Source organism: Helianthus annuus, chromosome 11 (assembly GCF_002127325.2).
Source record: "Helianthus annuus cultivar XRQ/B chromosome 11, HanXRQr2.0-SUNRISE, whole genome shotgun sequence".
NCBI lineage: Eukaryota > Viridiplantae > Streptophyta > Magnoliopsida > Asterales > Asteraceae > Helianthus > Helianthus annuus.
Window position 1 is genome coordinate 99,418,001 of NC_035443.2, and position 72,089 is coordinate 99,490,089.

At 38.1% G+C, this 72,089-nt stretch overlaps 4 protein-coding genes across 6 annotated transcripts; 3 read left to right on the forward strand and 1 right to left on the reverse strand.

Annotated features, from left to right (window-relative positions):
• The first annotated feature begins 2,367 nt into the window (after positions 1 to 2,367).
• Positions 2,368 to 2,823, forward strand: LOC110932274. The gene has a single exon (XM_022175623.1). It carries the CDS (start codon positions 2,368 to 2,370, stop codon positions 2,821 to 2,823), a length of 456 nt encoding a protein of 151 aa, XP_022031315.1.
• A 39,354-nt stretch (positions 2,824 to 42,177) lies between these two features.
• On the reverse strand, positions 42,178 to 50,362 carry LOC110879678. 2 transcript variants are annotated; one of them, XM_022128193.2, is made up of 10 exons: positions 50,099 to 50,362; positions 47,537 to 47,639; positions 47,057 to 47,122; positions 46,489 to 46,609; positions 46,318 to 46,400; positions 45,490 to 45,549; positions 44,903 to 45,032; positions 44,748 to 44,818; positions 44,343 to 44,404; positions 42,178 to 42,409 (listed from the first exon to the last, which is right to left on the reverse strand). In XM_022128193.2, exons 1-10 carry the CDS (start codon positions 50,245 to 50,247, stop codon positions 42,325 to 42,327), a joined length of 930 nt encoding a protein of 309 aa, XP_021983885.1. In that variant the 5' UTR covers positions 50,248 to 50,362; the 3' UTR covers positions 42,178 to 42,324. The 2 variants fall into 2 exon arrangements, with proteins under 2 accessions (XP_021983885.1, XP_021983884.1); XM_022128192.2 differs by having other exon boundaries at positions 44,343 to 44,419.
• Positions 50,335 to 53,612, forward strand: LOC110879677 (glutathione S-transferase T3-like). Of its 2 annotated transcripts, none has more exons than XM_035979134.1 (3): positions 50,335 to 50,574; positions 52,090 to 52,656; positions 52,743 to 53,612. In XM_035979134.1, the coding sequence occupies exons 2-3, from the start codon at positions 52,107 to 52,109 to the stop codon at positions 53,474 to 53,476; spliced, it is 1,284 nt and encodes a 427-aa protein (XP_035835027.1). In that variant the 5' UTR covers positions 50,335 to 50,574; positions 52,090 to 52,106; the 3' UTR covers positions 53,477 to 53,612. The 2 variants fall into 2 exon arrangements, with proteins under 2 accessions (XP_035835027.1, XP_021983883.1); XM_022128191.2 differs by having other exon boundaries at positions 50,414 to 50,574; positions 52,096 to 52,656.
• A 53-nt stretch (positions 53,613 to 53,665) lies between these two features.
• On the forward strand, positions 53,666 to 55,129 carry LOC110876795 (protein ALP1-like). The gene is made up of 2 exons (XM_022124957.2): positions 53,666 to 53,862; positions 53,940 to 55,129. Exons 1-2 carry the CDS (start codon positions 53,721 to 53,723, stop codon positions 55,043 to 55,045), a joined length of 1,248 nt encoding a protein of 415 aa, XP_021980649.2. The 5' UTR covers positions 53,666 to 53,720; the 3' UTR covers positions 55,046 to 55,129.
• Positions 55,130 to 72,089: the final 16,960 nt, after the last annotated feature.

Sequence of the window (72,089 nt, forward strand, 5' to 3'; positions counted from 1 at the left end):
TGTATGATGATATGAGTAGTTGCTTGACTTCGTTTTTGCTTGTTGTTGATAACTAAGATTGCATGATAGAGGGATTCTTGATGAACATCGTGTAATAATTAACAGTTGGATCTAATATTAAAACATGATTGATATTGGCGAGGATGTAGGATTGATAGTAATCGGCTTGCATGTTTGGATGTTGTTCGTGAACATGAATGAATTGCATGAATGAATGATCTAATGGTGAGGAACACTTGATGTTACAAATGTTTTAGTTGGTCCGATTTGGAATAATAAACATGTTGCTAATTCTTGTTATTGAGTTATGAGATTAGAACTTGTGCGATCTAGGTGATAAATCGGTTGTTGATGATGAGAGTTCGATCCGAATTGGCATGTTATTCCTATGATAATTGTGGTTAATGATGTGTAAATTAGGGTTCATGTAAACCAATGCAAGTTACTTGATGATTGTTTGTTTTGATCGAATGGATGAAAATTTAAAACTGTTTGAATTGATCGTAACTGATTGCCGTGATTTACGGAATAATGAAACTAATCGCACACTTCCTGATCGCACATTGGCATCTCGCACACTCTATGATTCATGTGGTACAACTGTTTAATGCACGAGGAACAGCCTCTTGATGCTTAGTCACACACTATTAATCGCACACTTTGATAAATTAAACACTTGAACAACATGATGTATAAACGGACGTTGCATGAGCGCACATTGTGGATGATCGCACACTCTCACGTGGATCGCACACCATAGTGAGCCGCACACTAGCTTTGGATTGTTGATAAGTTGGGCCGCCCACTGAAACCAGGCCGCATATGTACAAGGAGATCGCACACTCTAAGTCGCACACTCAAGAGATGATCGCACACTCTTGAGTGTGGGCCGGAAATAAATGGGCTCGAACACCCCTACTGGACTCGCACACTCCCACCGGCCCAAATACTCGGGTCGAACATTTGATCTGTGAATAGTGGATTTTGAAGGTGGATTTATGATGGACTGTTATGTGATAAGTAATATGCCATGATAATTACTTGTGTGCAACTTGTATAATACGTGTTCTACAGTATGTGTATTACTTGAACATGAACCTGACTTGTATGGTAACCATAATAGGACGTGGTTGACCACATTAGCTCAAGTGACCTACTATCTACCAAGCTAATCTAAGGTGAGTTCACACATTTCTTCAAAGCATGGGATTCCCGGTGGTTTGGGAATGGGTTAAAAACAACAACTATCCCCCTTGGGTGGGATGCAACCTGCATATTCTCCTTGGATAGAATACGTACCTCCGCTCTCCTTGGGAAGAGCGACAACCTTAAGCTTACTAGAAAACAACTCTAGCATTAAGTCCCCCATTTTTATATCGACTTAATCGTCGGGCCAATGGCGAACGGGTTACTAATTAAATAGCACTATTAGGTCTGATAAGCCTCACACCGTACCGCAGAGGACGGGCGTGGACTAATGTACTTGGGCACTTAGTCAATGATGATAGACATTGACTCGGGGCACTCAACATAACATAAGTCAGTAGTCGATATCGTACGGGTCTAGTGGTTTAAAAACAGTGGGGTAGCCCCATGGCATGTGGTTATGAGAACAAGGAACTTAACAACTTATGGTTTTGGAACAACATTAAAACGGACAACCAACTGTGAACTCGCCAACATTTTTGTTGATACGTTGCTACATTCTTTGCAGGTCATTAGCTTATTTGCTGGAGCTTGCATGGAGAAGGAGTCGTTGTGGGACATGAACCGTTGTGTGTTCATGATAAACTTTATGAACTTTAAATTTATACTTTGGTTTTGAACTTATGCTTCCGCTGTTAACTTAGACTTTGCTGAATTGTTAGACACTTATCATATTGATTGTGTTGTGTTTTATTTACTTTACTAAATTGTTCAATATGATTGGTGGCTTGATCTTGGTCAGTCACACGCCCTGCGGTGAAACTCCGCTTGTGGATTTTGGGGGTGTGACAGATTGGTATCTTAGCCATTGGTTATAGTGAACTTGGTTTTAAAAGGGAAAAATCTTTTTGACAAAAACCAGACTATAACCTGTTCAGTGCTCAACGATCCACAACGATGCTTCGCTCCACGTGCAAGGCCCAACACTTTAGGTGGTATGATTTATGTTTATATTGCCTACTTACTAGTTTACATTTGCACAGTGTGTTGCTCATGGTATGCCTTGTTAACGTAGTAGCATGTTGCCTATTAGCTCTAGTGTGCTCTCTATGACATTCAATTGTTTTCCTGAAACCTTATGTGCTTACACTCTCCTGTCATTCCATACTTTTCACACCTCTATGTCACCATTCTCACTTACATTTTTTGTATGTGAAGATCATGAGTGGACGCCTCAACTTGACTCAGGCTCAACTGACGGCCCTAATCAATGAACGGGTTGCTGAGGCTTTAGCAGCAACCCAACCAGGAGGTCAACCTTCTCAGCCTCAAGCATGTACGTTCAAGACTTTCATGGATTTTCGACCTAGTACTTTCAATGGCACAGAAGGAGTTGTAGGTCTTCTCCGCTGGTTTGAGAAGATTGAATCTGTTTTTGAGATGTGTGAATGCCCTGTAGCCAATAGGGTGAAGTTTTCGACTGGAACACTCAAAGGTAGTGCACTCTCCTGGTGGAAAACACAGGTGCAAATGCTAGGGTTGGCAGCTGCTAACGTCACCCCATGGAATGACTTTAAAGATCTGATCAAAGAAGAGTATTGTCATCGGGATGACATCCATAAGTTGGAGGTGGAGTTTTACAACCTCAAGATGGTAGGGTCAGAGATTGAAGCCTAAACAAAACGATCGAACGAGTTGGTTGCTTTGTGTCCCAACATGGCAAATCCTGCTTACAAGAGTAATGAGCTCTACATCAAAGGTTTAGTGCCAGAAATCCAGAGCATGGTAACTGCAGCGAACCTCCCTACGATCCAGTAGATCATACGACTGTCTCACTGCCTCACTGATAAGGTAGTCGAGCAGAACAGGCTACCTAAACGAATTAGTGCCACTACTTCTGATGCTCCAAGTGACAACAAGCGTAAGTGGGATGGAAATTCTAGCAAGGGTTCAAGCTCTACTCAGCCTCAGTCTCAGCAGCAAAGGACCGATGACTACAAGAGCCTCAATCAGCAGTTTGCTGGAAATCAAAGTCAGGGTGGGTACAGAGGAAACCACCCTAAGTGCAATCGTTGTAACTTACACCACAGCGAGCCATGCAACAAGGGCCACTTTCAGAGATGCAACAAACTAGACCACGCAGCAAAGGATTGCAGGAGCCCTTATCCAGCGAATCAGAGTCGACAGCAGCAGCAGCAAGCTCCACAGAACCAGCAGTAGCAACAGGGAACAATAAGGGGTGCTTCCACTGTGGAGCAGAAGGCCACTTAAAAAGGAACTGCCCTCAACTGAACTAGAACCGTAACAACAACAACAATCAGGGCAATGGGAACAACAAGAACAACGATGATAATGGTGCCAAGGGGCGTGTGTTCGTGATTGGTCAGGGTGAAGCAAGGAACGATTCCAATGTTGTGACGGGCAAGTTTCTACTAGATGACTACTTTGTTTCTGTTTTATTCGATTCGGGAACCGATACGAGTTATGTGTCCTTAAGGGTTAGTCAGATGCTTAAGCATGCCTCAATCCCTCTGAACATCAAGCATGTTGTAGAACTAGCAAACGGTAAAAACCTTGAGGTCACACACATAGTTAAGGGTTGTAATCTCGCCCTAGCCGGTCAGACTTTTTCCATCAATCTCATCCTTATCGTTCTTGGTAGTTTCGACATTGTCATTGGGATGGACTGGTTATCCCAACATCGAGCGGAAATACTCTGCAAGGAGAAGATTGTCCGCATCCCTCATTCGAAAGATGAGCCTCTCACTATTCATGGTGACAAGAGTGGTGCTGTCGTGGGCATCATCTGTTTCCTTAAGGCCCAGAAGTGTTTGCGAAAGGGCCACACTGCCATTCTAGCCCTTGTTACTGATACCTCAGCGAAAGAGAAGGAGATTGAAGACATCCCGATCGTACGCAACTTTCCTGAGGTATTCCCTGAGGAATTACCTGGTCTTCTGCCTCATCATCAGGTCGAGTTTTAAATCGAGCTAGCTCCTGGAGCATCGCCTATAGCTCATGCACCTTACCGCTTAGCCCCATCTGAACTAGAAGAATTGTCCTCGCAACTACAAGAGCTTTTGGACAAGGGTTTCATTCGCCCTAGCTCTTCACCCTGAGGAGCCCCGGTTTTGTTCATCAAGAAGATAGACGGTACCTTTCGTATGTATATTGACTACCGCAAACTCAACAAGGTGACCGTGAAGAACCGTTATCCTCTTCCACTTATCGATGACCTGTTCGACCAATTGCAAGGGTCGAGCTTCTATTCTAAGATTGATCTGAGATCGGGCTATCATCAGCTGAGAGTCCGAATGAAGACATCTCCAAGACAGCATTCAGGACTCGTTGCGGACACTACGAGTTTCTAGTCATGCCTTTCGGGTTGACAAACGCACCTGCAGTTTTCATGGATCTCATGAACCGAGTGTGCAAACCATACTTGGATAAGTTCGTTATTGTTTTCATTGACGCAATTCTTATTTATTCCAAGAGTCAGGAAGAACACGAGCATTATCTGCGACTTATTCTTGAACTTCTTCGAACAGAACAACTCTACGCTAAGTTTTTAAAATGCGACTGTTGCCTTCGTGAAGTCCATTTCCAAGGCCACGTAGTCAATGATGGGATTCATGTTGATCCATCCAACATTGACTCGATCAAGAATTGGCCTGCACCTCGAACTCCAACTGAAATCCGTCAATTCTTGGGATTAGCGGGTTACTACCGAAGGTTTATCAAGGATTTCTCGAAGATTGCACAGCCTCTTACTACCCTCACTTAGAAGGGTGTCACCTACCGGTAGGGTGATGCTCAGGAATCCGCGTTTCAGCAGTTGAAGGTGAAACTTTGTAGCGCACCCATTCTTTCATTACCAGAAGGCACAGACAATTTCGTTGTTTATTGTGACGCGTCAATCCAAGGACTTGGTTGTGTGTTGATGCAACGTGAGAAAGTCATTGCTTACGCATCACACCAACTCAAGGTTCACGAAAAGAACTACACTACTCACGATTTGGAGTTAGGAGCGGTAGTGTTTGCACTCAAGATATGGAGACATTACTTGTACGGTACCAAGTGCACCATCTACATCGATCACAAGAGTCTCCAACATATCTTCGATCAGAAGGAGTTGAACATGTGACAGCGTCGATGGGTCGAACGCCTTAACGACTATGAGTGCGCGATCAAGTACCATCCAGGCAAGGCCAACGTTGTGGCTGACGCCCTCAGTCGTAAGGAAACCAAACCTAAGCGTGTACGTGTGTTACAGCTGACTATCCCTATCATTCCAGTCTTCCTACCCGGATTCGTGACTTTCAAATTGAAGCATTGAAGGAAGAGAACCTCAAAGTTGAGTCCCTGCGGGGCATGGAAAAGCAACTCATACGCAAGGAAGATGGCACTTATTATTTCATGGAACGTGTCTGGGTTCCATTCCACGGAAACTTACGGGAGCTTTTGATGGACGAAGCACACAAGTCTCGTTACTCGTCGCATCCTGGTTCTGACAAGATGTACCAGGATCTCAAGACTTTGTACTGGTGGCCCCACATGAAAGCTAACATAGCGACTTATGTTAGTAAATGCTTAACCTGTGCTAAGGTTAAGGTTGAATACCAGAAGCCATCAGGACTACTCCAATAACCAGAGATCCCAACATGAAAATAGGAGCAAATTTCCATGGATTTTGTCACTGGCTTACCTAGATCTCAGCGAGGAAACGACACCATCTGGGTGATCGTAGATCGACTGACCAAGTCTGCTTAGTTTCTGGCAATCAAGGAAACTGATAAGTTTTCTACACTTGCAGACATCTACTTGAAGGAAGTGGTCGCTAGGCATGGACTGCCAACTTCCATCATTTCTGATGGTGACCCGCGCTTCGCATCTGATTTGTGGCAGGAGATGCACAAATCCTTTGGCTCATGTCTAGACATGAGCACAGCTTACCACCCACAGACGGATGGGCAGACTGAATGCACCATCTAGACTCTTGAAGACATGCTTCGAGTATGTGTAATTGACATTGGTAACGGCTGGGAAAGATACCTACCTTTGGTGGAGTTTTCATACAACAATAGTTACCACACCAGCATCAAGGCTGCTTCGTTTGAGGCTTTGTACGGACGGAAGTGCCGATCATCCTTATGTTGGGCAGAAGTTGGCGACAGCCAAATTACTGGCCCAGAACTCATCCTCGACACCACGGAAAAGATTACCCAAATCCGACAACGAATGGTGGTAGCTCGTGACCGTCAGAAAAGCTATGCTGATAAGCGTAGGAAACCGCTCGAGTTCCAGGTTGGGGATCGAGTGCTACTCAAAGTCTCACCTTGGAAAGCTGTAGTTCGCTTTGGCAACCGGGGCAAGCTTAATCCATGATATGTTGGACCCTTCTAAATCACTGAGAAAATCGGCAAGGTGGCGTACAGATTGAATTTGCCCGAAGAGCTCAGTGGTGTTCACAACGTCTTTCATGTGTCGAATCTGAAGAAGTGTCTGTCAGATGAGACCCTCATTGTTCCATTCAAGGAACTCACTATCGACGACCAGTTGCGCTTCGTCGAGGAACCGGTGGAGATTATGGATCGGGAAATCAAGACTCATAAACGAACCAAGATACCTATTGTCCGAGTTCGTTGGAACTCCCGTCGTGGCCCAGGGTTCACCTGGGAACGAGAAGACCAAATGAAACGCAAGTATCACCAGTTGTTTCAGAAAGGTGAGTCCACTACTGAAGCTACTGCGGATTTCGGGCCGAAATTCCAAACCAACGGGGGGATGATGTGATACCCCAGGAAAACACACAACACAACTAGCTTCCTCAGTGACTATGTGCTAAATTTTGGGACGAAATTTCTTTCAACTTGGGGATGATGTGACAACTCGTACTTTCAAGAGTCTTGTACTAGTTCTTTTCTACCTTGTGTTAAGTTGTATACGTGATAATATGAATGAAATTGGATTGAATGTTTAATTGTGTAAATGGTTGTTTAATGTTAAGTGTTATTTGTTTTAATATGAACATGATCGCACAGCACCTTCGGGCCGCACACTCTGTTCCTGGCCGCACACCCCTCATCTTGTGTACACTGTTCTTGGCCCAAAGCCCATTCGCATCGCATCTTGGCCTACGGCCCAAACTAATGAGCTCGGCTCATCTCTTGTGCGCATACACTAATGGTGTGTGTTGACTTTCTCATATTTCCCTCATAACACAAAACACACACAAAACCCTAGTTCCCTCCTCCCTCTCCCTACAACTCGATGGCAGAACCCCCCCCCCCCCCTCCCCCTTCGAATCTGACGACAGTCCCATCTCTCTCTCAAGTTCTCTTCGGTTCTATCTTACATTCGGTTAGTACATGATTACGATTGCTTGACTTAACTTTTGTTATACTTGACTGTATGATGATATGAGTAGTTTCTTGACTTCATTTTTGCTTGATGTTGATAACTAAGATTACACGATAGAGGGATTCTTGATGAACACCGTATAATAATTAAACAGTTGGATCTAATATTAAAACATGATTGATATCGGCCGAGGATGTAGGATTGATAGTAATCGGCTTGCATGTTTGGATGTTATTCATGAACATGAATGAATTGCATGAATGAATGATCTAAAGGTGATGAACACTTGATGTTACGAATGTTTTAGTTGGTCCGATTTGGAATAATAGAATGTCGCTAATTCTTGTTATTGAGTTATGAGATTAGAACTTGTGCGATCTAGGTGATAAATCGGTTGTTGGTGATGAGATTTTGATCCGAATTGGCATGTTAATCCTATGATAATTGTGGTTAATGATGTGGAAATTAGGGTTCATGTAAACCAATGCAAGTTACTTGATGATTGTGTTTTTGATCGAATGGATGAAAATTGGAAACTATTTGAATTGATCATAACTGATTGCCATGATTTACGGAATACTGAAACTAATCGCACACTTCCTGATCGCACATTGGCATCTCGCACACTCTATGATTCGTGTGGTACAACTGTTTATTGCACGTGGTACAGCCTCTTGATGCTTAGTCGCACACTATTAATCACACACTTCAATAAACTAAACACTTGAACAGCATGATGTACAAACGGACGTTGCATGACCGCACACTGTGGATGATCGCACACTCTCACGTGGATCGCACACCATAGAGGGCCGCACACTAGCTTTGGATTGTTGATAAGTTAGGCCGCCCACTGAAACCGGGCCGCATATGTACAAGGGGATCGCACACTCTTGAGTGTGGGCCGGAAGTAAATGGGCTCGCACACCCCTACTGGACTCGCACACTCCCACCGGCCCAAATACTCGGGTCGCACATTTGATCTATGAACTGTGGATTTTGAAGGTGGATTTATGATGGACTGTTATGTGATAAGTACTATGCCATGATAATCTAAGGTGAGTTCACACTTTTCTTCAAAGCATGGGATTCCCGGTGGTTTGGGAATGGGTTAAATAACAACAACTATCCCCCTTAGGTGGGATGCAACCTGCGTATTCTCCTTGGGTAGAATACGTACCTCCGCTCTCCTTGGGAAGAGCGACAACTGTAGGATCGTTGTGACGACCAAACGAGTCGTTCAGAAGAGATCTCGTACGAACTGGTCTGGTCACTTCGTGTGAAGTGGCTTGTTCAGCTATGTTTCATGTTTTTCGCGTTCTACGTGACTTGATCTATCAATTCTATTACAAGACTCGATACAAGACGAAGTCGACAGACATATGCACCAACAGACTCCCCCTTGGATGTTGACGAAGTCTTCAGTACGAGTCTTCAGTAAGTCAACTCTTCAGTCTTTATCAGTCTTCTCGCTCTCTCCAAAGTATTTGACATTGTAAGCATCCTCAATCTTTCTCTTTCGCTCTCTTTTTCTCTTTCTCTCCCAGAATCTCAATCCTGGCTCTATCCTTTTTCAGCATCAGCAGCTTCTGGCATTAAAGTCTTCAGACTCCCCCTTTCGATAAGCTAGGATCGCAGTCTGGAATTCACAATCTACAGGATTTGGATCGGAAACCTGGCTCAAACTCTACTCATCATGCTTTGCAGCTTTCACAGATTCAGGACCGTTGCCTGGCTCACTGTAGCCACAGGATCTGGAACTTGGCTCAAGTCTGCATATCCTTAGGAGTCGAAATCTGGCTGCTTCTGCCTGCACAAACTCTACCTAAACATAAGATTTTTATTTATAACAATATTAATCTCTGCTTAACCACTTGTATTTTAAACATACTCAAACCATCATTTGTTAAGTTGTATACGTGATAATATGAATGAAATTGGATTGAATGTTTAATTGTGTAAATGGTTGTTTAATGTTAAGTGTTATTTGTTTTAATATAAAAATGATCGCACAGCACCTTCGGGCCGCACACTCTGTTCCTGGCCGCACACCCCTCATCTTGTGTACACTGTTCTTGGCCCAAAGCCCATTCGCATGGCATCTTGGCCTACGGCCCAAACTAATGAGCTCGGCTCATCTCTTGTGTGCATACACTAATGGTGTGTGTTGGCTTTCTCATATTTCCCTCATAACACAAAACTCACACAAAACCCTAGTTCCCTCCTCCCTCTCCCTACAACTCGACGGCAGAACCCCCCCCCCCTCCCCCTTCGAATCTGACGACAGTCCCATCTCTCTCTCAAGTTCTCTTCGGTTCTATCTTACATTCGGTTAGTACATGATTACGATTGCTTGACTTAACTTTTGTTATACTTGACTGTATGATGATATGAGTAGTTTCTTGACTTCATTTTTGCTTGATGTTGATAACTAAGATTACACGATAGAGGGATTCTTGATGAACACCATATAATAATTAAACAGTTGGATCTAATATTAAAACATGATTGATATCGGCCGAGGATGTAGGATTGATAGTAATCGGCTTGCATGTTTGGATGTTATTCATGAACATGAATGAATTGCATGAATGAATGATCTAATGGTGATGAACACTTGATGTTACGAATGTTTTAGTTGGTCCGATTTGGAATAATAGACATGTTGCTAATTCTTGTTATTGAGTTATGAGATTAGAACTTGTACGATCTAGGTGATAAATCGGTTGTTGGTGATGAGAGTTTGATCCGAATTGGCATGTTAATCCTATGATAATTGTGGTTAATGATGTGGAAATTAAGGTTCATGTAAACCAATGCAAATTACTTGATGATTGTGTTTTTGATCGAATGGATGAAAATTGGAAACTATTTGAATTGATCATAACTGATTGCCATGATTTACGGAATACTGAAACTAATCGCACACTTCCTGATCGCACATTGGCATCTCGCACACTCTATGATTCGTGTGGTACAACTGTTTAATGCACGAGGTACAGCCTCTTGATGCTTAGTCGCACACTATTAATCACACACTTCAATAAACTAAACACTTGAACAGCATGATGTACAAACGGACGTTGCATGACCGCACACTGTGGATGATCGCACACTCTCACGTGGATCGCACACCATAGAGGGCCGCACACTAGCTTTGGATTGTTGATAAGTTAGGCCGCCCACTGAAACCGGGCTGCATATGTACAAGGGGATCACACACTCTTGAGTGTGGGCCGGAAGTAAATGGGCTCGCACACCCCTACTGGACTCGCACACTCCCACCGGCCCAAATACTCGGGTCGCACATTTGATCTATGAACTGTGGATTTTGAAGGTGGATTTATGATGGACTGTTATGTGATAAGTACTATGCCATGATAATCTAAGGTGAGTTCACACTTTTCTTCAAAGCATGGGATTCCCGGTGGTTTGGGAATGGGTTAAATAACAACAACTATCCCCCTTAGGTGGGATGCAACCTGCGTATTCTCCTTAGGTAGAATACGTACCTCCGCTCTCCTTGGGAAGAGCGACAACTGTAGGATCGTTGTGACGACCAAACGAGTCGTTCAGAAGAGATCTCGTACGAACTGGTCTGGTCACTTCGTGTGAAGTGGCTTGTTCAGCTATGTTTCATGTTTTTCGCGTTCTACGTGACTTGATCTATCAATTCTATTACAAGACTCGATACAAGACGAAGTCGACAGACATATGCACCAACAGACTCCCCCTTGGATGTTGACGAAGTCTTCAGTACGAGTCTTCAGTAAGTCAACTCTTCAGTCTTTATCAGTCTTCTCGCTCTCTCCAAAGTATTTGACATTGTAAGCATCCTCAATCTTTCTCTTTCTCTCTCTTTTTCTCTTTCTCTCCCAGAATCTCAATCCTGGCTCTATCCTTTTTCAGCATCAGCAGCTTCTGGCATTAAAGTCTTCAGACTCCCCCTTTCGATAAGCTAGGATCGCAGTCTGGAATTCACAATCTACAGGATTTGGATCGGAAACCTGGCTCAAACTCTACTCATCATGCTTTGCAGCTTTCACAGATTCAGGACCGTTGCCTGGCTCACTGTAGCCACAGGATCTGGAACTTGGCTCAAGTCTGCATATCCTTAGGAGTCGAAATCTGGCTGCTTCTGCCTGCACAAACCCTACCTAAACATAAGATTTTTATTTATAACAATATTAATCTCTGCTTAACCACTTGTATTTTAAACATACTCAAACCATCATTTGTTAAAATATGACATTTCTCAAATTATCTCGATCTTTATCTTTCATTTTTCATCACAAGCAAACTTTCCCAACCCTGTTGTTCATCATGTTTAGCACTCGGAATTCTGAAAATCAGATTTTTTTCAACATCAATTGTCAAAAATAAGATGAAATAAAATCTTTTGAATTTTCAAAATTTTATGCTAAAACACAATCTTTTTGGATTTTTGTTTTAATGAAAAACAGTAAAGAAATATTTACAGACAATATTTTTGTGAGTTTGTGTAAGAGGATCATATCAGTTTTTGAGACAAATCACTAACACCGTTAAGCTTTAAACACTTTAAGTTTTAAACGATTCACGTAGATTGTCAGTATACAGATCCACTTAAATTTTCACACAAAGTTCAACTGTTTCGAGATACGAGATTAGTGTTTTATGGACTTAAACTTATTCGCGTATCCCACCTCAGAATATATTCCCGTATCCAGACTCCTATATTCACTTTTACAGGTGAATGTACACTAATGATATCTGTAAACGGGCGATGCGAGACCATGAGAGCTCAGGTTAGAACTTCCGTTCAGACAAAGAGATGATGGCTCGACTTTAGGTGTGTCCCGTTTGGGGATCTTTTCTACAACAACACATGATTAGCATTTTTCAATGTTTCATCATTTTTTATGCTGGGGGTAGGCTTTATGATTAAAGCAGTGCAGAGTATTATACGAGGACTAGGCTATTGCTCCCGTAAAATCAGAAGTCCTGGTATAATACCCCAGATATCATCACGCACAAAGACCTAGTATGTCAGAAATAGAAAGCCTTTCAAACAAGATTTCAGGGGTTACCTATATATCCGAGAGATGTTCCCCACAAAATAAGTAAGCTATTAGTATTTAGGTTTATATCTCGAAAACAATCTACTGAATGTATAAAAACCTACTGGCGTATCATCAGTAAGATCGTTTATCACATTTAACTTTCCAATTCTTTAGAATGTTGTGATTGTCCACTGATGTACTATCATTTCCTCTTTTTCACAACAAAACTCATTTTTTAATTTTTTAATGTTTTTGGATTTTAGATTTTATCATGTTTTTGGCTTTTTCAAATTTTCTAATGTTTTTGGATTTTCTGAAATTTCTTACTCCCCCTAAAATTCAAAACCATTTAAAGAAAATTTGACAAACCGATGAGAATTGCTTCAATTCTACATTCACTTGGCATAAACAATCAGAACTCCCCCTGACAACAAACTATTTTCCCATTATGATTTCAAACTTAAGTTTGTTTTAATCAAAATGGTTTTCCCGGAAAATAAGTTTGTTTGATTACACACATCACTTGTAAGATCGGGGTTTCATCACATTGTTTTCACATTACCACTTGTAAAAACCTATCACTTGTATGAAAGTTAAATCAAGTTCAACTTAATGACCTTGATTAACCACTTGTAGGTTCTTATCAACAAAAACCACTTGTATGTCGAAATGTGACAGTTTTCAATTTTGAGAAAGATGCCGATTCATGCTCCACGATTACCAACTTGGGAGCTCCGGCAAGTCAGGATTTTTATTCATAGAGATTCTCCCAAGCCTGACGGTCCTTGGTAGATTCCGAGTCATCGTCACTCGGTTTCTTACCTTTCCTTTTCTTTACATAAAATTCTTTTACCCCTTTGACCTCCCCGTCAACCATTTTTCCAAAAATATTTTGAACTTTGGGGTTAAAGGCCTTTTGAACATCAAATTCTTTCTTTTCAGAAAAAAAATTGATTTGAAATCTCAACTTTTCCAACTGTTTGTTTAAAATTTTTAGTCCGCAATGGTGGAAAGTTTGCGGCATCCAATGGCGAAACTGAATTTTCACTTTTTAGCTCAACTTGTGGCTCCTCTGACTTTGACGAGTCAGATTCATCGCCAGAACTTACATCTGATTTCTTAACAACCCACTTTTGGTTGTTAAGCTTCACTTTTCTTTCGTAAAAACTTTTTGAACATTCACCAACCTCAAACTTTGAATTTTTGAAAACTTTAAATTGTTTGGTTGGTGGTTCATTATCAACCATCTTTTCTTTGAGTTTTTCAGAGACTCCCTGTTTTGTGTTGGTTTCCTTTGGACAATTCAAGGCAATGTGACCAACTTTGTTGCATTGGTAACAGGTTCTTGTCTCTTTCTTTTGAGCAGCTTCATTCTTCATTCCTTCTTGCTTCTTAGCAAGGAATTCTTTGTTTGATTGTTTCTAGAATGAGCTCTTTTCCTCTTCTTCCGAACTTGCTCCTGAAACAAATACAGTTTTTGGTTTATAAGTTTTCTCATTTTTATGATTTTTTGGTGGAATAAAACCTAAACCTTTCTTTTTGAAATTACCGTTATGGTTTGGTTTCTTTCGAAAATCCGAACCAGAATTGTAACCCTTTTCCTTGTTTAACCTTTGTTGAACTCTTGAGGTGTATTTTTTAGGTTTTTCAGAAAGATTTACATCTTTTATTTCAGAAATATTAATTTCTGTTAGTTTGAAAACCTTGTTGATCATTTCTGTTTTAATACCTCTTATTGGAAATTCTTCGTCAGAATATAATTTGTCAGAATCATTCAAATTATATGCTACTTTGAATGTTTCGTCATTCAAATTATCTTGTGATAACAGAAAATCTTTATTGTAAACCCGTTTGCCCTTTTCGACTTTTGGACTTGATGTGTCAGACTTTGACGTTGATTTTGACTCTGACTCCTCGATTTCATCTTTATCCAACACCTGATCGACCACTTTCTTTATTAACTCAGACTCATGATCAGTGTCAGACGATGTGAAAATGACATCAATGTTATCTGGCAATCCATCTGAAGGTTCAGATTCCCACTTTAAATTGGTTGCCTTTTTCTTTCTGAATTAGGATTTCATGGAGAATAACCATTTTCAAGCGGAGGCGGACACTTGGTATAATCGATACTATGTTTCTTACCAGTATCCTTTACTTCAGATTCTTCTTCTTCAAACGCTTTCATGCCTTCAACTGTTGGGTATATCCTGTCAATCACATAAGAAGCACATGAGTAACTTTTTAATAACCTGTTTACCCTTTCAGTTTCTATCCTTTGGGTTGCCAATTTTTGTTCAAGTACAGCACATTTCTCAATGTAATTATTGATGATTTTCTACTTTGTCATGAAAGCTCCATTGAGTGTCTTCATAGTTGTTGCTTGTTCACTGCTTGACTGGTTATATTGATTCATGGCTTTGTTTAAAACATCATACAATTCTTTTAGTCTGTTCATGTTATGAATCAAGTTGTTGTTGTGCCTTTTCACAGTATCACAATTTTCACATTTCTCAGGTATCTTTTCTGCATCAGCTTCCTTTTCAACCTTGAAAGCTAGAATTTCTTTAACCTGCTTCTTTTCTTCTTGAACAGTTTCCTCAGCTTTGACATCTTCCATCTCTTGAACTTCAAGTTTTTCAATAAACTGGCTTAATGTTAGATTTTCAAATTCATCATTATTTTTCAATATCATAAGATACGTGCCCCAAACATCTTGTGGCAATGCATCGACCAATTTTTCAATCCATTCTTCTTTATTTCTCTTGATGTCTAATCTCTTCATGTTCATCACCAAATTGCAATATCTTTCAATAATCTGCTTGGTGTTTTCAGTTTTTAATCCACGAAATAGATCGTTGTGACGACCAAACGAGTCGTTTAGAAGAGATCTCGTCCAATACGAAAGGCGGAATCAGACGTATCGGAGTTATTTCAGCTGGATACACACTAAAATCACTTTAACTATCTTGTATTGATTTGATGACGATTTACAGCCTGGAGATACTTCGGCAGAGCTTCGCTACCGGAATCCAAACGTTACAAATGAAAGACTCAAGCTCACTATTTATAGGGAGTCCTAGTTCGCATGGAATGGTCTCATACGACCTGGCCAGTGTCAGTTCATACGAACTGGCCTAGCCAGTTCGTGCGAACTGGCCTAGCCAGTTCGTGCGAACTGGACAGTCTCCTCTAAAACTCTATTTTCTAGTTTACCGAGCTTTGTTCTTTCTAATCTAGCTACAAGACTCGATACAAGATGAAGTTGACAGACATATGCACCAACAACAACCTTAAGCTTACTAGACAACAACTCTATCATTAAGTCCCCCATTTTTTATATCGATTTAATCGTCGGGCCAATGGTGAACGTGTCATTAGTTAAATAGCGTTATTAGGTCTGACAAGCCTCACACCGTGCCGCAGAGGACGGACATGGACTAATGTACTTGGGCACTTAGTCAATGATGATAGACATTGACTCGGGGCACTCAACATAACTTAAGTCAGTAGTCGATATGGTACGGGTCTAGTGGTTTAAAAACAGTGGGGTAGCCCCATGGCATGTGGTTATGAGAACAAGGAACTTAACAACTTATGGTTTTGGAACAACATTAAAACGGACAACCAACTGTGAACTCACCAACATTTTTTTGATACGTTGCTACATGCTTTGCAAGTCGTTAGGTTATTTGCTGGAGCTTGCATGGAGAAGGAGTCGTTGTGGGACATGAACCGTTGTGTGTTCATGATAAACTTTATGATCTTTAAACTTATACTTGGGTTTCGAACTTAATGCTTCCGCTGTTAACTTAGACTTTGCTGAATTGTTAGACACTAATCATATTGATTGTGTTGGGTTTTATTTACTTTATTAAATTGTTCAATATGATTTGTGGCTTGATCCTGGTCAGTCACACGCCCTACGGTGAAACTCCGCTTGTGGATTTTTGGGGGTGTGACAATTTTTCTTAAGCTGCTATCAAATTCCAATACGTTATTCTTAGGCTTCATGACGTAATAGTCGTCTCACCTATGACAGGCTATCTCATACGTAATCATTTACCCTCCTCGTCTTTGTATCTCTAGCACTAAAAGTGATTCCTTGCCTGGGTGTTTAACCCATAGTAGGAACGTTACCGCCTCAATCAGATCTAATTGTGATCATTGTTGTATCGTAGTTTGAATGTACTCTCAGCATCTTCACGATTTGTGTTTAACTGTTCGTACCGGACATCCCTAAGAAATAATCTGACCTTAGGATTGGAGCTCTTAGTCCTATTCTCGAATTTAACCGATATCACTTTCCTACACGAACAGTTTCTCCTAATTTCATGACGAAATTCCCAAAAGTAGGGGAGACTGTAATATCCGTTAAAAACGGGTTTCCGAAACCCGACCCGGATTAAAAAACCAGGTCCAGTGAAAATAAATAAAATGGTAATTTTATTATATTCAAATATTTTATTAACATCACATACATGGTTGATTAAAACCGTTCTAAAAACATTAGTTTTATAAGCGTTTCAGTTAATTTGGTTAGAATCCTATAAGGGAGCTTGTACCAGACAGTTTGGTTGCTTAACTCAACTTATAAGTTAAGGGGATGGTTTTGTAAATAACTGAAACTTTTAAATAACATAAATATAATTACCAAAGTTAGCTTTGTTAGATTTTGTAAAGGAAGAAGTAATGGAGTTTGTAAGTGTTAGTTAGTAGGGTTAGCACTATGAGGGACCATTTGTGTAGTAACCTGAATCCATTTTAAAGTTAAAAAACAAAAACATAACAAAATCGGATTTTTTATTATATTTCGGTTAAGGATTCAGTTATTGCTCACCCTTATATACTGTTAATCAGGTAACATATTAATTTTTTAATTAAAAAACTCTAGCACTACTATACTCAACTTAAAGCAAATAAAATACTCGTTTCAATTGTGTAATTGTTTTAAAAAAAATATTAACATACAAAAAAAGTTATGATCGTTTAAAAAATCGTAGGGGTTGTTAGTTTTTTACAAGGAGATAAAATATAACTACTAACTAATTATCTATAATTTTGTTAAAGATGGGGGACAAAAGTATAACTAATATAAAGGGATTAAAATGTAATTAATATTTGAAAGAGTAATCTACCCTTATTTTAGGCTGTATCTCATGCATTAAAGCGGAAAAAAAAATTTACTTTTGAAGTATCTTAAAATATCCTTGTCTTATGCATTATGGATTATAGATATTAGAGATTTAGAGGGTAGTCTAGGAAGAGTCAAAAATATTGAAGGTTTCAAGGACAAAATGAGCATATTTCATCCCTATCATTAGCTGCAAATCATAACCATAATTCAATGCGTGTGGTTTGAGTGATTGCAAGCAAAACATAGGTAAGGTTAGACCATACGGAGTGGCGTGGTTTTTCGGCTTGGTTGCCTCTCCACGCCGTGCACACCACCCCGGGATCGGCGTGGAGTTGGTGGCGGGGGTTTTCCAGTGGCGTGGAAGGCTTTGGGGTGCCGACGTGACATCTCATGGTTGGGTGTGGATTATAGTCGTTGCCCCGACGGCTATTTAAAAAAAAATACTTTTCAAAAAATTTGACTCCTCTCATTTAATCTAAACCCTTTCTTCTATTTTTTTACCTTCAAAATATCTCATTTAATCTAAACCCTTTCTTCTATTTTTTTATCTTTTTGACTCCTCTCATTTAATCTAAACCCTTTCTTCTATTTTTTTACCTTCAAAATATCTCATTTAATCTAAACCTCTGAACAGTTTTAAGGATATGTCTGGCTTGATACCGAGTCTCACGAAGAGTACGGTTTTCTTCTGTAATGTCCCGAGTCAAGTTAAAAATAATATCCGTTCTATCATGCCGTTCGAGGAAGGCTCATTACCGATCAGGTACCTAGGCGTCCCTCTTATTGCTTCAAGACTTTTATACTCGGATTGCAAAGTGTTGGTTGAAAAGATGGAGAATAGAATTACAGATTGGAAAGCTAAATATCTATCCTTTGCGGGTAGATTACAACTAATAATTTCTGTGCTTTCATCTTTCTATATTTATTGGGCTTCAGTGTTCGTCTTACCGGCAAGTATCGTTAAGCAACTTGAACAAAAAATGAGGAGTTTTTTATGGTGTCAAGGGCACATCGTGAAAGGTAAAGCAAAAGTATCTTGGAATGTTGTTTGTCTTCCGAAATCTGAAGGGGGTTTGGGGGTTCGTCGCATTGCGGATGTTAATAAAGCTTTAATGGCTTTTCATATGAATAGTATCCTTTCTCGAAGAAAATCGCTATGGGTGGACTGGGTATATTCATATCATTTGCAAGATAGAAGTTTATGGGATATTCCTTGTCACACCCCGACCACGTAAAACAACAAATCGTGGCGGAAATGTCGGGGAGTGTTGTAACAGAATTATTGTTTCACAACCATGGATCAAATAGTTTTGTTTTATTGAATTATTGAACTCAATGTTTTGATACAATTTAGATAAATACAAATAATTGTTTCTCAGTTTTAAAGTCGCTAAGGCACAAGTCCATCCTATGTGTAGCATGCATCAGCAATCATCACATAGTAGTACCTGAAACACATATGAAAATAGGTACGTCAGCATAAAAATGCCTGTGAGTAACATAGGGTTTTGTGTATTAGATTCATGGCTTTGGATAATACGAGAAAAGGTTTTATGTTTTTAAAATAGCCATGAACCTAATGTAAAAGTTTTGTTTCTGAAAACGTGTCGTTTTGGAAAAGGGTTTATAGTATAGACAAAAATAAACTTTGGTTTTGAAAAGTATGTACAAATAGTATAATAAAGTATACTTTAGTTTTAAATAGTTAAATGGATAGTATATCAAAATATACTTTAGTAAATAAAATAATAGCTTTGGTAGTATATCTCAAATATACTTTGGTTTAAGGATGAATGCATCGGTAGTATATCAATTTATACTTTGGTTTGAATATAGCATATCAATTATGCTTTGGTTTAAAAATAGCATATCAACTATGCTTTGGTAGTATATCAGATTATACTTTGGTTTATGAAATAACAAAGTCGGTAGTATATCAAACTATACTTTGGAAAACAGTAGCATATCAAACTATGCTTTGGTAAAAGTAGTATATTAAAACACATGTTGGATTTTGTACTTAGTATATCAAAATATACTTTGGTAGATCACATTTGAGAGTACATCAGACTGTACTTTTGTAGTATATCAACATATACAAAGAAAGTGTGATTTGGTATTCATTCAAGCCTTAGTGTATCAAACTACACTTTGGAGACTATAGAAATACCACGAAGGCAATTTCTATTTGGTTAAAATTTGGTTTCTGACATTCCATACAACAGGAATGGGGTGTCTAGTCCTATAGCGCTATATCATACTACCAATCGGCTGGGTGAATGTATAAAAATGGTACAATCCAACAATTTGTTTATTAAGTTTTGGAAAATCAGTGTTTAAACCATAGGTAATTGTTTAATTTGTCAAAAGAATATGTATTAAGCATGTGTAATTATATAGTTTAAAATCAGGAAAATAACAGATAGGCATATATGTTTCACCCCAAAACAATTGAAAACAGTAAAAGAGGGGACTATGTACTCACTTGAGATTGCAAGTATCCTTGATTAAGTGTCCTAACCAAGCTCGGGAAATCAAGGAATCAAGTGGCACCTAGTATGGATCACTATGTTAAACAATCGGATCCTAAATTGGGAGATAGGATAGAATGAAGTTCTATAAATCAAATGAGTATTGCAACTCATATGGTATGATTTAATAGAGCTAGCATTCTGATTTGGAAGGTTTACCTAAGTGCTTTTGACCCGTTTCGACCCATTATGGTAGTATAAGCCACTATAATGCGTCGTTTGCGTAGAACTATGTTCGGATGGTTAATTATGTGCTATGTCAAGTCTTACATGCCCAATTATCCCTATACATGTTACTAAATCAGATTATATGTCGAAAATATGTTCACATAATCAAAATACGGATTTTAGCTTCAAAAGGGCATTTTGGTCATTTCCTATGGGCATACAAGCTAACTAGCATACGACTAACCAATCCTAGGTGATCATAAGGTATAACCTCAGTGGTTATTCCCTATACAACTATGATCACTAACTAAGCTTGGTCGGATCCTAAAGATCGACCAAACGGGTCGGGTTCGAAAGGCTTAGCGGTTGTTTAGACCGCTTACCTTGCGACCCTAAACAAGCACTAAACTAATAGTGTCGAGTTAAACATGTCAAAACATGTCTAACCTACTGATTTGGTATCAAAACAAAGCGTTTTGATACCCTAAAGTAGTTCCGTTGCAAAATGCGTGCTAAAACGCATTTTGACCGAAACTTTGACTCGACACTACAACTAGTTAACGTGGTAATCAGCGGCTATAATCACGAAGGATTATAACTATCGTGATTACAATCACGTTTCAAAGTTCAATTGAACTTTGACTTGACCAATTGATGGTCAAAACCGAAAGTCAAACTGTTGGCCAAACGTTTGACTTTCTGCACTACATAAGGAAAAAGCAATAAAAAGAATGAAAGAAGCTCACTTAGGGTCCTTGCTATCTTTTCAACAAAGAAGACAAAGTCCCAATTCAGCTTAGAGAGCTTCCAAGCAGATGTAGAGGAGAAGAAATGAGAATGAGCAAAGAATGAAGTGAATTGGATGGCTATTTATACTTGTGGTGATGCACTAGGATCATTACAAGTGTTTTGTTTAGCCATTAAGCAAGAAATCTTGACCCTCCAATTGTCACAAGCAGGTACAAAGCCTTGGTGACCACTTAAACTTGCTTAACACACCAAGAATTTACCAAAACAGCCCCTGAATTTGCAAACTGTTGCTGAAAACAAACATTCTGCCCAGATGGGATGGTCGCGTAGCGCGACGAAATAGGCAGGGGATGGTCGCGCTACGCTACCATGTGTCTGATTCAGCAAAGTTTCAAAAATGACAGAAATGGTCCCTGCACATGTTTAAGCTTGTTTTTGACGTTTTTAACCTCCGTAAAGTCATTTTCAAGGCTCCACAAGGTCGTTAAAGTGTAGGGGACCTGAAATATGCTCGAAAACATCTCGGATGTCGGTTCGTTTGGTCTTACGGTCACGTTGTTCGGTTAATTACGACGGAAGTCGTAACGAACACAAAATCGATCCAAATTAAGCGACGAATGGAATTTTTGCATGCCGATCACTAAAATAAAAATATTTTAGTGTGTACAAAAATTTTGGATGTCCAGATGTGTCCAGAACGTGAGATATGCGCGAAAATGCAAACTTACGCCGTTTTTGACACTTTTAGTCCCTGTAAGATCATATAAGCATGTTTTCGCACACCGAACCTATCAAAGCTTATTTCTAAGCTATGTTTAGGTTATATATGGTATGTTTAGCTTATGATCAAGTTCCGGACTATTCGTTACCTTACGAATCGGTATAGTTTCGCAGTTTGACGCAATTAGTCCCTGCGATCGAATAAACTTGTTTTCGCCATACCAAACCTTCCAAAACTTATTTCTAAGTTATGTAAAGGTCATTTAAGGTATGTTAGGCCTATTTCACTATTCCGGTGTGTTTGTCGCGCTAAACTGATTACGTTTACGCACCAGTGCGCGTATAACTTTCCAGAAAGCGATTTAAAGCTCGGAATTGAACGAGAAATGATATGTGCAAAAGATACACATATTTATACAAATCCCAAGTATGAAACACAATATTTCATTGACTTGGCATTTGTTTGGTGCTTGTGGTGACATAGGTGTCACAGTCTCCCCTACTTTAGGAAATTTCGTCCCGAAATTTAATTCTAGAGGAAACTTGTGAAGACAACTGTGATTGTTTCGCTTTCGAATGAATCCTCCGTTTCCCAAGTAAAACTCTAGGTCACGTTTTGATTCTTAGCGAATCTGTTAACTGCCAAAATATCGTTGTTGTAGTAACGAAAACATGGGGTTTTGAGCAACGGATAGGAGAATGTTTCCTATGAAGACTATTATAGGAAACTTGTGTGTGCTCGAAATCAGAGTCGGAGAATGCAAAATAAGATTGACATTGGTCAAGGTCCAGGACTTCTAGTAATTTAAATAACGCTACTTTCGCAATGTAATAAGGAACACTTATATATAGGAAGTACCAGCGGCGTATCCACCATGCCCTTTTTACATTGTTCCCGTCTCGTTATTCTTATCACTATAGGTCTTAACACATGACAAAACTTGCTGTGGTTTCTGTGCACTGAATTCCATAATTACGTATGCATCCATATTTACGTAATTCCTTGCACAGTCCGCACAGTTCATCTCATAATGTGTAGGGTAAAATCAATCGAATAACCATGAAATGACTTGACTAGACCACCAAGGATCTTTTTAACTAGATCAATGAACGATCCTTTTAACCAGATCAACACATGATCTTCCTTAACTAGACCGTTGTATGATCTCTTTAAATAGACCACTTAAGGGATCTTTATAACTCGGAACCAAATAATCGTTTTGAATCAGCACTTTGGAATCCAAGGTTCTTACTATTTGCATAGAAGCCCCTTAAGGATTTAAGACAGTACTTTGAGTATCCTTCTGAGAATCTAACATATGAAAGTACGAAAGATTCTACCAGGACTTAGATAACAAGCTTTGGAATTACACATAAACACAAAATCACCAAAAATTGTGTATTCGTTAATTTAGTTATTAGCTCGTTTGTGAATTTGAAGTACACTAGAAATCCAATCACGGACTTCAATTAGTACTTTAAAATATCCTCAAGAATCTAACTATGAAGATAGGAAGATCTTATAAGGATTTGGAATTTGTTTCTGTCGTTTTATAATATTCGTATTAGGACACATAAAGAATCCAATCAAGGACTTACGATAGCACCTTTATCAAATCAAAGATTTGAAATGGTACTTTAAGTATCTGATTAAGAATTGCACCTGTACTTTGTTTCTTAAAAGAAATTAGTACTTAGGATTTTTGGAGAGATCACAAATGATCATAGAATGAAGGAACCACACGAGTAGTTTGCTTTGTTAGGAACACAGTTCCTTGGCGTGAATATCGTAGGGGTATGTCAACACACACACCATCGGATCAGTTTTGGAAATAAAATTGGAACAACCATTTTATTTATAATAACTGAATTGTCTCAAATGTCAAAAGATAACAAACAAAGGAAATGCAAAAGTCTAGTTATTCACTGTTGCATTGTCATTTGCATTTGCCTCGTTTATGTTGAATACTCGTCCACGTGCTGGATTTGTATTAACAAGTCTTGGGCAATTGTTCCGGTAGTGAGTAAGATCACCACAGTTATAGCACGATCCAGGTGGAAACCGTGCTTGAACAGCGGCAGGATTTGCAGCATTCTGGTTTTGGATAACATAGCGACAGGTTTCGACCAAATGTCCCAATCGCCCATAGTGGGTACACTTGAGACACGGTGTTTGATTCACATGATGACGGTTGCATTTGTTGCACAAGGGTGCAGTACCAATATAGTTCTTCCTAGCACGAGGCTGTGCTGGCTGATTTGGTGCAACCTGATCATTCTGAGCAACTACTGCGAAGTTTTGTGAAGCCTTACGCTTCTTCGACTTCTTAGAGGACTCGGTCTGTTTATCCTTTGGTTTATCTTGTGTTGTCTTGTCAGATGGTCTTGGATCGCCTTTTAAGAAAAAGCTTACCCTTCCTGATTTGAGATTCAGTCAGGGTGGCAGATAGTTCAATGGCTTGTCTGACGGTAGTAGGGTTGCTACCAGTAACAATATCCTGAACTGGGTCAGGAAGACCATCGATGTATCTTTCAATCGCCTTATCCAAGGGCGTAACCATGGTAGGACATAACAGACTCAATTCCTCGTAACGATCAGTGTAGGCTCGATGTTCACCGCTGTCTTGTTTGAGATCATCGAATTCCCGTTCCAAAGCCCTAAGCTCATGACGAGGACAGAATTCCTTCATCATTAGAGCCCGAAGCTCTTCCCAGGTTTATGCCATTGCTACATCGGCACCTCGATCCCTCATTATGCCATTCCACCATGTGAGTGCTCTTTTCTGGAATACACTCGACGCAAACTCAACTTTTCGCTCGTTTAGGCATTGTACATGACGAAACGTGCTTTCGAGACTCTCGAACCACTGTAGGAGTCCCGTGGCCCCTTCAGACCCAGTAAATGTGAGTGGCTTAGCTGAGTTGAATGTCTTAAAGGTGCACTGAACATTGTTATTGTTATTGTTTGCCTGATTTATCTGGGCGATAAGGTTCGGGAGTACAGCAGCGAATTGCTGAGCGATTAAGGCTGCCAAAGCGGCATCCTGAGCTTGATCACGTCGAGGAGGCATATTCTAAAAGAGCAAAGAGACACGAGGGAAAAACAAGTGAGATGTCATTGGATATTCAAAACTGGATGTTAAGAATATCGACAAGGCATAAGGATTGTGACCATTTGTTCGTTACTTAAAACAAACAAACGACACTGTGACAAATCAAAGTAAATGGGTCAATATAATGTATCACTGAAGACATGCTCGCCTATAAGTGAACACTCACCCCAAGAGTTCCCAGGTAAGAGTGACTGGTCCGATACTGCGGATTTGTACGAACACTCTAGCCTTAGACAGAAAACTCAGGGTACAGGCATTCACCCTTCCAGTTTGCACGTGTTCACATTATTTAGACCCAAACTTTGACGAGATTTTAAAAACACCAAAGGCTTAAAAGCCTAAAAACAAATCATCTAAGGATAGATGACTTCTTGTGATGTTTTGAAAAATTTTGACTCGAGAGAACGAATTGTGTTTTGTTTTTGTTAATCACCTAAGGATAGGTGAAGTGTATTGTTTTAAGACTAAACACAAGATAACTTGTGTTAGGGTCCTAGGAAGGTTATAGTCTAGGTCAAAGCATTACTAATAACCTAATTCCCTATAACCATTGGCTCTGATACCAACTTTTCTGTCACACCCCGACCACGTAAAACAACAAATCATGGCGGAAACGCCGGGGAGTGTTGTAACAGAATCATTGTTTCACAACCATGGATCAAATAGTTTTGTTTTATTGAATTATTGAACTCAATGTTTTGATACAATTTAGATAAATACAAATAATTGTTTCTCAGTTTTAAAGTCGCTAAGGCACAAGTCCATCCTATGTGTAGCATGCATCAGCAATCATCACATAGTAGTACCTAAAACACATATGAAAATAGGTACGTCAGCATAAAAATGCCTGTGAGTAACATAGGGTTTTGTGTATTAGATTCATGGCTTTGGATAATACGAGAAAAGGTTTTATGTTTTTAAAATAGCCATGAACCTAATGTAAAAGTTTTGTTTCTGAAAACGTGTCGTTTTGGAAAAGGGTTTATAGTATAGACAAAAATAAACTTTGGTTTTGAAAAGTATGTACAAATAGTATAATAAAGTATACTTTAGTTTTAAATAGTTAAATGGATAGTATATCAAAATATACTTTAGTAAATAAAATAATAGCTTTGGTAGTATATCTCAAATATACTTTGGTTTAAGGATGAAAGCATCGATAGTATATCAATTTATACTTTGGTTTGAATATAGCATATCAATTATGCTTTGGTTTAAAAATAGCATATCAACTATGCTTTGGTAGTATATCAGATTATACTTTGGTTTATGAAATAACAAAGTCGGTAGTATATCAAACTATACTTTGGAAAACAGTAGCATATCAAACTATGCTTTGGTAAAAGTAGTATATTAAAACACATGTTGGATTTTGTACTTAGTATATCAAAATATACTTTGGTAGATCACATTTGAGAGTATATCAGACTGTACTTTTGTAGTATATCAACATATACAAAGAAAGTGTGATTTGGTATTCATTCAAGCCTTAGTGTATCAAACTACACTTTGGAGACTATAGAAATACCACGAAGGCGATTTCTATTTGGTTAAAATTTGGTTTCTGACATTCCATACAACAGGAATGGGGTGTCTAGTCCTATAGCGCTATATCATACTACCAATCGGCTGGGTGAATGTATAAAAATGGTACAATCCAACAATTTGTTTATTAAGTTTTGGAAAATCAGTGTTTAAACCATAGGTAATTGTTTAATTTGTCAAAAGAATATGTATTAAGCATGTGTAATTATATAGTTTAAAATCAGGAAAATAACAGATAGGCATATATGTTTCACCCCAAAACAATTGAAAACAGTAAAAGAGGGGACTATGTACTCACTTGAGATTGCAAGTATCCTTGATTAAGTGTCCTAACCAAGCTCGGGAAATCAAGGAATCAAGTGGCACCTAGTATGGATCACTATGTTAAACAATCGGATCCTAAATCGGGAGATAGGATAGAATGAAGTTCTATAAATCAAATGAGTATTGCAACTCATATGGTATGATTTAATAGAGCTAGCATTCTGATTTGGAAGGTTTACCTAAGTGCTTTTGACCCGTTTCGACCCATTATGGTAGTATAAGCCACTATAATGCGTCGTTTGCGTAAAACTATGTTCGGATGGTTAATTATGTGCTATGTCAAGTCTTACATGCCCAATTATCCCTATACATGTTACTAAATCAGATTATATGTCAAAAATATGTTCACATATTCAAAATACGGATTTTAGCTTCAAAAGGGCATTTTGGTCATTTCCTATGGGCATACAAGCTAACTAGCATACGACTAACCAATCCTAGGTGATCATAAGGTATAACCTCAGTGGTTATTCCCTATACAACTATGATCACTAACTAAGCTTGGTCGGATCCTAAAGATCGACCAAACGGGTCGGGTTCGAAAGGCTTAGCGGTTGTTTAGACCGCTTACCTTGCGACCCTAAACAAGCACTAAACTAATAGTGTCGAGTTAAACATGTCAAAACATGTCTAACCTACTGATTTGGTATCAAAACAAAGCGTTTTGATACCCTAAAGTAGTTCCGTTGCAAAATGCGTGCTAAAACGCATTTTGACCGAAACTTTGACTCGACACTACAACTAGTTAACGTGGTAATCAGCGGCTATAATCACGAAGGATTATAACTATCATGATTACAATCACGTTTCAAAGTTCAATTGAACTTTGACTTGACCAATTGATGGTCAAAACCGAAAGTCAAACTGTTGGCCAAACGTTTGACTTTCTGCACTACATAAGGAAAAAGCAATGAAAAGAATGAAAGAAGCTCACTTAGGGTCCTTGCTATCTTTTCAACAAAGAAGACAAAGTCCCAATTCAGCTTAGAGAGCTTCCAAGCAGATGTAGAGGAGAAGAAATGAGAATGAGCAAAGAATGAAGTGAATTGGATGGCTATTTATACTTGTGGTGATGCACTAGGATCATCACAAGTGTTTTGTTTAGCCATTAAGCAAGAAATCTTGACCCTCCAATTGTCACAAGCAGGTACAAAGCCTTGGTGACCACTTAAACTTGCTTAACACACCAAGAATTTTCCAAAACAGCCCCTGAATTTGCAAACTGTTGCTGAAAACAAACATTCTGCCCAGATGGGATGGTCGCGTAGCGCGACGAAATAGGCAGGGGATGGTCGCGCTACGCTACCATGTGTCTGATTCAGCAAAGTTTCAAAAATGACAGAAATGGTCCCTGCACGTGTTTAAGCTTGTTTTTGACGTTTTTAACCTCCGTAAAGTCATTTTCAAGGCTCCACAAGGTCGTTAAAGTGTAGGGGACCTGAAATATGCTCGAAAACATCTCGGATGTCGGTTCGTTTGGTCTTACGGTCACGTTGTTCGGTTAATTACGATGGAAGTCGTAACGAACACAAAATCGATCCAAATTAAGCGACGAATGGAATTTTTGCATGCCGATCACTAAAATAAAAATATTTTAGTGTGTACAAAAATTTTGGATGTCCAGATGTGTCCAGAACGTGAGATATGCGCGAAAATGCAAACTTACGCCGTTTTTGACACTTTTAGTCCCTGTAAGATCATATAAGCATGTTTTCGCACACCGAACCTATCAAAGCTTATTTCTAAGCTATGTTTAGGTTATATATGGTATGTTTAGCTTATGATCAAGTTCCGGACTATTCGTTACCTTACGAATCGGTATAGTTTCGCAGTTTGACGCAATTAGTCCCTGCGATCGAATAAACTTGTTTTCGCCATACCAAACCTTCCAAAACTTATTTCTAAGTTATGTAAAGGTCATTTAAGGTATGTTAAGCCTATTTCACTATTCCGGTGTGTTTGTCGCGCTAAACTGATTACGTTTACGCACCAGTGCGCGTATAACTTTCCAGAAAGCGATTTAAAGCTCGGAATTGAACGAGAAATGATATGTGCAAAAGATACACATATTTATACAAATCCCAAGTATGAAACACAATATTTCATTGACTTGGCATTTGTTTGGTGCTTGTGGTGACACAGGTGTCACATTCCTACTCCGAATAATGCTTGTTGGAGCTGGCGGAAGTTACTTCAAATGAGACCAATTGTCCGCAAGTTTTTTGTGTCCAAAATAGGCGACGGTAGAAGCACTTTCTTGTGGTTTGATAACTGGAGTGACCAATGCCCTCTAAGCTCATATGTTACACCAAGACAAATGCGACAAGAGGGGCTGTCCATATACTCTAAAGTAGCTGATGTGATTCAAGATAATACATGGAGGTGGCCAGCTGCTTGGCGGGACATGTTCCCTATTCTCTTTTGTGACAACCCTCAATTTACATGTATAACGTACAATTTATTAGTGTTAATTAAAGTGCTTGATGATTGTGCTGAATCATTTAACTGCTCTCTGATTACTGTGATATACTTACATGTGTTTGTTAACGTACTTGGCTTGTGCAGAAAACTTGACTAAATGGTCCTGAATATTTTCCTATGTGTTAGGAATTAACTGTGGTCCTGATATATGAAACATTCTTTATAACTAGATTATGATCTATTATTTTAATTGATTTAGCTTGTGAAAGTTGCCAAGATATATGAAACAATCTAATATTATATTGGATATCTTGCTTAAAGATCTAAACAAAATATGGAGGTGTAAGAATATGAGTATGGTGCATATCCTTGCAAATCATTTCATATCTTACAAAAATCAGCCAAATCTAATATTATATTGGATATCTTGCTTAAAGATCTAAACAAAATATGGAGGTGTAAGAATATAAGTATGGTGCATATCCTTGCAAATCATTTCATATCTTACAAAAATCAGCCAAATCTAATATTATATTGGATATCTTGCTTAAAGATCTAAACAAAATATGGAGGTGTAAGAATATGAGTATGGTGCATATCCTTGCAAATCATTTCATATTAATTGTGTTACAAAAATATATGTATAAGACGCCTTATGGAACAATTTAACAACTTAACGGAACAGTATCCGACCGAACAACGGACATTACCTGGGACACCAAATTTTTGCCAAACACATTGTTTAATTATTTCTTGGCTTGTCATGATCCCCGTCTACCATAACACCCACTAGAATATCTACTAACTAACATATCTAACTATATACTTGGAATTTAACTATTAGTTACAAACTTACCATGAAATTTTACACTTAACCCCCCCCCCTAGCCAATCGGTCACCATCACCACCATATCTCTACACCATACTTCCTAGATTATATCTTATATTTTATTTAGATTTTACTTGTTGTAGTGAACAAGATATTAGAATGTAAGATTATATGTATGGACCATATCTTTGAAAGATCATTTATGTCTTCATTCATATCTCACACCTTACTTCACACCCCATCTCCCTCACCTCTCCTCTCCCTCTCCCGGTTCAACATAACCGCCCATCACCACCACCATTTCACAACCATCTCTTCCATTTTCAAGTTTCATTTAGGTGCTTGAAGGTGAATCAAAGATGCTTGAGCTTGTAGAACTTCAAGAAGAGCTTTGCTTCTTGCTTCTTCATCATCTCTTCTCATCATCTTTTCACTAGATTCTACCCTAGCTATAAGCTAGTAGTAAGCTCTCGTTTAACCCTTGATTATCTAACTTTTATGGCTAATATTTGTAGAATGATGTTTATTTCACAAGAACACTAAAAAGGGTTTAACCAAGAAGATGAAACATGATGTACTTGTGTTAGTATGAAGTTGTTTTGATACGTACTGAGTATTTGCTGATTTACTTGTTGATATTGATGTGGGATATTTTTATGATCACTAAATATAATTAACGGGATCAACCGAACACAAACTAGTAAGCTAGAGACCAAAAACAGCAATCTGTCCATACTTTACAGCCAACTTCAGTTGGCTGTAAACAGGTCATAAACTTAACGAAAAACCGATATTTTGAGTCTAAAATGTGATATTAGGAAATACGGTTCTAATGGCACCGGAATCGTAATTTTTGGACTCCGTTTACTATTTTTAAATTGTTAATTTGTAACAGCAACTTAAGCTGAATTTTGACCAGCAATACATGGGTGTCATACTTTCAGTCGTAACCTGAGTTTTGTGAGGAATCGGACCATGAAATTTATACAGTAGATGAAAACCGATGCATGTGTAATTACCCCACTGGAATTTCGTAAATCGGACACTCGATGAATTTTTAATAAATTGTTCCGTGGACTGTGGTCAGAAATACATAAATCTGAGTTCAGTCCGGAATATGATTTTTTATAAAATATTGGTAGTGAACCGGACTCTGATATTTTTACACAATAAAATATGGAACGTTTAAGACATCTTGTAGAAATTTGGGAATTTTCGGAATAATATAAATATTTTATTAAGATGTCCGAAAACACCCGGTTTTGAATATAAATGCTGAATTGAGATAAGTTGTGACTTGCGTGTCTAAATGTCGAGTATGCTATCCGTGAATGATCTAACATGTTATATATGTTATGTGCATTATCGTATGTTTGATTTTGAGTGGGGAATGGATGGGAAACTTAGAGGGCATAAACCGTTAAAGTGATGAATGTTATGTGATAGATACGTGTAGGAACTTTGTGTTCTATTTGATGGTAAATTATATTAGGACGAGATTGACCGACCTTGACTGTTAGCTATATTGAGAATCTAACCGAGCAAACCGAGGTGAGTTCACACTCTTTCTAAGGCATGGGATTCCCAGGGGTTTGGGAATGGGATTGATTAACTACTTGTACTATCATTACTGTTAAACTACTTTTTACTGTCCTCGGATTGAAGGGCACGTACGTAAAACCTACGTACACGATCATAAGACCATCAACTCTATCACTTTAAGTCCCTCATTTATCGACTTAATCGCCGAGGCCTATGGCGAGCGGGTCATTAGTTAATAGCGCTATTAGGTTTAACAAAAAACCTCACACCGTGCCAGTCGGACGGGCGTGTACTAATGGACTATGGGCAAAGGGTCAATGCTGATAGACATTGACTTAGGGCACCTCTTATATTTTCGTAGCAGTCGATACGCGTGGTCTAGTAACACATGGGAAACCCCCACTAATCTTCGCAAACATGTCAGAAAGACCGCGATGCAAACTCATACGATACATGGTTTTCAAAACGAATAGATAATTTACGAAACAAATGCTATAACTAAACAACCAACTGTGAATTCACTCAACTTTGTTGTTGACTCATTGTTACGTGCCTTACAGGTCGTTAAATGCTTGGAGCTTGCATATGGAGGTGGTCGTTGTGGGATGCGGGCTGATATGTCCCGTATTTAATAAATAAACTTTATGAACTTATTAAACCTACGTTTTGGACTTTAAACTTATGAACTATGGACTATGTTTTGAACTTACGTTTTATGCTTCCGCTGTTTAACTAAAATCGGTTTACTTCCTTTTGGTCACCAATCGTATTGTGTTTGGTTTTAATTACTTAATTATGTTGTTCGATATGATTGGTGGCTTGATCCTGGTCATGTCACGCCTCCAAGCGGTGGTACTCCGCATGGTGGATTTTGGGGGTGTGACAGATTGGTATCAGAGCCATTGGTTATAGTGAACTTGGTTTTAAAAAAGGGAAAAGCTTTTCGATAAAACCAGACTATAACCTGTACAGTGCTCAACGATCCACAACGACGCTTCGCTCCACGTGCAAGACTCGACACCATAAGTGGTATGATATATGCTATATTGTCGGTTAGATAGTTCTCACTGTGCATTAGTTAACGTGATAATTGCTATTTGAACCTTGTGTGCTTACTCTCTCCCGTCGTCCCACACTTACGCACTTTCGTGACACTTCCTCACTTACGTTGCTTCATTATGAAGATCATGAGCGGACGCGGAGGACGTATCAACCTCACTCAAGCCCAGTTGACGGCTTTGATCAACGAACGAGTTGCTGAGGCACTCGCAGCTGTTCCTGCAGGAGGTATAACCTGCTACTTCAAACCATCTTAGGACGTTTAGATCCTACCTTCGCGAACCGAATCTTGTGCTTAAACTTGTCCTTTATCTTCGCGCCACAGGACAACATGCCCAACCTCCCGTTCCTTCGATCCGCAACCGATATAACAAAACGCTAACAACCACACCACGATTTCTACCGATCACAAGATTACCCCCCCCCCCTCATTACCTTGTTGGGTAGCTAATTGATATCTTATTTTGATCTACACCCTCGTATACCCAACTTAGCAAGCGGATGCCTCCTAATGATGGAATAGTCTTCGGGACATTCGAGGACGGCGATACGGATTACTCAACCTATATACGGACACGACGAACTACACATTTACCTCACCCCTTTTCCCCCCCTTACACTACAAGAGTCGCACTTTGATCCTACGATGGTTTATCGTACTTATGTGAAATCTTTTCGCTAGCCTTTGTACCGACCTATGCTTAATGCAATGCCTAATTTCTACTATTGACTTACACAGAACCATCATTCCTTTATCACAGTGACGCCAGACACTAATGCGAACTCACTCTAGATTAGAGGGTTTGGAAGGCTCGAATTTCTATCATTGGTGATCACCTATTGAAACCTTGAGCGTGATGATGTGATTATACTCTCTCGAATGCGTTTTCGCGTCCTTTCTTTGGAACCTCACGATTACACAAATGTATTTTTAAATTCATTCACACGACCTAAGGAAACTCCTACGAACTTGATTGCTTACCGACTTGATAAATCAAAAACTCATCTAAGTTCGTGGATCTAGGTGAATTATTCCTCCTTCGCATGTGGGTGATGCAAGGAACGATCCCAACGTTGTGACGAGTAAGTTTCTTCTGGAGGATTCCTTTGTTACTGTTTTGTTTGATTCGAGTGCCGATACTAGTTAGTCAGATGCTTAAGCGCACTCCAACACTTTTGAACACCAAGCACATGGTAGAAATAGCAAACGGTAAAAGTCTTGAAGCCACACACATAGTTAAGGGCTGTAACCTCGTCCTAGCTGGTCAGACCTTCTCCATCGATCTTATTCCTATCGTTCTGGGTAGTTTCGACGTTGTTATTGGAATGGATTGGTTATCTCGACACCAAGCGGAGATTATTTGCAAGGAAAAAAAATCGTCCGTATCCCTCGTTCTGGTAAAGAATCGCTCGTGATTCGTGGCGACAAGAGTGGTGCTGTTGTAGGCATCATCTCTTTCCTTAAAGCCCAGAAGTGTTTACGAAAGGGCCACACCACTATCCTAGCCCTCATTACTGATGCATCCGCGGAAGAAAAGAAGATTGAAGACATTCCTATTGTACGTGACTTTCCCGAGGTATTTCCTGAGGAATTACCTGGCCTTCCGCCTCATCGACAAGTCGAGTTTCAAATCGAGCTAGCCCCTGGAGCAGCACCAATAGCTCGTGCGCCTTATCGACTTGCTCCATCAGAACTCGAAGAACTGTCTACGCAACTACAAGAGCTCTTGGAAAAGGGTTTTATACGTCCTAGCTCTTCGCCATGGGGAGCTCCAGTGTTGTTCGTAAAGAAGAAAGACGGTACCTTCAGGATGTGTATTGACTACCGCGAACTCAACAAGGTGACCGTGAAGAATCGTTATCCTCTTCCACGCATTGATGACTTGTTCGACCAGTTGCAAGGGTCGAGCTTCTATTCTAAGATTGACCTAAGGTCAGGCTACCATCAGCTGAGAGTCCGAGAGGAGGACGCCTCCAAAACAGCATTCAGGACTCGTTACGGCCATTACGAGTTTCTGGTTATGCCATTCGGGCTGACGAATGCACCAGCGGTCTTCATGGACCTCATGAACCGAGTGTGCAAGCCTTACTTGGATAAATTTGTCATAGTCGTCATCGCCGACATCCTGATCTATTCTAAGAGTCAGGAGGAACACGAGCAACACCTGAGGCTTATTCTGGAACTACTTCGTAAAGAGCAGCCGTATGCCAAGTTTTCGAAATGTGACTTCTGGCTTCGCGAAGTCCATTTTCTGGGCCATGTGGTAAACAAGGATGGGATTCATGTTGATCCATCCAAGGTTGACTCGATCAAGAACTGGCCTGCACCCCGTACACCAACAGAAATCCGCCAATTCTTGGGTTTGGTAGGATATTACCGAAGATTCATCAAAGATTTCTCAAAGATTGCGCAACCTCTCACTTCACTGACTCAGAAGGGTGTCACCTATCGTTGGAGTGATGCACAGGAATCTGCGTTTCAGCACTTGAAGGATAGACTTTGTAGCGCACATATCCTCTCATTACCAGGAGGCGTGGACGATTTCGTGGTTTATTGCGACGCTTCCATCCAAGGACTTGGTTGTGTGTAGATGCAACGTGACAAGGTCATTACCTACGCATCACGTCAACTTAAGGTTCACGAAAGGAACTACACTACACACGACTTGGAATTGGGAGCAGTTGTTTTCGCGCTTAAGATATGGAGACATTACCTGTACGGTACCAAGTGCACCATTTACACCGATCACAGGAGTCTCGAGCATATCTTCAAGCAAAAGGAATTGAATATGCGACAACGCCGATGGGTAGAACTCTTGAATGATTATGAATGCGCGATCAAGTATCATCCGGGCAAGGCCAATGTTGTGGTCGATGCTCTCAGCCGGAAGGATACTATACCTAGGTGTGTACGTGCGTTACAGCTTACCATCCAATCCAACCTTCCAGCTCAGATTCGTGATGCTCAGGTTGAAGCATTGAAAGCAGAGAACATCAGGGCTGAGTCCCTACGAGGATCGAGATAACGGCTAGAACAAAAGGAAAACGACGCCTACTATGTTAACGGACGCATCTGGGTTCCGCTGTATGGGGACTTACGCGAGCTTGTAATGGATGAAGCACATAAGTCTCGTTATTCAGTACATCCTGGTTCGGATAAGATGTACCACGATCTAAAGACTACATACTGGTGGCCTGGTATGAAAGCCAGTATAGCGACTTACGTCCGTAAATGCTTGACTTGTGCTAGAGTCAAGGTCGAATACCAGAAACCATCAGGCCCACTTCAACAACCAGAGATCCCGAAATGGAAATGGGAGCAAATATCCATGGATTTCGTTACTGGCCTGCCCAGATCTCAACGCGGAAATGATACCATTTGGGTGATCGTGGATCGACTGACCAAGTCTGCACATTTTCTGCCTGTCAAAGAAACGGATAAGTTTTCTACTCTAGCAGACATCTACTTAAAAGAAGTGGTATCAAGGCACGGAGTGCCAACCTCCATCATTTCTGATCGTGACGCGCGTTTCACCTCTGAACTGTGGCAAGCTATGCATAAGTCTTTTGGCTCACGATTAGATATGAGCACCGCTTATCATCCACAGACGGATGGGCAATCAGAATGCACCATCCAAACCCTTGAAGACATGCTCAGGGCATGTGTAATCGATTTTGGTAACGGCTGGGAAAAGCATCTCCCGTTAGTGGAATTTTCATACAACAACAATTACCACACCAGCATCCAGGCCGCTCCGTTTGAGGCATTGTATGGACGAAGGTGCCGATCACCTCTTTGTTGGGCAGAAGTTGGTGACAGTCAAATCACTGGTCCAGAACTTGTAGTAGATACAACCGAGAAGATTGCTCAGATACGACAGCGAATGGCGGCAGCTCGTGACCGTCAGAAAAGCTATGCCGATAAGCGAAGAAAACCACTCGAGTTCCAGGTTGGGGATCGAGTGCTGCTCAAAGTCTCACCTTGGAAAGGTGTAGTCCGATTTGGCAAACGGGGCAAGCTCAACCCGCGTTATGTCGGACCGTTCGAGATCATTGAGAGAATTGGCAAAGTCGCTTACAGGCTGAACCTACCCGAAGAACTCAGTGGAGTTCACAACGTATTCCATGTGTCGAATCCGAAGAAGTGTCTGTCAGATGAGACCCTCATAGTTCCTCTCAAAGAGCTCACAATCGACGACAAGCTGCGATTCGTTGAGGAACCAGTAGAGATTACGAATCAAGACGTTAAGATTCTCAAGCACACCAGAATACCTCTCGTCCGAGTTCGTTGGAATTCCCGTCGTGGCCCAGAGTATACCTGGGAACAAGAAGACCAAATGAAACTCAAGTATCCCCAGCTGTTTAAGAAAAATGCAACCACTACTGAGGCTGAAGCTACCGCAGAATTTCGGGACGAAATTCCAAATCAACGGGGGGATGATGTGACACCCCAGGAAAATCAGGAAAACAACGCAACTTAACTAGATTCCTCAGTAACCACGTGCTAAATTTCGGGACGAAATTTTCTTAACAAGGGGAGAATGTGACAACCCTCAATTTACATGTATTCCGTATAATTTATTAGTGTTAATTAAAGTGCTTGATGACTGTGCTGAATCATTTAACTGCTCTCTGATTACTGTGATATACTTACATGTGTTTGTTAACGTACTTGGCTTGTGCAGAAAACTTGACTAAATGGTCCTGAATATTTTCCTATGTGTTAGGAATTAACTGTGGTCCTGATATATGAAACATTCTTTATAACTAGATTATGATCTATTATTTTAATTGATTTAGCTTGTGAAAGTTGCCAAGATATATGAAACAATCTAATATTATATTGGATATCTTGCTTAAAGATCTAAACAAAATATGGAGGTGTAAGAATATGAGTATGGTGCATATCCTTGCAAATCATTTCATATCTTACAAAAATCAGCCAAATCTAATATTATATTGGATATCTTGCTTAAAGATCTAAACAAAATATGGAGGTGTAAGAATATAAGTATGGTGCATATCCTTGCAAATCATTTCATATCTTACAAAAATCAGCCAAATCTAATATTATATTGGATATCTTGCTTAAAGATCTAAACAAAATATGGAGGTGTAAGAATATGAGTATGGTGCATATCCTTGCAAATCATTTCATATTAATTGTGTTACAAAAATATATGTATAAGACGCCTTATGGAACAATTTAACAACTTAACGGAACAGTATCCGACCGAACAACCGGACATTACCCGGGACACCAAATTTTTGCCAAACACATTGTTTAATTATTTCTTGGCTTGTCATGATCCCCGTCTACCATAACACCCACTAGAATATCTACTAACTAACATATCTAACTATATACTTGGAATTTAACTATTAGTTACAAACTTACCATGAAATTTTACACTTAACCCCCCCCCCCTAGCCAATCGGTCACCATCACCACCATATCTCTACACCATACTTCCTAGATTATATCTTATATTTTATTTAGATTTTACTTGTTGTAGTGAACAAGATATTAGAATGTAAGATTATATGTATGGACCATATCTTTGAAAGATCATTTATGTCTTCATTCATATCTCACACCTTACTTCACACCCCATCTCCCTCACCTCTCCTCTCCCTCTCTCGGTTCAACATAACCGCCCATCACCACCACCATTTCACAACCATCTCTTCCATTTTCAAGTTTCATTTAGGTGCTTGAAGGTGAATCAAAGATGCTTGAGCTTGTAGAACTTCAAGAAGAGCTTTGCTTCTTGCTTCTTCATCATCTCTTCTCATCATCTTTTCACTAGATTCTACCCTAGCTATAAGCTAGTAGTAAGCTCTCGTTTAACCCTTGATTATCTTACTTTTATGGCTAATATTTGTAGAATGATGTTTATTTCACAAGAACACTAAAAAGGGTTTAACCAAGAAGATGAAACATGATGTACTTGTGTTAGTATGAAGTTGTTTTGATACGTACTGAGTATTTGCTGATTTACTTGTTGATATTGATGTGGGATATTGTTATGATCACTAAATATAATTAACGGGATCAACCGAACACAAACTAGTAAGCTAGAGACCAAAAACAGCAATCTGTCCATACTTTACAGCCAACTTCAGTTGGCTGTAAACAGGTCATAAACTTAACGAAAAACCGATATTTTGAGTCTAAAATGTGATATTAGGAAATACGGTTCTAATGGCACCGGAATCGTAATTTTTGGACTCCGTTTACTATTTTTAAAGTGTTAATTTGTAACAGCAACTTAAGCTGAATTTTGACCAGCAATACATGGGTGTCATACTTTCAGTCGTAACCTGAGTTTTGTGAGGAATCGGACCATGAAATTTATACAGTAGATGACAACCGATGCATGTGTAATTACCTCACTGGAATTTCGTAAATCGGACACTCGATGAATTTTTAATAAATTGTTCCGTGGACTGTGGTCAGAAATACATAAATCTGAGTTCAGTCCGGAATATGATTTTTTATAAAATATTGGTAGTGAACCGGACTCTGATATTTTTACACAATAAAATATGGAACGTTTAAGACATCTTGTAGAAATTTGGGAATTTTTGGAATAATATAAATGTTTTATTAAGATGTCCGAAAACAGCCGGTTTTGAATATAAATGTTGAATTGAGATAAGTTGTGACTTGCGTGTCTAAATGTCGAGTATGCTATCCGTGAATGATCTAACATGTTATATATGTTATGTGCATTATCGTATGTTTGATTTTGAGTGGGGAATGGATGGGAAACTTAGAGGGCATAAACCGTTAAAGTGATGAATGTTATGTGATAGATACGTGTAGGAACTTTGTGTTCTATTTGAAAGCCACTAAATGACTAACTGGTAAATTATATTAGGACGAGATTGACCGACCTTGACTGTTAGCTATATTGAGAATCTAACCGAGCAAACCGAGGTGAGTTCACACTCTTTTTAAGGCATGGGATTCCCAGGGGTTTAGGAATGGGATTGATTAACTACTTGTACTATCATTACTGTTAAACTACTTTTTACTGTCCTCGGATTGAAGGGCACGTACGTAAAACCTACATACACGATCATAAGACCATCAACTCTATCACTTTAAGTCCCTCATTTATCGACTTAATCGCCGAGGCCTATGGCGAGCGGGTCATTAGTTAATAGCGCTATTAGGTTTAACAAACCTCACACCGTGCCAGTCGGACGGGCGTGTACTAATGGACTATGGGCAAAGGGTCAATGCTGATAGACATTGACTTAGGGCACCTCTTATATTTTCGTAGCAGTCGATACGCGTGGTCTAGTAACACATGGGAAACCCCCACTAATCTTCGCAAACATGTCAGAAAGACCGCGATGCAAACTCATACGATACATGGTTTTCAAAACGAATAGATAATTTACGAAACAAATGCTATAACTAAACAACCAACTGTGAATTCACTCAACTTTGTTGTTGACTCGTTGTTACATGCCTTACAGGTCGTTAAATGCTTGGAGCTTGCATATGGAGGTGGTCGTTGTGGGATGCGGGCTGATATGTCCCGTATTTAATAAATAAACTTTATGAACTTATTAAACCTACGTTTTGGACTTTAAACTTATGAACTATGGACTATGTTTTGAACTTACGTTTTATGCTTCCGCTGTTTAACTAAAATCGGTTTACTTCCTTTTGGTCACCAATCGTATTGTGTTTGGTTTTAATTACTTAATTATGTTGTTCGATATGATTGGTGGCTTGATCCTGGTCATGTCACGCCTCCAAGCGGTGGTACTCCGCATGGTGGATTTTGGGGGTGTGACATCTTTCAACTAGCGCCTATTTCTATCGAGCTTCAAAAAAACGATAGTATCATGTGGAAATATAACGGTGATTCGATTGAACCTTTCTTAACCAAAGTGGCGTGGAATTCCTTAAGGAGAACTGGTCAACAAGTTAACTGGTATAATATGGTGTGGTCTTCTTTTAATATCCCTAGACACGCGTTCCTTTGTTGGCTGATATATAAAAGGAAGCTTGCTACTCAAGACCGAATTCAAGTGTGGAATAATGCAATGGGTAAGGCAAGTATGATGTGTTGTCTCCTTTGTAATAGAGGGCTGGAAACTCATGAGCATCTCTTTTTCGAATGCGTGTACTCTAAACAGATTTGGTATTCTATAAGGAAAAAGATAGATATGATGCATATAGATGGTAAATGGGATGAAATCATGGCTTGGATTATCCCTAATGCAAAATCTAAACGAATGGTTTGGGTGATCTGCAAGTTAGTGGTGGCGGCCATAGCTTATTTTGTGTGGCAGGAACGGAACACCAGATTTTTTAACAACCAATTACGTCCTCCGGAAATATTAGAAGACCTGATTGTTGAAACAGTCTGGTTGAAGCTTCACTCGTTCAAGTACAAAGTAAATGAGCAGGTTTCAAGACTCTTGAAGACATGGAGGATATCATTGCTGAATGAGTCCGACCACACCTAATATTATCACTTAATAGTTTTTTTCTGATGTATAGTTGTTAGGTATTTGGTGCGTTGATTTTGCCCTTTTAGCGAGTTTACTTTAGTGTGGCATGTCACACTATTGAACTAGATTGGTACTCTGCCAATCTACTTGTCTCTGTTTTGGTTTATAGTAATACAATCACCGGGGTATACCCTTTACCCAAAAAAAAAATATCTCATTTTCATCTCATTTATCACAAAACTCTCTCAAAAGACTCTTCAAAATGGCAATGAATCCATGGAACGAAGAAGATGATATTGTATTGTGTGAATCTTGGATCGCAACAATTACCGACAACGCGACTCCCTTAACCACGCATCCGTTTTGGGAGAGTTTTCTAACAATTTTGTATGCATAGGGTGAGGCCACCCGAACCATGGACGCACTTTATTCACATTTCCAGATTATTTGTATGGCTAGTTGGAGATTTGAGATTGTTTTCAACGCTGTGGAAAACGACGATGGTGAGCTCAACGAAGACGGTGTCATCCAAGTCACCCTCGTCGAGTACAGGCACACGTACGGTTGTGACTTCAAACACATCGCGAAATGGCAAATATTAAGATTCTTTGGTTAAGTATTATGTTTTTATTTTTTAAGTTATGGAATGTTTTTATTTTTTAAATTATGTAATGTCTTTTTAATTTGTAATAATGGTATTTTTTTATTAAATTTAATAGATATTAATTATATAATTTTTAAATATAAAACAATAATAAAAAGTATGTGTCACGTGTCGAATAGCGCCACCTTTCACGCCCCGTCCCACTCCTCCCTTTTTTGCACCATTCCACTTTTCTGACGCGTGCCGACAAGGCGTCTACATGTCGCATAATGCCCCCTTTTCAACCCCCCCACCCCCACCCCACTTCGTATAGCCTTAACACCGGTTTTCCCAACATTTTGTTCACATTACCTCTATCTTTGGGATAGTTTCTTTAAGATTGGTATGACATGTTATGTGGAAAGAAATGAACCAAAAACCGAACCAAACTAACCCATATATGCACTTATCATATCAAATCTTGAAAAGAATAAAATCCTTCCATCAACCCTAAACCCATATTCACAATCTCAATCTAAGAAGAAAAAGAAAACAAAAAACAAAGTGACTCGTCATCAACCAATGTTTAGGTGTCTGGCCATTGAGGAATTATAGCGTTGGCAAGCCGACTGTTCCATCTCAGGCATATCATTTAAGCTTCTGCAATCACAAAATCAACTTTAACATATATCTGCATGGACCCTATGAACTAGGACCGTAAATTAGCTGAGTCGCTCGCTTAAAAGCTTCAATCGAGCATAAGCTCGTTTATTAAATGAACCCAAGCCCAAGCTTCACTTATTGAGTGAGCCTATGATTTATACAAGTTTTGTACATTTACCTGATGTTTATTAACAATGCAAAAACCGCAAGAACTTGGTCAAAAACAATGCAAATTCAAAAATTATTTTTACACTTTCATTATTATTTGAATACAATGTTAGAAATTTAATTTACACGTTCAAATTTACGTGAATTCGTAAATAAAGAAAATTTACACATGTGTAAGTTTGTCATTTACAGATGTGTAAGTTTGTCATTTACACATGTGTAAATTTGTTATATTTACACGTGTAAAAAATCTAATAACAGTAATTTTGATAGGAGAAATGAATTATTTGATGTTGTAAATTCTTTTTTTGATGTTGTATTTTAATCACAATGAGGTTTGTATTAAAAAAAATTGGTTTTGATTGGGTTTTTCATTCGTTCTCACGGTTCTCGCAATATTTAGCGTTCTCAAGATAACGCCCCCCCCCCTATATATATATATATATATATACATATATATATATATATATATATGTATATATGTACATATGTATATATATATATATGTATATATGTACATATGTATATATATATATATAGAAGAAGTATCTATTAGGAACCACCCTTTATTGCGAGAACCGCGAGAACCAATGTGAACACAACAAAAAATACCTACAAAAATCTAAAAAACACATAAAAAATATTTTTAATATTTTTTATCAAAAATCGCTAAATTTCGTTATTAAGAAAAATATTTTAAAAATATTTTAAAAAATTTTGATTTTTTTTTTTTTTGCTACTAAGCGATTTTTTCATAAAAGATATTTAAAAAAATTGTGTTTTTTTAGATTTTTTAACAATTTTTTAGGTTTTTTGGGGGATTTAAATTTTAGCATTTAGCTTGGGTGGGGGTGGGGGGTTTAGGTTTTTGGGGGGTTGGGGAGGGGGGGGGGGGGTGTAGGTTTTTTTAGGTTTTTTGTGGTGTAGTGGGTTTATTTTGTTGTGTTCACATTGGTTCTCGCAGTTCTCGCAGTTCTCGCAATAAAGGTGGTTCTCGCATGAACCTTACGCTATATATATATATATATATAGCGTAAGGTTCATGCGAGAACCACCTTTATTGCGAGAACCGCGAGAACCAGTGTGAACACAAACAGTAATACCTAAAAAAATCTAAAAAACACCCAAAAAAATTTTTTTTTATTTTTTTACTATTTTTTATATAAAAATCGCTACTTTTAGTATCCAAAAAAAAAATTTTTTTTTTTTAAAAAAAAAAAAAATTTTTTTTTTTTTTTGGCTACTAAAAGTAGCGATTTGAACATAAAAAAATAAAAAAAAAATTTAGATTTTTTTTTGATTTTTTTTTTTTTTAGATTTTTTAGGTTTTTTGGGGGGTTTAGTTTTTAGCATTTTAGCTTGGGGGGGGGGGGTGGGGTGGGGGGTGGGGTGGGGGGGTTAGGTTTTTTTTAGGTTTTTTGAGGGTTTTAGTTTTTAGCATTTAGCTTGGGGGGGGGGGGGTGGGGGGGGTTTAGGTTTTTGGGGGGTGGGGGTTAGGTTTTTTTAGGGTTTTTTTAGGTTTTTTTAGCTATTTTAGCTTGTGTTCACATTGGTTCTCGCGGTTCTCGCAATAAAGGTGGTTCTCGCATGAACCTTACCCTATATATATATATATAAGATTATGATAAAAATAACTATAATTAAATATGTTATAAAAAAACATAAATAAATAAAAGGGTCTGCTGTGGACTCAAGGGTGTCAAATACCATAGTTTATAAAAAATGAAAGTAAATATAAGCATATAAAGAGCTCCTGACTTACACATTCATGAGTGCATCAATGTTATTTATCATTTGACAAATAGGCTTATTGTTTATGTTCCCCTGCAACACATGAAACTTTCAACAGTAAGGTTAAAAAGAGTTTATGTAGACAGTTCATTCTGGTAGAGGGTCGGTTGGGTCGACCTGAAATACTTCTTGTAGATAAAAAGCGTATCAAATATTTTCAAAAGCTATTATTTTAATAATAATTACTTTTAATATTAATTAATGTTTTAATAAAATGATTTAGGAGGCTATATGCATTAAAATAGGCTTTAGACTTGTAACCTGCTTGACCCATTTGGCCGGTTTCCTTTTAAACAAATGTTTTATCTTTACCATTTGACCCACCAATAACTCGTGTCGCGATTAGCACCTGTACTTAAGAAATAGTTTTATTTACCTTGGAAGCAGAAATTTGACTCATGGCTTGTTCATTCTGCTCAAGAAGCTGCCCCGCAGGACCATTAATAACTGCAGCAACCACAACTTCTTTAACATAAAAAAGATCTACTTGTACTAGCGGTTTATCGAATAATTAACGAAATATACACCAACCTTTGTAAGATAATTCATCATCAGGATCTTCATCGCTGTCTACGGAGGTTGATAACTGCGCATGATGAAGACCATTGGAATGATTTGTACTATGAGAAGATGACTTCACTTGTTGATATGCAGCTTTTCCCTGAATGTAAAAAAAAAAAAAAAATTGTGAATAATTTGTAGTGGTGGAATAATGGGCGGCTTGGGAAACGGGTTATTCATGTCGGGTCGACCGACGTATAACTTTTGCCTTTTCTTTTCTTGAATTTTATGAATAACTGATGTTTTGAATATGATTTATGACATACGAGACCTGTTACCTTGATCGTCTAAACTTTTAGATAAACAGTTTTATGCACGTTGGGTGAGTTCTGAGCCATTTGATCCTCCAACCCCTTTTTATGTGGAAGTATTTAACCCGTAAGATGTAAAAATCAGACATGGACCCGTTTTAACAGTTTAGAAAATGCCACTAACACAGGAGAAGAAATCTTGCCTCTTTTTCGTTAACATCATTATACAACAAACGAAACAATCCTATGTATCAAATTACGTCAACAAGAAACATAAAGTTAGTGGTGTAAACCGGTAATGCATACCTTTTTGTATTTATGCCCGCTTGATGAATCGCTATTATCTTTCATTCGTTTGCCATTTTCCTTTTTGAAGACAAGCAATGCAAGATACATATGAGAGCAAGATCTTTTTTTTTAAAAAAAAAAAAAGTCTCGCAATAAAAAAAAACACATTTTTAAGAGGTTTAGACATGTTTTAGGCACCTAGGCGAGCACCTTGTGTGCCTTTGACTACTAGGGGGTATTTGTATGTGCGTTTTGGCAGTGATTATTGAAGTTCGAAATTTATAATTAAAAAATTAAAGCTAGAGAATAGAAACAGGTAAGTAAATTAACATATGTCTCAACAATCAGTTTAAACGAGCATCCAAACACCCTCATAGTCCTATAATCCTATGCATTGGCATTTCATAAAAAATTATCTTGCCCATTAACCTTTTTGAAGAATAATACTTTATATTTTACGCTTGGAACAACACTATTAAAACAGAACTTAGAGGGGCAAAAAAGAGTATATAAACTATGTATTTGTTATTAAATTAGTACTTGAATATTAGTTGAAACTTATATATCTAGATAAAAAGCGTGTCGAATTTTATCGAAAACAATTAATTAAAATAAAACTGAATTTTTGAATAAAATGATTTAGGAGATTATGTTCATTAAAATAGGCTTTGATTTTCAACCTGCTTGACCCATTTGACTTGTTTCCTTTAAAAAAAAGTTTTTTATGTTCCCATGAGAGATTAACACAACTCGAATCAACCCATTTATAAGTAAACATACGTGTCAAAACTGCCACCTCTACTTAAAAGTTATCAAGAAAAAGTTAATAAATGTGGTTTCATTTACCTTGAAAGCAGAACCGTGTGCAGAAATTTGATTTGTGGCATGACGATTTCGCTCAAGAAGCTGTGATGCAGCACCAACATTAGCTGCAGCAACCGCAAACTTCTTTAATATAAAAATGGTCGTTTGCAAGGCCGTAACAGATATAGAAAATAGCATGAAAACAGTCATTACCTTCATAAGATATTTCATCATCAATACCTTCATCGCCGTCCATCGAGGTTGATAACTGAGCATAATGCTGACCATTGGTAGCATCAGAAGATGGCTTCACTTGTTCATATGCAGCTTTTTCCTGAAAGCGAAAAACAAAATAATCGTGAATGACAAGTGGCAAAATGAGCGAATGGGTAACTGGTTATTTGAGTTGGGTCAACCAGCAAATAACTTGTCATTTCTTTTCTTGAATTTCATAAATCGTTAATGTTTTGAATATGATTCTGCCACCATAATAGTCTATTTTTTCATAAATAGTTTAGCAGCATAACCGAATTTGACCCGATTATCCATAAATGTGTCTAAATCGTCGCCTCTAATAATTAGAATTCCAACAATTTAGAAAATGCTAATTGTGTCAATAAACCTTTCTTTTATTTCTTAATAATCATTATACAACAAACAAAACACCCATTTTTAAATTGTAATTTGCAGGGAAGAACTGAAACATGAGGAAATATTCTTGCATAATCAAATGTCGTCAACGCGAAAGATAAAATAAATGGTATAAAGTGGTAAAGCATACATTTATTTCTTTATGCGTCCTTGATGAATTACTACCATCTTTCCTTTGCTTGCCATTTCTCTTCACCTAGAAAAGCAATACAAGATACAAATCAGTGTTGAAGAGTGTTAATTAATGCTTGAATATAAACACCAAGATTAGTTGAGATACTCAAATATCCGGTGGCATGTTCCATACAAAAGCCAATTTTAAGTTAATAACTGTGAGAATCGCATAAACATAATGTTGACCAGATATAGTGGGAGAGAGAGAGAAGAGAGGCAGTTATGTGGTTCAATAACACACATTGGTTCTATCATGAACATCTAGTTATAGAGGTAACATACGACAAATTTTATCAATAAAATAAAGGGAAACTAAAAGGCCAAATGTAACTACAAACGATAGTTAAGTTCAGTAGTCAACATGATTGTTTTTCTGTTTGGAACTTTCGATCATGCAATGTAGTAAATAACAAGAAATCGGGGATAGAGATCATACAGTCATCCATCTATGACGTAGCGCCACATCGTATAACGTTTTCTTTTCTTGCAACTTCAGCACAATTATTGCATAACGCTTTACCAAATTAGATGAGGCATTTCTGCATAAAACATAAGAATGTTGGTGTTAAGTAAGTGAACAGTTCAGAAACACAAGGTGACAATTTGGACCCATTTACTTGAAAATGGGTTGATTTCAATTATTTTCTCGCGTAAAGTTTTTTTGTAAAAAACAAAAACGGGTCAAAAGCCATCCAAAAAGTTATATTCATCAGGCACTAAACCTATAAATATTCAAAACCAAAACTTATTACTATTGTAATACAGCATATTCACTCTTACTAGATTTAAAACGCCCTCTTTGATGATCAAGAACAAAAAAAAAAAAAAAAAAAAAAAAAACCATATCCACAATTTATATACATAAAAACACAAATTTCCAGAATAACCTACATATTAGATTTATAAATAAACAATATATTTTACCCAAATAAAATATATTGTTAGAATAATAATTTATTGTGTAGTGTATATATAGGTGGCGTAGAATTGTGACATGTGTCTCTTTAGGATTTTTATTAGTTATATAGTATAGATAGATAAGATATAGATGTAATTTGTTGAACTCTTCAACAAATTACATCTATATCTTATCTATCTATACTATATAACTAATAAAAATCCTAAAGAGACACATGCAGGGGCGGACTCACATGAATTGGATCGGGGTCCACGGACCCCAATGTTTTTTAAAAAATTAGTAGATTCGTTATATTAAATTGAATTGTAGAAGGACCCCATAAATACAATTAGGTGGACACCATAAAAAGTAAAGGAAACTTGGTGCAGTGGTAAATCCCTCTTTTTACCAACAAGAGGTCATGGGTTCAATCCTTGTATAGCTCATTTTTCCTCTTTTTTTTTTAAATCTAGTTCAAACCTCGCTATGACCCGACCTGAACGAGGACCGACCCAAAAGTTTTAATGTTTTGTTGTGACAATTTTAAACACCGAAAAAATTGGACCCCATTGAAAAAAAATCCTGAGTCCGCCACTGGACACATGTCACAATTCTACGCCACCTATATATACACTACACAATAAATTATTATTCTAACAATATATTTTATTTGGGTAAAGATCCAATACAAAATGTCCTTAACCTAGGAAGTGTAGGAAACCAGGTCAAACGAACTCCGATTGAGCTCATTCCATAGCGGCCAGCCCGGCCCATAGGGTGTGCAGGGTGTGCCACCGAACAGGGCCCAAAAAGTTTTGGGGCCCAATAGGAAAAAAAATCTTTATGTTTATATTTAAAATATATGGTTTCAAATTTGAACAATGATGTTGTTGTAGCTCAATGGTTTCGCGTGCGAATGTTTATGAAGCGGTCCCTAGTTCGAATCTTTTTCACAACGTTTCCACTCCTAGTTTTTTTTCATTTATTTTTGGGCCCTGAAGCTCATTCATATTTTTGTTCATTTGTTTTATTTGATGGTTTTTCGTGCACACGTATGTGGATTTGTTAACAAAAATTGAACTGCATTATTATAATTACTATTACACATATTGTTTTATTTATATTAAAATGTTTCTTTAAGTTAACTTTTTGTTTATATTAAATTGTTTGTTTATGTTAATTCTTAATATTTGTTGTTGAGGTTAATACGTTATTACTTGAAAACACATGGGCTCATTTTTCCTATTCGTACAGGGCCCTTGACTTCACATTGTTTCGAACCAAAAACGTTAAAGCCCAATTGTTTCGAAGGCCAAATGTTTTTGCCAATCAAATACAGAAGCCCAATTGTTTTAGTGTGTAATGAATTAATGAGTTGGCCTAAATCAATAAACAAACATAATGGATTAATGAATTGGGCCCAAATTTTTTATCTCGCACAGGGCCAAAATTCTTTTTGTGATTTTCGGAGACAGCCCTGATAGCGGCATTGGAACCGGCTTGTCGAAACCTAACCAGAAACCCTAAACCCTATGCTAAACCCTAAAATCTAAACTGTTTTTTGAACGGAAAATTTCTTTTAAATCCTGTGGTCTGTGGGACTTGAACCCAAAACCTCCCCTCCGAAGGTGTTTAAAGGCTTTGCCTTTGCCAACAGCTAAACCCTAAATGCTAATGTTAAACCCTATAGCTAAAATCTAAAGCAAAACCTTAAAAGTTAAACTCTAAACCCACAAAGCAAAACCCTACGTATATTTGAATAGGATTCGACGAGACGGTTCCAACGCCGCTCGAATAAGCCCAACTTCGATTTCCTATGCTTCCTAAGTTAAGATTGTTTTGTATTTGATCCTTCCCCGGTTTTATTCAACTTGTGTGATAGACATATTTATTCAACAAATGCAATGCACGAGTATTTTTACCAGTAAAAAAAAAGCATAACCCACAGATTGTTGCATTTACACAATAAAAGAAAACATAGTCCAACAGATTATATATAACACCGACAAATTACATATAACTATCATTCATGAATTCAACATTCAAGGAATAGGAATTGTATATAAGTTTGAGCAACAAGTATTAGAAATTTTAACATACGTGGAGAGGAGTTGGTTCATCATGGACTGTTCATGGGGAGTCCAGTACACATTAGGTACAGAAGGACCCACCGCAGAAACCTCCGACCGACCGCCGTTGTCGGTGGTGGTGCCGACGCCGTTTGTTGTTAAATTCGTGTTGTTAGCCATCAAAATTCATACTTATCTATTGCCTTTGCTTAGGTGTAATAATAATAAATATATCGGAACTAGGAAGGAAGGATACCTTTAGGCTACAGGTGTGGGGGTCATGATTGGGTCATGATTTGCCACATAGGCCCATTATTCATGCCTTATACCACCCCCTTAATTAAATCACGGTGGTTCGCGTGGATTAAACCACGGCAATCACGTCCCCTTTTTTTCCATTATTCACGCAAACCCTAACCCCACCATCAAAAAAAACGGCAACAAATTCTTTTCCTCTGTGATAATCAAGTTCACGGTCGCAAATCACATCAAGAAGAACGATAACAGGTACTTGTTTTCTTATGATATGTATTACAATTATAGTTCTTCTTGATGTAATTGTTTTTTGTTTGGATTGATTGTTTTCTAGTTGAATTGTATGATAGATCGGTTAATATGATCTATAGAATGTTCATACACACATATAATCTCAACCAGTTAGGGTTTATTCGTTCGTTTTCTGTCACGATTTGACTCGAATGATTGATATGAACACGAGGACGTTACATGTTAATCTGTACCAGCAGCTTGAATTAGGTTATATGTAGTTGCAGATCACTAGATAAGTTCTAGCACTGGAATTTTGGAGTTAAAACCTAATGTTATTTGGTTAATTGGCTCAAACGCAGTATTTCAGTTTATTAGGTTATACTTTAAAAGATATTAGGTCAGATAGAGAATAAGTGATATGTTTCTGTTTTCACAAATTTATTTAAGCTAGGTGTGAATAGAAACCTTTTCTCATCATGTTGGATATGACGGCCAGGTAATGAAATGGACATCATGCTTCTGAACCAGCTTCTAGAAAATGATATATGAAGTGCAATCTTTTTATTTTAATCACTGCAAATTACATGCTTTTTTACTATGCTTGTTTACTGTGCATACAAAGTGACTATTTGCAAAATTGCTTAAACTAATGTAAATTAATGGTAACTTGTATCGTCTCCGGCTGATTGCCGCATACGAGTATAGTTAATTGTTGCAAAATTGCTTTAACTTTTAAACACATTGATATGAGTTGATTAATGGCAATGAATTAGTTGATTATGCATAGGTTTCTTTCCTTATAATATATATGGTTTCAGCTTAGAAAGTCATAGGGTTTGATATCTCACTTTAGTGGCGAAGGTTGACGTTTTCGACCTGAGAGGGGGGTTGAAAATGTATATATCCAAAAATTTCTATAGAACCGGGGGGTCGAAAACGTATATACCTAAAAATTTCTATACAAAAGCTACATATATCACTACTAAGCGAAAAGTTCGAGGGGTCGGGTGCTCCTGACCCTGTTAAGCTGCGCCCCTGTGCATTAGTGAACAATTTCATAACCAGGTACTATATACTTTATACGACTGTTCAAACATAGGTTTGGTTTGAATTTTATTTTATGCCTCTTGGTTGCCATATTCTACTTAAATTGACATGCCACTTGTGCCTACACATGAGGATGCTTTTATATTATTATTATTGTTTATCATGTATTGCACGTTAATATATGTCAAATTAGTAGTACTAAGTCTGAATAGATGTGCTTAGTAAGTTCCAAAGTAATATTGTCATGCATATATCATGTAGTTCCCTCAGTTGGTAAAGTGGGTCGGTTGACTAACTGGTCACATGGGTAAAGTTTTATACAGGTCCAAATGGATTAGAATTGTTATTTTAATAATATAGTCTGCTAATTGCCCATTAATTTAAAAGGTTATATTTGAATTTATTTAATTATATTAGACTTTGATCATATTGATTGAGGTTCGTTTGTTTATGATTTATGTAATTCTATTTATGTGTGTCATTAAGCTATAGTTAATACTACCATGGATCCAAGCAACCCGAACAACACAAACAACCCGCCACAAACCCCGTGGACGCCACCCATTGATCCGATGTGGGCGACTCCACAATTTTCTTTTACAAGCTACAATCAAGTTCCTAATGCGTTCAACCAACTCCCTCAAACCCCGACTCCTAACGCGTTCACGCAACTCTCTCAAACCCCGAATCCTAACGCGTTCACGCAACTTCCTCAAACCCCGCAACCTACTAGTTTATTTCAACTTCAACAAATCCAATTTCAACAACAATATCAGCAACAACTAAAAACGCTCCGACAAAGCCAAAGTCGGCCTATTCATACGAAAGTCCAATCGCAACCGACACCCGATACCCCTTCGTTAGACGATTTGGATGACATTGCCGTTGTACCCGAAACCCAACCTCAAAGTTCTAAGAAAACATCTACAAAAAAGCGTTCAACGAGGCCGGAACAAGAAAATTTAACCACCGGAAGAGGTCAAACTTGGACATCGATCGAAGAGTTGGCGTTGGCAAGGGCGTGGACCAATACGTCTACGTGTCCGATCGTAGGTATGTTATACTTTTTTATTTATACTAAAATAATATTTTATTCAATATAAAACAACATTTATTTACACCTTGATATTTTTTTGTAGGTAATAATCAAAAGTCTGGCAGTTTTTGGAAGGAGGTTTGCAACAAATTTCATGCTTTGATGCAAAAAGAACCGTACCGAGAAGTGAACTCAATGAGCTCAAAGTATGGAGAGATGAATAAGAAGATATCGGCGTTTTGTGGTTATTACAACAACGCTCATTCGAATCGGCCAAGTGGGGCGAGTGATGAAACGGTTTTTGCCATAGCTATGTCAAAATACCATACGAAAGAAGGTAGTGCGTTCACATATGTAGGGGCTTGGGAAATCTTTAAAAATTGTCCCAAGTGGGCGCCGGTTCCTAACGAGGTGGCAAGAGCAAAGAGGTGTAAGACATTCGAGTCGATAGAGCATAGTGCCGGTGATTCGGATGTGCGTTACCATATTAATATTAATGACGAACCCGAGTTTGACGATGAAGTGACGGAGATTCCGGAATTGAAGCGCCCAAATGGCAGAGACAAAGCAAAAAAGGAAGCAGCGGCCAAAAATAAAGAGACGTCGACAAAAAATGAAACTCCGGGTGAAACGAAGGTGGATAAGTTGATGAGCAAGTTCACCGAATTTAACGAAATACAAGCGGCGAGACTTAAGTTGAAAGAAAAAGAAATGCAAGAAGCGGCCGATCGTGAAGACTTTAAGCTAATGGCAACAAACATCGACTCGCTCCCGGAAAAAGATAAAGAAGTGTTGCAAAAAATGAAGGCGAAAATTGCTCAAAAATGGAGTCTTTAAATTATGTCGTTATCATTTTTTATATTTTCTAGTTTTCGTCTTTAATTTACGTCGCAAACATTTTTTATATTTTCTAGTTGTAACGAAATTGATTCAGTTTTATATTTTATGGATTATATTACTTTTATTTTTTCAATTTTTGCACAACTTTGTTATATATCTCTCATGTAATTTGGACTAAATCGGTTATATTATTTGTATCTACAGTAGCAAAGAAAAAGAAGAAACAAGTTATCTCACCACCATGGTGTCACCAACTTCTTCCGACGAGATCAACGAATTTTTTTTGAACGTGGTGATGGAAACGACACAAATAATTATAGAGGAGGAAGAAACCTCGTCCAAACGGAGAAAACGACAACAATGTTTAAATAGGGATCGTGAAGGTATTTTTTTCGTGCATTATATTTTTTGAAGTGTCATTTATGTCTTAGTGTAATTTATATTTTTGTAAAATATGTAGGTGCCCACGATAGGTTGATGGCCGATTACTTTGCCGAAAACCCGGTATACACGGATGAAATGTTTAGGCGTCGTTTCCGAATGAGTCGTCGTCTTTTCTTACGTATAGCCAACGATTTGGCTAATTATGACCCATTTTTCACACTAAGATGGGATGCTACAGGTAAAAGGGGGTTTACCACTTTACAAAAATGTACGTCGGCAATTCGCCAATTGGCTTACGGTACAAGCAGCGACATGTGGGATGAATATCTGAAGATGTCTGATAGAACTTCACGAGAGAGTTTGTATCATTTTTGCAAAGGGGTGGTCAAGCTATACAGCACGAAGTACCTACGAAGGCCAACAAAGAATGATATCATAAAGTTGTACCAGGCACACGAAAGTAAACATGGTTTTCCTGGAATGCTTGGTAGCATAGATTGTATGCATTGGCCTTGGCGTAATTGCCCTAATGCATGGCGAGGTCAATTTACTCGTGGTGATCATGGTCATCCCACAATAATTCTAGAAGCCGTGGCATCAAATGATCTTTGGGTTTGGCATGCTTTCTTTGGTGTTCCTGGTTCGAATAACGACATTAACGTTCTTGGTCAGTCAGATGTTTTCAATGATATCATTAATGGTACGGGGCCTGATTCTAGGTTTTCGGTTTCAGGAGTAGAATACAAGCACGGGTATTATCTAGCTGATGGAATATACCCAACATACACAGCGATTGTTAAAACTATACCGTATCCAGAAGATGAAAAAAGAAAGAAGTTTGCAAAATGTCAAGAATCTGCTAGGAAAGATGTTGAGCGTCTATTTGGGGTTCTACAACAAAAATGGCACATAGTTGCAAACCCAGCACGAGCACTTGAACTCAAAACATTGAGATATTGTATGTATGCTTGTATATTGCTGCATAACATGATTATCGAAGACGAAGGTAACGCCATATGTGAATATGATCCTAACGACATTCATGAGAATGTTGTACCAGTTGATGAAGGGCAACAAGAATCTAACATGTGGGCGTTATACAACGAGACTACGCATAACCATCTTCGTTCGGATTTGATTGAACATGTTTGGCAATTTGGTCGGGTTAACAACAACGAGTAGTTTTTTTTCTTAATTTATTATATGTAGTTTAAATTTGGATGTTATTTTTTTATTAATTTGACTGTTATGTAGTTTAAATCATAATTGTGTGTTGGTGACAAATCTTATAGAAGAGATTAAAGTGATGGGTTATTTGTGGATGAGAAGTAGGTCAAAGGGTGAGGCAATAACCTGGGAAAATTGGTTTGAGTTTGAGTTAACAAGTTCGGGGATTTAAGATGTATTTTTTTTTTCTCTTCTGTTGTATCGTGATGTGCTGGTTAACATGTCGGTTAGCCTATGCCCACCATAGATTCTTGCACTATTAATCTTTTACTAGTAAAAAATAAAGAGCAAGGGCTTCTCTTGTATGTGTAAAACACACGTAATATACTCTAGTAGACTAGACAAATATGGAACCAACATGTGGATGAAAAAGGATTGCAGCACTGTTGTACCAAGTGGAGTGAAAGGTATACTAACAATCATATAGAGGGCAATGGATATTTTCTAGTCTAAGAAATTACTCTTGAATTATCCATTTGTTTAATTGCCATGTAAATAATATTTTTCTTATTAATTTGAATGTTATGTAGTTTATTACTAAAATTTATTTGTTGTTTATTTAAAACAAATAAAATATATATCACAAAAAAAGGGTGGATGGTGGTTTGGGTCATGACCACACCCTTAGGATAGTGGTTTTGGATGGTGGATGAGAGAGCGATGACATGGCGCTGACATGGAGGGTCATGGTGGTCATGAGGGTCATGACCACACCCTATAGCCTTATGAAAATTTTATTGGTACAACGGCCCATTAATTTACGCATTTTGATTTTGACTGGTCCAATAAATAGGGCTGTAAACGAACCGAATGTTCAACGAACAGTTCGTAAACCGTTCGGCGGAAAGTTCGTTTATGTTCGTTCGTTTAGTAAACGAATGAACATGAACAAGAAATTTCGTTCGATTAGTTAAATGAACGAACATGAACAGAGGTCTCGTTCGTTCGATTGTGTTCGTGAACGTTCGGTAAGGTGTTCATGAACGTTCGTTGATTTGCGTTCGTTTATGTTCGTATGTTTGTGTTTTAATTGAAGATCTTTGTACTTTCTTATATTTTATTTGTACTTTTTATATTATTAAACTTTTATTTATTTTATTTCACTAACTTAAACTAAGAAACCCACTTTCAACTTGTTTATGCATAATTTCCCTTTCATTTCTCTTTATTTACATCCACGAATACAATCGACCACCGTTCCACAATAAGGGATTCAAGTTCGAGTTCTACTCTCTGGGCATCTATCTTTATCCTTCGTCACGTTCGTCAAATTTATTTGTGTTCGTGAACACGCTCATTTCCTTAATGAACGAACAAGAACATAAAATCTCGTTCGGTAAGTGTTCATGAACCGTTCGTGAATACATTTATTTCCTTAACGAACGAACACGAACAAAGCCTTGTTCGTGTTCGTTCGGTTCGTTTACAGCCCTACCAATAAATATATAGGAATATAACTTTAGGGAAATTCTATTGGAACACCGACCCATATATTTACACATTTTGACTGGTCTAATACGGATCGTATATGCCTATACGATCCGTATTAGGTAAGGTTTTAGACATGACAGACTGACAGGGAAAGCGTTTTATGGCGGCTGGGCTTATACGGATCGTATAGGCCTATACGATCCGTATTGTAGGTCTTATTTCTTTTGAGATGGAATTTTGGTGTTTTGGGTATGGTTGTTGGTGTTCATTGTTTTGTTATTTTTGTTTTTATGGGTTTTATAATTTTTGTTATCTTTTTATTGTTATGTAGGGTATTATTGTGACAACTGGCAAATAACTGATAATTCCGTACAATCTAATCACTATTTATATTTCTATATCTCGTGCATTTAGCGTAACTTAATTACGTAACTGTGTCGTATACTGGATAACAGTGTTTGGACAAGAAAATAAAGCTAAAACATATGTTGGTTTTCATCATATTGCGAAACCAAGCAAACAATGTCCTAAAAGTGTTGGTAGAAAGTGCTGCGTGCACTATTCACGGTTACACTATTCATGCCAGCAAAACCGTGAAAATAGAACGAAACACTCAAAAACGACACACGGATAACATAATTGAGTCCATTATTATAAGAAAATACTAATACGAAAGCATATCTTGCAAATATACAAGACTTTCCGGTATAACGCCCTAATTGCAAAAATGTCCGTTTCGACCAAAAATATGACATTTTAACTCGTCCAAAACCATATTTAGCATTTCCGGAACTCTGGAATTATGGCAAATGATATCAAGCATATGAAAACAATATATGTATGATAACGGGGTGTCTAAAATCATAAGCTTCCGATATTATATCGCTATGCATTAAACTAGTTCGTTAGCGAACCGACGAATTAGCAAGCGATATTTCCGCCACTATAACAACCAAATGACAACTCTAGTGAGCTAGTTAAGCCATATTTGGAACTTGGAATTGCTTCATACATCACTTAGACGTGAAATAACAACTTCCGACAACGTCCGTCGGTACGCCACAAAAGTGCCGTAAACCCACCGACGACCGAACGAAAGGCATCCAAGGCATCAAAACATGAATTTTTACTAGTTTGGTGAACTAGTTAATATTAATTTTGGTTTCGAAACACTAATTACCCCCTAATGGTGAAAGATTAACCCTAATCACCATACTTAGCCTAATTACCAAAATATCTTCATTTTTAATAACTTTTATAAAAAGTTACACTTTACCCCCCCCCCCCATTTATATGAAATGGGTCAAGTGGGTCCCACCCACTTTAATTTTGTTGAAAATTGCAAGATTTCAAGTATGGTGTTAAATATATGAAGCATGGTCTTGGAAAATATGATGGCCATTAAAAATAAACAAGTAACCAACACCATTTCCATAACTTTTCACCATAACTTTCAAGCTTCAAAACCCCCATCCATGCTTCCTTATTCACGGTTCAAAGACACCACCATTTACAACACCATAAATCACCATTAAACACCATAAATTACCCACATTCAAGGCATTTTAAAGTCATTAATGCAAGGGTTAAGCATGGAGCTTCATTAAGGACTTTCTTTGGAGCTAAATCACTTCTTAATCACATTGTTTAGCTTGTGCAAAGTTGTAAGCCATCTTTTACCAATTTTAAGCTTCTTATTATGTGTTGATTTAAGAAGTACAAGTTGATTATCTTGAAAATTAAGAAAAACATAACCAAAAACCCTAATCCCAAACTTAATAATCTACTAATCATGATTGGTTATATGATTATTTGTGTAGATTAGTGTAGTTAGTTGATGTAATCTTGATGATTATGTTAATTTCGTATAGATTAGTGGTTTAAAGTTTACATTTATGATGATCTTGTGATTAACTTTATGTAGTATTTTAGATTAGTGATAATCTAGTCATGTTAGACTTAAAAATGTGCACAAGATCATCAACTTCAAATATTATGAGCATGTATATGTAAATATGATTAAGTAAATTTTAAACCAAGAATAACCATGTGACCAAGTCTTAAAAACACTAATGAACTTGATTTTTACATGAAGCAAGCTTATGGAAATTTCTAGTTTACAAAGTGTAGCATAAAAGGTCTTGAGAATTTTTTTTACAAAAGAATGTGGATTTTTAAGAATGAAAAATAATGAGAATCAAGTTTATATAACAATGAACTTGAAAAATGGTTAATTTAAAGTCTTGGATAGATTTGTGCAAGTAATATGCTCATAAGAAATTGAAGGTAAAATTTTATGATTAATGCTTGAGAAATGATTTTTGGAAAGCTTGATGAATTAATGATGATTTGATGATTTAAACGCGTTTTGAAAACGTAGGAAACGTCATAGTTTAGGGGAAATTATGGCGAATTTTTCTAAAAATCTAATCGCGATTAAAAACAGGGTTAAAGGGTGATTAACAAAGTTAATCGCGATTAGTGGTCTTAAACGTCATTATGGAAACTTTGATGGGAATATTTAAAGTTTAAATATTCAAGAAGTTCTTATGAACTTAAATTTATTCTTACAAAAATAAATGGGTAAAAATATAACAATGTGTAAATATAATTTTTGGTAAGAAAAATTATATATTTTCGGAAACTTGCTAAGTGCTTGCAATGTGTGCTATGTATGTGTATGTATTAGATACCTATAGGGTGATCAAAATAAATACACGTACATGTTCCTACATGGTCCAAGAAATGCTAGTAAAATCAAATCGGACAATTAAATAAAATGGCCGAAATGGAAATACATAACACTTGATGATGACAATTTGGGCGTATCGACATCATAAACAAGTTACTACAATGTCGAGTCTAAAAATAACATATTTTTAGACACTAAAGCGAACGCGTAACTAAGTGGTCAAAAACAAGAATCCGGAAAGTCGAAAACAATAAAAATTACCAAGTATTTTTCATGTGAAAAACGAACTTATTAAGTTACATGCTTGGTGAATTTTTGGTAAAAATTGCAAGAGTATATTTAATGGACTCACTAGGATTACATTTGGGCTAGACCCAAATTACTAAAACTAGGGCTAGGCCCAATAACATTAAAAACTAGGGCTAGGCCCAATAACATTTAAACGTGGGATAAGCCCAATGACATAGGTACGAAGCCGTTCACATATAATTCAATACGTATAGAATACATGAATACACATAACAATCGAGCGAGTAAACTATCAACGCTCTAAAATACAAAGTTGTTCCAAAGATGACAAACGAGAACATAATAAAGAATTCAAGATGAACAACTTGTACGAGGTCCGAAAGACCTAGTGTCTAACGAGATTAGTACACATGTAGGTTACTGACACGTACGGACGCTCACTTCGATATCATATTACACGGAACGCAAATTTGTGAGTTCATGTCCCCCTTTTCTCTTAACTGTTTTCGAATTTATAACTCTCGGGGGTGAAATACATGTTACATATGTTTCAATGGTATGTTTTGGCTATGAAATGAACTATTAGATCATGTGAGCATAGGCTGAAACTAAAATGCCAATAACTCTCATAAGAAACATGGACAAAGGTTAGATCTAACGGGTACGGTCGAGCCCCACTCATGGTCCATTTATGACTACTTAGAGTGCTTTTGTGTCCCAGTCGAGGTGATTCGACAACGGTCAAGGGGATTTGACACAGTCAAGGTGATTTGACACAGTCGAGGTGATTCGACACAGTCGAGGGGATTCGACACAGTCGAGGGGATTCGACACTAATAATAGCCCACTTGGGTTGGGTACTCCCTATGTTTTCACATATATTAATGTCCTTGCAAAACATTAATTGATCTATTCATAGACGCTTTACATACTTGTTTTCAAAGGAATCTCTCAAATGTTTACAAGTTTATTGGAACTCATATAAAACGCATGAACTCGCTCAACTTTTGTTGACTTTTTAAAACTACATGTATTTCAGGAAACAAGTCTTGAGCCGGTGATACATGATTGGATGCAATGATTACCTTTCTTACGTCACACGCAACACGCTTCCGCAACTAGTAGGGTGTGACAGATTGGTATCAGAGCTCCGATTGTAGTGAACCGGGGACAAACTTTTATAAAGTTTGGTCTACAATCACCAAGGGCTCTCACATGAAAACAAAGTTGATAACATTACAAAGATGATTTCAAAAAGTATGACAAAATGACAAAAGGTTTTCATTGTGTCACTATAACATGAGGATCTATCACGCGGGCTCAATCATAAGTAACTGATATGGTTCAATACATGTTTAGTCTATAAGGAATAGACTTGAAAACACTAAGGCTTACATGTGAAACATGAGAACGAAAACCGCATGAGATTTAGTGATTAATTGTATATATATATAATATTTATATATGTGTTGTATGGAATATTTTGCCATGAACGAAAATACCCTCGACTATGAATTCTACTATTACACTTGACTCACGTGATGAGAATGATGACCTCGCGTCTATTACGAAGCTTATGACGGACGTGGTCCCTAAGCGAGACCCTAAAGCATTGATCCCGTGGAAGATGGTTGTTCTCCCTCGGATGGCTACAAGTCTGGCTTCAGTAGTGGCGACGAGGAGGAGGTGGCAGCCTTAGACAACAACTCTACTAGTGGGACGAGGCCCCTGAGGCTCATACTAATCGTGATTGATGACACTCTCGTCCAGACATGGAAGATGAAGTACTCATCTTAAAGGTGCCCCTCCAATTGTATTGTAGCGGATTCCCTCTTCTTCTATTTCGGCTAACATTGTGCCCTTTCACGAATAATGACAATGGGCGTTAGCACGTGGACCATCACGAAGGTCCCTTCTATGTTAAGGGTATATAGACAATAGTGTCCTCTCTTTGACTGATTGGCGGCTTGAACGAGAGAATGCTAGGGTGACCATACAAGGCAATTTATTATTACGGGGGCCCACGTAATAACAACTTGTAGTGTATGGAAATCCTGGTGGGCTCTGCGGGTCAAGCTAATGATCACTAATCCATTCGAAATTCTTAAGTTGTTCAATTTTTTTATCTAGTAGAACGCTAACCGGAATGGTTACTATAACATTCTATGATACATGAAGACCACATGTATTGTTCGCACATAACATTCGATCTATAATACGAGTCGTTTGAGACTAGTCGTCAAAAGCAAACAAAATTTGTTGTCCACTCACGTAGGATTTTCCTCAACATTCTTGGAATTCTTGTACATGGGCTGGTTCTTTGTTGTCTATGACACCTTACCCTATCTTAGTTATCGGAAATGATTACATTAAACTCCGTCGTTTGACATTTATCTTATTCTAAGGAATGATATGGCATGAGCCATGCTACAACCCCTTCCTTGCATTTTATCCGACGTCTATGGAAGTCATAACAATTTTGTCAAAGCTCGTGGAGCTCAAGGAGTATCAACGTATTCGTCACACGGGCTAGTGCGGCGAAGGATTTTTCCTACTTTGGGCGATCGAGATCCAGGAAGTATGGGATACACGTTGTAAAAATTGGAGACGACCGTTTGGTTTCTCCTCCTCAACGAATTACTTCTTTTCCCGTTTTGGCATATGGCTAATACACTCAAGAGGTACTATGCATTTTGGAATGCATTTATTCATGAATATCATTGTTCAAACATACCGGAGCAACGCTGTCTTGAGGTTTCCATGACCAAGTACATTCTTAATTCTTAGGCGCATGATAGGCTATATCTGTCCAAATAAAAGCCTACACCCAATGATACTATGTATCGGAAACAACGTGGCGTCGATAAGAAAATCTACGCCTAGAAGAGGGTCAGTTAATCAGCGCCCTACTATTAAAGTTGAACTAGAGGTCATATGGAACAACATGAGGTTGTCGAGTCGACACTAGTGCTGGTACTGATGGTACCAGTAGTTCAAGTGGTTCAAATCCCAATGGGATGAGAATGAGTGGCAATGCCACACTTGGGATGCAATCACGCCAGATTTTAATTCTAAGGCTTTCACGGATTATAAGCCGCGAGACCTCATTGATACGGGAGGTGCGGTAAGTCATGACCCCTAGATAAAGACAATGAAGTCAGTTAACCATGCTAGTAAATGTACTCCTAAGTAAATGATTTGGTAAACGAATAGTCATCTGTTGAGGGAGACGATAACTTGGTGGAATCTCCAAGTGCAAACTATAGCGAGTAATACAACAAAGAGGTTATTGTGGGAAGACCTCAAGGATCTTACGCGAGAATAGTATTGCTCGCTACTCGTAAATTCCAAGGTTGGAAACCAAACTCTAGAACTCGATTATGATCAGAGCGAACGTAGCTGGTTACCTCCGACGCCTCTACGATCTCTAAAAGATTGTTTCAGACTAGATAACACCTGAATCCAAAACGTGCTGAGTGCTACGCTTGGGGTTTAGCCCTGAGATATGAAGCTGGCATCAAGGAGTACACTAATAACTTGCCAAAAATTATGAGTGAGATAAGTGAAACTCTCACCATGAGGGCACTTGCAAAAGTGCTAAGAGTAACAGTGTGGTGAGACTGGGCACAAAACGGAAACTAATGAGTTAGTTATACTCAAGAAAGAAAAAGGAGGTTTGAACTGTGGCAAAGAGACCACTACAAGCATGGACGTCTAAGGACGAATCAAGAAGGTGAATATGTGTGCATATGGGTAGAGCTATGAATACTCCCCAAAATCCCTATGTTGCCATGGGTACGATCTACTCTGCAACCAACGTGTATCAATTCTTTGGATACCAACGTCGGCTTAACTTAGTGTCTTTAGAGACTAAGCATATACATAAGTTAGAGTCATGAAGGTTAGACATTTCTTATCCTATCAATTTAGCTAATGGGGAATTAGCGGAGTCATGTGAAGTCATTAAGGGTCACTGATATGTTTCCTATCAACCGACCAGTTGCATCCATCTTGTTTGATACCGGTGTCGGTATTAGTTTCATCCCCCTAGGACTCAAAATATACTTGGTCTGGAGTCAGGTAAGCTAGACGTCCTCTCATTCCATAGTGATGACCAATGGTAAATTACTTGTGTTGGGAGAAGACATTAACGGATGCACACTCGAACTTCGAGCGTGAAAATGTAATATCGACATTTCACTCATTCAACTGGGTTGTTACGACGTAGTTTTTGACATAGACTGGTTATCTGATAATCGAGCCGAAATCATATGTCACGAGAAGACCATTCGCATCCCCCTGTCTGACGAGAGAACATCTTTTAGTGCTCGGGGAGAATCAAGACAAGCCTTTACGAATCATCAGTTGCATGAAGGCTCAAAAATGTTTGAGAAAAGGATGCATCGCCTTTCTTGCTCATGTCGTTGACAAGAAGGCCGAGGAGCGCAAGGTGGAAGACATCTCTGTGGTAAGGGAATATCCCGAAGTCTTTCCAGAAGATTTGTCAGGACTGCCACCACAACGACAAGTGGAATTTCGTATCGATCTTGTGCCGGGAGCGGCACCGGTGGCGAAAGCACCATATAGACTCGCGCCCTCGGAGATGCAGGAATTATCTACTTAGCTTCAGGAACTTTTGACAAAGGATTTATTAGACCGAGTTTCTCGACTTGGGGAGCTCCGGTGCTATTTGTCAAAAAGAAGGATGGAACCTTTCGGATGTACATCGATTACAGAGAACTAAACAAGCTAACGATCAAGAATCGGTATCCTTTACCGAGGATCGACGACTTGTTCAATCAATTACAAAGTTCCAGATTTTATTCCCAGATTGATCTAAGATCCGGATATCATCAGCTGAGGATTCAAGAGGAAAGAATTACTAAGACAACGTTTAGGACTCGCTATGGGCATTACAAGTTCCTTGTTGTGCCTATCGGCTTAACAAACGCTCCCGCCGTATTCATGGATTTAATGAACCGAGTATGTAAGCCATATCCTAACAAGTTCGTGATCGTATTCATTGATGATATTTTGATATACTCACGGACAGAGGCGGAACACGCAACACTTGAGAACTATTTTGGAGTTGCTAAAAAAAACAATTGTATGCCAAATTCTGAAAATGCGAATTTTGGATTCGTGAGGTCCAATTTCTCAATCACGTTGTGAATGAGAATGGAAAACATGTGGACCTAGCTAAGATAGAAGCCATAAACAACTGAAACGCTCCCAAGACCCCAACGGAAGTAAGACAATTTCTAGGCTTAGCGGGATACTATCGTAGATTCATTGAGAATTTCTCTAAAATTTCTCAACCGCTAACCTCGCTCACTCAAAAGTATAGAAAGTTCGATTGGGGTGAAAAACAAGAAATGACATTCCAATTACTTAAAGATAAACTATGCAAGCGCCAATCTTATCACTCCCTGACAGTACCGATGACTTTGTGGTGTATCGTGATGCATCGCATCAAGGCTTGGGTTACGTGTTAATGCAACGCGAAAAAGTCATCGCGTACGTGTCATGACAGTTAAGAGTTCATGAGAAAAACTATACCACCCACGACCTAGCATTAGGTGCGGTGGTGTTTGCTTTAAAGATTTGGCGTCATTACCTCTATGGTACTAAGTGTACCATATTCCCCGATCATAAAAGTCTTCAACACATATTCGATCAAAAGGAACTAAACATGCGCCAACGGCAATGGGTATAATTGTTGAACGACTATGATCGTGAAATCAAGTACCATCCGGGCAAAGCAAACGTTGTGGCAGATACTTTGAGCCGGAAAGAGCGAGTCAAAACATTACGAGTACGAGCTTTAGAGTTGACAATTCAAACGAACTTTACTACTCGAGTGCACGATGCACAACAAGAAACTTTAGAGCCGGAAGCCATTCAAGTAGAATCCTTGTGGGGATTGGAAAACAAAGGGAAACAAACAAAGATGACACTTTAAATTTCATGGGAAGGATCTGGATTCCATATGTTGGCGGTCTACAAGACTCGGTGCTGGATGAAGCACACAAGTCAAGATATTCAATACATCCAGGATCCGATAAAATATGTCAAGACTTAAAAGAATACTATTGGTGGCCTAATCTCAAGGGAGATATTGTGACTTATGTTGGGAAATGCCTAACTTGTGCAAAGGTCAAGGCCGAGTATCAAAAGCCATCTGGACTATTACAACAACCCGAGATTCCCGTTTGGAAATAGGAACATATATCAATGGATTTCATTACAGGACTCCCACGGACCTCTCGAGGTCATGACATGATTTGGGTTATCGTCGATCGATTAACCAAGTCAGCTCACTTCTTGCCAATTCGCGAGAAAGACAGTACAGAGAAGTTAGTTGAGCTTTATCTCAAAGAAATAATAGCACGTCAAGGAGTATCTATTTCAATAAATCGGATCACGATGGTCGATTTGTGTCAAGAATATGGCAATCATTTCAGGAATCGCTTGGATCTCGTTTGGATCTAAGCACATATTTCATCCGCAAACTGATGGACAAAGCGAACGAACCATCCAAATGTTGGAGGACATGCTTCGCGCCTGTGTGATGGATTTGGGCGGAAACTGGGATACTCATTTACCGCTGGTGGAGTTTTCCTATAATAACAGTTATCACACAAGCATCAAAGCCGCCCCATACGAAGCACTATATGGATGGAAGTGCCGATCACCGCTGTGTTGGGCGGAAGTCAGAGACAAACAACTCATTGGCCCTGAAGTAGTCCAAGAGACTACTGACAAGATAGCAAAGATACGAGACCGTATCAAAGCGGCTCGTGACAGACAAAAGAGCTACGGACAAAATACGTAAACCATTAGTCTTCGAGGTCGGAGACAAAGTCTTACTGAAAGTCTCGCCTTGGAAAGGCGTAGCTAGATTCGGGAAACGCGAAAAACTAAACCTGAGATACGTTGGGCCATTTAAGATTCTAGAAAAGATCGGTACCATCGCGTACAAGATGAAACTGCCAGAAGAACTCAGTAACATACACGACACATTTCATGTGTCGAATCTCAAGAAAAGTCCGATCGTCGAGACAATTATCATCCCAGCGGATCAAATCCATGTGGACGACACGCTCCAGTTTACCGAAGAACCCGTTGAGGTTATGGACAGGAAGGTCCATAAGACAAGGAGAAGTCGTGTCGAACTAGTCAAGGTCTGCTGGTATTCACGTCACGTACCCGAATACACATGGGAACGTGAAGATCAGATTAAGGCAAAATATCCCCACCTGTTCGAGAAGACTCCTGCAAAGGATGGCTCAACTTGAATTTCGGGACGAAATTCTTTTTAACAGGGGGAGAATGTGACAACTGGCAAATAACTGATAATTCCGTACAATCTAATCACTATTTATATTTCTATATCTCGTGCATTTAGCGTAACTTAATTACGTAACTGTGTCGTATACTGGATAACAGTGTTTGGACAAGAAAATAAAGCTAAAACATATGTTGGTTTTCGTCATATTGCGAAACCAAGCAAACAATGTCCTAAAAGTGTTGGTAGAAAGTGCTGCGTGCACTATTCACGGTTACACTATTCATGCCAGCAAAACCGTGAAAATAGAACGAAACACTCAAAAACGACACACGGATAACATAATTGAGTCCATTATTATAAGAAAATACTAATACGAAAGCATATCTTGCAAATATACAAGACTTTCCGGTATAACGCCCTAATTGCAAAAATGTCCGTTTCGACCAAAAATATGACATTTTAACTCGTCCAAAACCATATTTAGCATTTCCGGAACTCTGGAATTATGGCAAATGATATCAAGCATATGAAAACAATATATGTATGATAACGGGGTGTCTAAAATCATAAGCTTCCGATATTATATCGCTATGCATTAAACTAGTTCGTTAGCGAACCGACGAATTAGCAAGCGATATTTCCGCCACTATAACAACCAAATGACAACTCTAGTGAGCTAGTTAAGCCATATTTGGAACTTGGAATTGCTTCATACATCACTTAGACGTGAAATAACAACTTCCGACAACGTCCGTCGGTACGCCACAAAAGTGTCGTAAACCCACCGACGACCGAACGAAAGGCATCCAAGGCATCAAAACATGAATTTTTACTAGTTTGGTGAACTAGTTAATATTAATTTTGGTTTCGAAACACTAATTACCCCCTAATGGTGAAAGATTAACCCTAATCACCATACTTAGCCTAATTACCAAAATATCTTCATTTTTAATAACTTTTATAAAAAGTTACACTTTACCCCCCCCCCATTTATATGAAATGGGTCAAGTGGGTCCCACCCACTTTAATTTTGTTGAAAATTGCAAGATTTCAAGTATGGTGTTAAATATATGAAGCATGGTCTTGGAAAATATGATGGCCATTAAAAATAAACAAGTAACCAACACCATTTCCATAACTTTTCACCATAACTTTCAAGCTTCAAAACCCCCATCCATGCTTCCTTATTCACGGTTCAAAGACACCACCATTTACAACACCATAAATCACCATTAAACACCATAAATTACCCACATTCAAGGCATTTTAAAGTCATTAATGCAAGGGTTAAGCATGGAGCTTCATTAAGGACTTTCTTTGGAGCTAAATCACTTCTTAATCACATTGTTTAGCTTGTGCAAAGTTGTAAGCCATCTTTTACCAATTTTAAGCTTCTTATTATGTGTTGATTTAAGAAGTACAAGTTGATTATCTTGAAAATTAAGAAAAACATAACCAAAAACCCTAATCCCAAACTTAATAATCTACTAATCATGATTGGTTATATGATTATTTTGTAGATTAGTGTAGTTAGTTGATGTAATCTTGATGATTATGTTAATTTCGTATAGATTAGTGGTTTAAAGTTTACATTTATGATGATCTTGTGATTAACTTTATGTAGTATTTTAGATTAGTGATAATCTAGTCATGTTAGACTTAAAAATGTGCACAAGATCATCAACTTCAAATATTATGAGCATGTATATGTAAATATGATTAAGTAAATTTTAAACCAAGAATAACCATGTGACCAAGTCTTAAAAACACTAATGAACTTGATTTTTACATGAAGCAAGCTTATGGAAATTTCTAGTTTACAAAGTGTAGCATAAAAGGTCTTGAGAATTTTTTTTTACAAAAGAATGTGGATTTTTAAGAATGAAAAATAATGGGAATCAAGTTTATATAACAATGAACTTGAAAAATGGTTAATTTAAAGTCTTGGATAGATTTGTGCAAGTAATATGCTCATAAGAAATTGAAGGTAAAATTTTATGATTAATGCTTGAGAAATGATTTTTGGAAAGCTTGATGAATTAATGATGATTTGATGATTTAAACGCGTTTTGAAAACGTAGGAAACGTCATAGTTTAGGGGAAATTATGGCGAATTTTTCTAAAAATCTAATCGCGATTAAAAACAGGGTTAAAGGGTGATTAACAAAGTTAATCGCGATTAGTGGTCTTAAACGTCATTATGGAAACTTTGATGGGAATATTTAAAGTTTAAATATTCAAGAAGTTCTTATGAACTTAAATTTATTCTTACAAAAATAAATGGGTAAAAATATAACAATGTGTAAATATAATTTTTGGTAAGAAAAATTATATATTTTCGGAAACTTGCTAAGTGCTTGCAATGTGTGCTATGTATGTGTATGTATTAGATACCTATAGGGTGATCAAAATAAATACACGTACATGTTCCTACATGGTCCAAGAAATGCTAGTAAAATCAAATCGGACAATTAAATAAAATGGCCGAAATGGAAATACATAACACTTGATGATGACAATTTGGGCGTATCGACATCATAAACAAGTTACTACAATGTCGAGTCTAAAAATAACATATTTTTAGACACTAAAGCGAACGCGTAACTAAGTGGTCAAAAACAAGAATCCGGAAAGTCGAAAACAATAAAAATTACCAAGTATTTTTCATGTGAAAAACGAACTTATTAAGTTACATGCTTGGTGAATTTTTGGTAAAAATTGCAAGAGTATATTTAATGGACTCACTAGGATTACATTTGGGCTAGACCCAAATTACTAAAACTAGGGCTAGGCCCAATAACATTAAAAACTAGGGCTAGGCCCAATAACATTTAAACGTGGGATAAGCCCAATGACATAGGTACGAAGCCGTTCACATATAATTCAATACGTATAGAATACATGAATACACATAACAATCGAGCGAGTAAACTATCAACGCTCTAAAATACAAAGTTGTTCCAAAGATGACAAACGAGAACATAATAAAGAATTCAAGATGAACAACTTGTACGAGGTCCGAAAGACCTAGTGTCTAACGAGATTAGTACACATGTAGGTTACTGACACGTACGGACGCTCACTTCGATATCATATTACACGGAACGCAAATTTGTGAGTTCATGTCCCCCTTTTCTCTTAACTGTTTTCGAATTTATAACTCTCGGGGGTGAAATACATGTTACATATGTTTCAATGGTATGTTTTGGCTATGAAATGAACTATTAGATCATGTGAGCATAGGCTGAAACTAAAATGCCAATAACTCTCATAAGAAACATGGACAAAGGTTAGATCTAACGGGTACGACCGAGCCCCACTCATGGTCCATTTATGACTACTTAGAGTGCTTTTGTGTCCCAGTCGAGGTGATTCGACAACGGTCAAGGGGATTTGACACAGTCAAGGTGATTTGACACAGTCGAGGTGATTCGACACAGTCGAGGGGATTCGACACAGTCGAGGGGATTCGACACTAATAATAGCCCACTTGGGTTGGGTACTCCCTATGTTTTCACATATATTAATGTCCTTGCAAAACATTAATTGATCTATTCATAGACGCTTTACATACTTGTTTTCAAAGGAATCTCTCAAATGTTTACAAGTTTATTGGAACTCATATAAAACGCATGAACTCGCTCAACTTTTGTTGACTTTTTAAAACTACATGTATTTCAGGAAACAAGTCTTGAGCCGGTGATACATGATTGGATGCAATGATTACCTTTCTTACGTCACACGCAACACGCTTCCGCAACTAGTAGGGTGTGACAATTATAGCGTATCGTGACGTATCGTATCACATTTTTAACTTTGTTATATCTTATCGTGAGGTATCGTATTATATCATATCGTCCTTGTATGGTATCGTGGCATATTGTAGTTGTATTTTGAATTATTTTTTACGTTGGCGTATTCGCGACGTGTCATATAACATTATACATTACATATGTAACCAACCAACCAATCTAAACATTTAAAATAAACAATCACAAATATAAATAAAGTGAAACTACAAATTTAACTATATAATAAGTTTGTATATATACATGACATAATTCAAAATACATAAACAGTCAAAATGCAAAAAAAAGTACAACAATCCTAAACTACTGGACCGCATCCTGAGGATCCTGAGTGGTGTGACAACCCTCACCAAAACAGGTATCCGTACGAATTAATTAATATTTAATTAATGCTTAATTACTGTGCTTGCTTACAGTTGTGATTAAACTGCTTCTTGATTTCTGATACATACATATACAAATATTGTCAAGAGAATCCATAACAAGTATATTGCGATAATATTTATTACATTCGTTATCCCATACTAACAAATAATACAATCACATAAGTCATCACAAATTTCTTGTCCTCTCGAACAATTCAAATCCGACAACCTAGATTTTAGATGAGTTTCTAGACTTCCTAGCTTGATTTGATGTAGACTTCGACTACACCTGCAACATACGTTAAAATATTGTCAATACAAAAGTATTGGCGAGTATACAGGTTTGATATGTAATAGTATAATAGGTTGAAAGTGCTGCGAATTTCCACATGCATGAACGTTATACACGACATATATACTCACAAAACTGATACTACCAGCTAAGTCCTCGATGCTCGATTCTTCGATGGCATAACTAGACCCCGTCGGGCGCAATAGTACTATACTAGTCGTGATAGGACGTCACGAGTATAAGTCCTAGCACATATGTAACTAGCATCACGTATATCTATGCAAACAGTTATTCGCAAGTGATAAATTGACTGATTAAATGATTCGTTGATGAGTTCGATTTATAAGGAACGTATGTTACACCCAAAATTCGATAAAAAGGGGTCAAGTATACTCATAGTGCGTATTTGGTTGGATTGACGAGATAATGCCTGAGAATGCCCTGATTTTAGACTGATTATATGAGTATTTAATAGCGCGTTAAATGATATCGGAATACACGGAATTGAACGAAAATCAGATCAAAGGTTGGCCCGCTCGGAAGGGCTGTCCGATCGAATAGGCTGTTCGATCGGATGGGCAGCCCGATCGGTTGGGCTGGCCGATCGGACAGGCTGGCCGATCGGACAGCCCAACCGATCGGGCTGCCCATCCGATCGAACAGCCTATTCGATCGGACAGCCTGTCCGATCGGCTAGCCTGTCCGATCGGTTGGGCTGTTCGATCGGCTGGTCCGTCCAACTGTTTTTGAAAATTTTTGCATGTTTTCTATGGTTTTGGTCGAGACGTTTGCTGTGACATGTTAAACAACTGAAATTCCATCAAAACCGACTCGTTCTATCGGCCGGGAATCACCCCATTCCATCAGAAC

Coding starts and splice junctions, on each gene's coding strand:
- LOC110932274 (XM_022175623.1), top strand. CDS start 2,368: ATGAGTGGACGCCTCAACTTGACTCAGGCTCAACTGACGGCCCTAATC.
- LOC110879678 (XM_022128192.2), bottom strand. CDS start 50,247: ATGGCTAACAACACGAATTTAACAACAAACGGCGTCGGCACCACCACC. Junction 46,401..46,488: donor TGATGAAATATCTTATGAAG/GTAATGACTGTT, acceptor CGGTTGCTGCAG/CTAATGTTGGTGCTGCATCA. Junction 45,033..45,489: donor GCGGGCATAAATACAAAAAG/GTATGCATTACC, acceptor TTTTACATTCAG/GGAAAAGCTGCATATCAACA.
- LOC110879677 (XM_035979134.1), top strand. CDS start 52,107: ATGGATCCAAGCAACCCGAACAACACAAACAACCCGCCACAAACCCCG. Junction 52,657..52,742: donor GTCTACGTGTCCGATCGTAG/GTATGTTATACT, acceptor ATTTTTTTGTAG/GTAATAATCAAAAGTCTGGC.
- LOC110876795 (XM_022124957.2), top strand. CDS start 53,721: ATGGTGTCACCAACTTCTTCCGACGAGATCAACGAATTTTTTTTGAAC. Junction 53,863..53,939: donor TTTAAATAGGGATCGTGAAG/GTATTTTTTTCG, acceptor TAAAATATGTAG/GTGCCCACGATAGGTTGATG.